This window comes from Sapajus apella, unplaced genomic scaffold (assembly GCF_009761245.1).
Source record: "Sapajus apella isolate SASKATOON/1434 unplaced genomic scaffold, GSC_monkey_1.0 scaffold123, whole genome shotgun sequence".
In the NCBI taxonomy this organism is placed as follows: domain Eukaryota; kingdom Metazoa; phylum Chordata; class Mammalia; order Primates; family Cebidae; genus Sapajus; species Sapajus apella.
This window is the reverse complement of record NW_022437063.1, coordinates 484,665-552,202: the sequence shown is the minus strand read 5'-3', so window position 1 is coordinate 552,202 and position 67,538 is coordinate 484,665. Positions and strand designations below refer to the sequence as shown.

At 54.5% G+C, this 67,538-nt stretch overlaps 4 protein-coding genes, 1 non-coding gene and 1 pseudogene across 8 annotated transcripts in view; 3 read left to right on the top strand and 3 right to left on the bottom strand.

The window, feature by feature from the left end:
- Nucleotides 1-10,171, top strand: part of TTLL12 (tubulin tyrosine ligase like 12) — a 20,285-nt gene extending 10,114 nt beyond the window's left edge. For both annotated transcript variants that reach the window (XM_032261389.1, XM_032261390.1), the window contains exons 6-14: nucleotides 645-721; nucleotides 2,368-2,484; nucleotides 2,594-2,788; nucleotides 3,142-3,253; nucleotides 4,410-4,561; nucleotides 5,042-5,123; nucleotides 7,310-7,378; nucleotides 7,969-8,107; nucleotides 8,670-10,171. In XM_032261389.1, the coding sequence (XP_032117280.1) occupies nucleotides 645-721; nucleotides 2,368-2,484; nucleotides 2,594-2,788; nucleotides 3,142-3,253; nucleotides 4,410-4,561; nucleotides 5,042-5,123; nucleotides 7,310-7,378; nucleotides 7,969-8,107; nucleotides 8,670-8,821 (1,095 nt within the window). In that variant the 3' untranslated portion in view covers nucleotides 8,822-10,171. The remainder of the gene's footprint in view (nucleotides 1-644; nucleotides 722-2,367; nucleotides 2,485-2,593; nucleotides 2,789-3,141; nucleotides 3,254-4,409; nucleotides 4,562-5,041; nucleotides 5,124-7,309; nucleotides 7,379-7,968; nucleotides 8,108-8,669) is intronic.
- Nucleotides 10,172-13,444: 3,273 nt separating this feature from the next.
- On the bottom strand, nucleotides 13,445-23,534 carry TSPO (translocator protein). The gene is made up of 4 exons (XM_032261388.1): nucleotides 23,408-23,534; nucleotides 17,362-17,572; nucleotides 15,607-15,745; nucleotides 13,445-13,875 (listed from the first exon to the last, which is right to left on the bottom strand). Exons 2-4 carry the CDS (start codon nucleotides 17,541-17,543, stop codon nucleotides 13,687-13,689), a joined length of 510 nt encoding a protein of 169 aa, XP_032117279.1. The 5' UTR covers nucleotides 17,544-17,572; nucleotides 23,408-23,534; the 3' UTR covers nucleotides 13,445-13,686.
- A 1,273-nt stretch (nucleotides 23,535-24,807) lies between these two features.
- On the top strand, nucleotides 24,808-24,948 carry LOC116538929. Its single transcript, XR_004263849.1, has one exon. It is a non-coding gene; the product is annotated as a U4 spliceosomal RNA (small nuclear RNA).
- An 8,581-nt stretch (nucleotides 24,949-33,529) lies between these two features.
- MCAT (malonyl-CoA-acyl carrier protein transacylase) lies at nucleotides 33,530-43,880 on the top strand. Of its 2 annotated transcripts, XM_032261386.1 has the most exons (4): nucleotides 33,533-33,996; nucleotides 36,986-37,073; nucleotides 39,705-39,922; nucleotides 43,275-43,880. In XM_032261386.1, the coding sequence occupies exons 1-4, from the start codon at nucleotides 33,574-33,576 to the stop codon at nucleotides 43,716-43,718; spliced, it is 1,173 nt and encodes a 390-aa protein (XP_032117277.1). In that variant the 5' UTR covers nucleotides 33,533-33,573; the 3' UTR covers nucleotides 43,719-43,880. The 2 variants fall into 2 exon arrangements, with proteins under 2 accessions (XP_032117278.1, XP_032117277.1); XM_032261387.1 differs by lacking the exon at nucleotides 39,705-39,922 and having other exon boundaries at nucleotides 33,530-33,996.
- A 3,286-nt stretch (nucleotides 43,881-47,166) lies between these two features.
- On the bottom strand, nucleotides 47,167-51,447 carry BIK (BCL2 interacting killer). Of its 2 annotated transcripts, XM_032261385.1 has the most exons (4): nucleotides 50,975-51,447; nucleotides 49,337-49,435; nucleotides 48,203-48,329; nucleotides 47,167-47,645 (listed from the first exon to the last, which is right to left on the bottom strand). In XM_032261385.1, exons 1-4 carry the CDS (start codon nucleotides 51,130-51,132, stop codon nucleotides 47,559-47,561), a joined length of 471 nt encoding a protein of 156 aa, XP_032117276.1. In that variant the 5' UTR covers nucleotides 51,133-51,447; the 3' UTR covers nucleotides 47,167-47,558. The 2 variants fall into 2 exon arrangements, with proteins under 2 accessions (XP_032117276.1, XP_032117274.1); XM_032261383.1 differs by having other exon boundaries at nucleotides 47,167-48,329.
- Nucleotides 51,448-61,216: 9,769 nt separating this feature from the next.
- The window catches only part of LOC116538924, a 14,595-nt pseudogene continuing 8,273 nt past the window's right edge, over nucleotides 61,217-67,538 (bottom strand).

Here is a 67,538-nt window from a genome sequence, read left to right as displayed (position 1 = left end):
AGCTCAGGACAGGTCTCAGGGCTCCTAGAACCAAGCAGCTCCTCCCAGGAGGGTTTTGCCACCCTCTCACCCCCAGTGATTTCCAGGTAGCATTGAGAAGATGTGCAGCAATGTTTACCTTGTTCTTTTGACACCGAACCAGGACTGTTCGGTACATGAGGGCCCTGGAGCCCCGGAATCCCGGGGTGAAGGGGTGGTTAGAGGCTTTGGGGTATTGGGAGTAAGGGGCTGCCATTTGATGGCCTGTGAGGCCACAGAACTTGGCTCCGGGCAGGGAGATTTGTGTCCCCTCCCTCTCTTCCTTTTTTCTTGGAGACGGAGTCTCACTCTGTGGCCCAGGTTAGGGTACAGTGGTGTGATCTCAGCTCACTGCAACCTCCACATCCCGGGTTCAAGCGATTCTCCTGCCTTGGCCTCCCAAGTAGCTGGGATTATCGCCATATGCCACCACACCTGGCTAATTTTTGTATTCTTAGTAGAGACAGGGTTTCACCATGTTGGCCAGGCTGGTCTCAAACTCCTGATATCATGTAATCCACCTGCCTTAGCTTCCCAAAGTACTGAGATTACAGGCATGAGCCACGGCGCCGACCTGTCCCTCCCTTCCTTAAGCTCATCTCTACCTCTGGTGTGTTTCCTTCTAGGCCATTCTGAAGGAAAACAACGAGAAGCTGCCACTTGCCATCAGCCCAGTGGTGTACCCTGACGACCACGTCTTCAAGTACGTAGCCCCCTTTGCTTGGGCTGGGACTTGTCCTCAGTCCCTGCCTCCCAGGCTTCATGGTTCCCACAGCCCCAGAACATGGGTGCCCAGTAAGTCAGCTGCATCCTGTCTGGGCACAGCAGGGATGAGTGCAGGGAGTGGAGCCCTTAGGATCCAGGGAAAATGCTGCAGGAAGTGCAAGAGTGAGCAGGGTTTTCTGGAGTTTTGTTTTTTTTTTTTAGACAGAATCTCCCTCTGTCACCCAGGCTGGAGTGAGAGGCGTGTTCTTGGCTCACTGCAACCTCTGCCTCCCGGGTTTCAAGCCATTCTCCTGCCTCACCCATGAGGCCAGGTGCACTGCCTCATGCCCATAATCCCAGCACTTTAGGAGGCCAAGGTGCGTGGATCACTTGAGGTCAGAGGTCAACATCAGCTTGGCCAACATGGTGAAACCCTATCTCTACTAAAAATACAAAAAGATGATAGTGGTGGGTGCCTGTAATCCCAGCTACTCAGGAGGCTGAGGCAGAAGAATCGTTTGAAATCTGGGAGGCAGAGGCTGCAGTGAGGGGAGATCAGGCCACTGCAGTCATGCCTGGGCGACAGAGTGAGACTCCTTTAAAAAAAAATAATAAAATCACCCTTGAAAGTTAAAAATAGAAAATGCTGGCAGTGGGTGAAAGGCCCCCTGGAGAGGAGCATTGGCCACCACTGGTCCCATCCCACCCCTGTCCTCTGGGTACCATGGGGTCACGTTACCAACTCTGCATGTCATGGGGCCGCTCCAGTTACCCGGATGTGCTCATTCAGTCCTGGAAACCGACACACAACCAGGCCCATGCATGCCAGGAGGGAGCCTTTGCTGGCCATGAACATGCTGGGCACCTAGAACAGGCACCTGGGCTGCCAGGAGGGCCCTTCCCAGGAGTCTGCAGGTGTGGCTGCTGAGTTAAGGAAGGCCAGGCCCCTAGGTTCAGGCTGGACCCCTCGCGGAAGCAGTCACAGGTGAGGACGCAGAGATGCAGAGCAGGTTCCGCCTCAGCCTTCCCAGGAGCCCCTCCATGAAGCTCCCAGACACTGCCCTTGGCTGCCCAAACCTGACCCAGACAGAAACAGGCAGGCTGTTCCACTCTGCCCCCTCCACCAGGCCCAGGGGCTTTCCTCCCTGCTGGCCTCTGCCCCAGCCGGGCAGCCCAGGGGCTCTTGCTGAGATGTGAATCTGGTGGGGACCTGACAGGGGCCTGGGTCCCTCCACCTACTCCAGAGCAGAGGCCTCACCGAGGCCCTTGGTGTGTCCGTGTGAGATTGGTGGCCCCAGTCTCATCCTCTTTTTTTTTCCACGTGAGGCGAAAGAACTAGCACATAATAAACACCCAAATTATGCCATTTAATTTTAACAACAAATGCGAGGTAGACTGCATGGTCCAGCCCTGCAGGTGAGGAGCCAGGTGTCGAAAGGGTACGGAATGCCCCCCTCCCTCGGCACGTTGGAGGGAGTGGGGTCTGAACCCGGCTGTCCAACATCGTGACTCGAGCCTAGGACTCACCTCGGTCTCATTAGCTTCAGAACAGGGAGGGGAATCCCCGAGCCAGCGCTGGTGCTCCATCCAGTCCTGCTTGGACACATGAGGGCCGGGGTCACCCAGCTCAGGCTGTCCTCGCAGGGTCTACACGGACATGCAACAGGTGGTCAGCAGCCTCACCCACCCGCGCTTCACCCTCACGCAGAGCGAGGCAGACGCCGACATCCTCTTCAACTTCTCACACTTCAAGGACTACAGGTGAGGGCACTCTCGCCGGCAGGGGCTCTCCCAGTCAGGGCCTCTAGGCATTGCCGGCCTCCGAGTCTCAGCCTCCCCTTAAGCTGGTGCACCTGCCTCCCCCCTGCAGGAAACTCAGCCAGGAGAGGCCGGGCGTGCTGCTGAACCAGTTCCCCTGCGAGAACCTGCTGACTGTCAAGGACTGCCTGGCCTCCATCGCGCGCCGGGCAGGCGGCCCCGAGGGCCCACCCTGGCTGCCCCGGACCTTCAACCTGCGCACTGAGCTGCCCCAGTTTGTCAGCTACTTCCAGCAGCGGGAAAGGGGGTAAGCCTCAAACACGGCGTGGGTGCGCTCCATGGCCCTTTCCCCCAGCCCATCTGTGTCCGCCTGCTCCTCCATGAGCACCCACTGTGGAAACTGTGGAGCAGGAGCCAACCCGTGGGTCTGGAACGTCACAGCCGGCCTCGTGGTCTGCAGGAGCTCTCCACTGCAGCACAGCCCCCCGGGCTCTAGCAAACCTCTCCTTGTTTCCCAAATCCTGGCCTGTGACAGCTCCTCTCTGGCATGCCCTCAGCTCCCGAAGAGATGTGGGTTGCCCTCTTCTGCCACTGGGTCCTGGGGAGGCACCATCTGAACACAGGCCCAGGCACCACCCAGACGGTCCTTCTGCTCCCCAGGGGCGAGGACAACCACTGGATCTGCAAGCCCTGGAACCTGGCACGCAGCCTGGACACCCATGTCACCAAGAACCTGCACAGCATCATCCGGCACCGAGAGAGCACCCCCAAGGTGGGTCCTGCAGCCCAGGGCCCTGGCTGGACAGCGAGAGATGGGACAAAGGGGACCAAGTGCCATGGTCCTCACAGATAGGTCCAGGCTGGGCAGGGTGGCTCACACCTGTAATCTCAGCACTTTGGGGAGCTGAGGGGGATCGCTTGAGTCCAGAGGTTTGAAACGTACCTGGGCAACACAGGGAGACCTTGTTTCTACAAGGAAATAAAACTAAATTAGCCAGGCATGTTGGCATGCCCCTGTAGTCCCAGCTACTCAGGAGGCTAAGACAGGAAGATCACTTGAGCCCGGGAAGTTGAGGCTGCAGTGAGCTATGATCACGCTACTGCACTCCACCCTGGGCAACAAAGCAAGACCTTGTCTTTAAAAAAAGAACTGTCCTGGGTGCTTCTGATCTCAAAAACCCTAGCAACTAGTATGCCAGGTATGGCTGCCCTGCAGGGTGAGGTAGCCACGCCTGGACAGGGAGCCTTTCGAGCCATGGTAAAGAGTTGTAGTGAGGGGACATCCAGAGGCAGTATTGGGGTTGCAGGACACGGGATCCACTTGGGGTGTGTACATGGTCAGAGGCTGGTGGGAAACGCATCACAGGGACAGTTGTCATGCAGAGTTCAGGCTGTGGGATGAGGGTGGATGGGTGAGAATTTATATTCCATTTCCATTAAAAATGAATGTAAAGACTTTGCTGTGGCTGCGGCGGCTCACGCCTGTAATCCCAGCACTTTGGGAGGCCGAGGCAGGCAGATCACCTGAGATCAGGAGTTTGAAAGCAGCCTGGCCAACATGAAGAAACCCTGTCTCTACTAAAAATACAGAAATTAGCTGGGTGGTGGTGGGCTCTGATAATCCCAGCTATGCGGGAGCCTGAGGCAAGAGAATCACTTGAACCCAAGAGGTGGAGTTTGCGATGAGCAGAGATCGTGCCACTGCACTCCAGCCTGGACAGCAGAGCCAAACTCTGTCTCAAAAACAAACAACAACAAAAAAGAACCAGACTTTGCGGCAACCTAGGCAGGTTGGAAAGGCAAAAGGAGGAGTAGAGTGCAGCCAGGCTTGTGCCCCTCATGGCTTTGTGTGCTTGGGAGCCCCCCGGGGCTCTGTCCTGGCCCAGGGGAGGGGAGGTGAGGGCTGAGCTTGCGCCTGTGTCCTCCAGGTTGTGTCCAAGTACATCGAAAGTCCCGTGTTGTTCCTTCGAGAAGACGTGGGAAAGGTCAAGTTCGACATCCGCTACATCGTGCTGCTGCGCTCGGTGAAGCCCCTGCGGCTGTTCGTGTATGACGTGTTCTGGCTGCGGTTCTCCAACCGGTAAGGGGAGGGCTGGCCAGGTCCAGGGTCGGGGAGCTGGGGGACCGGGTGGAGGTAGTGGGTGGGCGATGGGCCCTTTTTGGAATCAGAAGGCGTTGATGGCACTCGCCCTCCGTCACCTACCCAGTGAGTGGCCCTTGGAACCCATCTCCCTTGGTGGTTGTTGGTGGTGACTTGCCCTGCCCGCCTCAGAGTCCTGGCATCACCCACAGTGATGGATGTGAACATTCTTGGTGAAATGGGTACCAATGTGAGAACCAGGTGCCGTTTTTATGGACCTGCGGAGACTTCCCAGCATCTCACTCACCTCCGCCCCAGCTCGGTGGGGCCGGGGGGCTCCCCCACCCGCACAGACGAGGGAATAGGCTCCTGCCCCAAGCCCTGAGCCCCTAGCTGGGAAGGCTGAGTGGGCGGTGCCTCCCTCACAAGGACAAGGCCAGCTCAGCAACCCATACATGTGTCCGCGTGCTTGTCCTCCAGGGCCTTTGCACTCAATGACCTGGATGACTACGAGAAGCACTTCACGGTCATGAACTACGACCCGGATGTGGTGCTGAAGCAGGTAGGGCCTGAGGAAGCCGTAAAGCAGATTCACGTGGAGGCCAGTGCAGACCCAGACCCTGCCCCGCCCACACTTCCTCCTGGGAGGACCGGCCCCCTGGGCCTGTCCCAGGAGCTGCCTCCTGAGTTCCTGCTATGGAAGGCGATCGTTAGCACTGCCATGATGAGCTGGGCTGGGTTCTGTGTTGTCTCAGGTAGGCCTCCCCATGGTGCGGAGGGGCACTCTGTGTTTGCAACGACACGGATGCAGGTGGGGATGGGTCCAGCAGCAGGCTGAGACGGTGGGTTCCCAGCCGGGCTTACTCCTCACCGCCGCTTCAACCAGAAAAGCAGCCAGGGCAGGCGGAAAAGCACAGAGATTCATGCCGAGAGGCCCCACCTGGTCCGGCTACCTGCCGGCCTGTGACCCTGCTGGCCTGTGACCCTACCTGGGTCCCCGGCCTCCCGTGTTCCCTGAGGCACAGGCTGAGCACTGCCCCGTGCCGCCAGCACTCAGTAAATGGCAGCTGCAACATCTGAGCGCCTGGAGCTCAGGGGCATCTGGAAAAAGGCCCTTCCAAGGTAGGGGCGAGAAACTAGAACTGGCCAGCCAGAGCACCTGGGCCAGGTAGACACAGTCTGCACAGAAGCGAGAGGCCAGCTCTGGGTATGGGAAGGAAGGAAGTCCCGGAAGTCTTCTCTGAGCTGGCAGGTTATGAGTGTTTCAGATGCATAAAACACCTACCCTACCCTGCTTGTCACCAGCCCACAGGTGCGTGGACTCCCCCTGCACCCAGCCCCAGCCTTCCCCTGCTCCTGAAGGTGTGGCTGTCATTCCCAGCCCCGTGTTGATTCTTTTCAGCATGAGTATGTCCCTGACCATTCAAGCTGCTGTTTTGGCTATTTAGGTTTTGTGTTTTGTTTTGTTTTGAGAGGCAGGATCTCACTGTGTCACCCAGGCTGGAATGCAGAGATGTGATCTCAGTTCACTGCCATCTCAGTCTCCTGGGCTCAAGCGATCCTCCTGCCTCAGCCCCCCGAGTGGCTGGAACTTTTTTTTTTTTGTATTTTTGGTAGAGACAAGGTTTTGCCATGTTGCCCAGGCTTGTCTCAGACTCCTGGACGCAAGGAATCTGCCTGCCTCAGCCTCCCAAAGGGCTGGGATTACAGGCGTGAACCACAGGCCCGGCCCTACTTAGGTTTTTATATAAATACATCTTATGGAACAGATCTTTCTGTAGCTTGCTTTGTTGGCTGAGTGGCTTGTTTTGAGGTTCAGGGTTGCTGCTGAGCGTGGCTGCAGACCGTTATCCAAGGTCTTCACTAATGATAAACCATGACGCGGGAACATGTGTGGAGGCACCACCGGGCTGTGTCCGTGTCCGAGGAGTCCTCTGGGAGGACTTGGAGAAAGGGCCCTGCCGTGCCGTGGTGCGCAGTACCAGCACACATTCCGCACAGGGGCCGAGTGGTCCTGTCGCCCTGCTCCCCTTACCCTTACCTGCGTTGACGCCTTCTCACACAGCAGGGCCCCGAGATATGGTTGGAAGTCACCCTCAGGGTCTCGAGTCCCTCCCTTCTGTACTGTGGGGGTCATCCCAAGAGTCCTCTCCTGGAGCCCTGTTCCTGGGGGTGTGTGTCCAGCACAGCGTGGATGGAAGGCTTCCATAGGGGCCTATCCTGGCTTGTCCTTTTCTGGGTGAAACCTGAGCCAACTACCACCTTCCTCGGGTGTGTTTTGGGTAAAGTGCATCCCTCAAGCACTCTGAGCCGGCATCGAGCCGCAGAACAGGTGGGCCCTGCGTCAGAGTCTGAGCTTGGCCTCCTCTGTGCCGTACCAAGCTGAGTGTGAGGGTGGGTGCCACCCCAGGGCCTGCAGTTTCTGGAGCCCTGGACATTCTGTGTCTTGTGTGAGCCTCAAAGCAGCCTGGCAAAGTCAGTTTACTGCGCAGGGCACATTTTTCCATTTCACAGAGGAGGAAACAGGCTCAGAGAAGTTAATCCATTTGTCCAGAGTCACACAGTAAGACCCAGAGCTAGACTCCATCTCCTGCCTCCTGTTAGTATGCTGAGGGGCTGGGGCCGGTTGCTTGCTCCTGGAACCCCCACCCCAGTATCAGAAGCTCCCGGTCCAGTCAGTGGCAGGCTCCCCGCTCCCAGCCCAGCGGTAGCCTTGGCAGAGCATGATGGGCCGTGTGTCAATTGCAGGTGCACTGTGAAGATTTCATCCCCGAGTTTGAGAAGCAATACCCAGGATTTCTCTGGACGGACGTCCAGGTAAGTGCTGTCCTGCACACCACCTCAGGCCGGTGGGGCGGGTCCCAGGCTGGGGGCCTGCAGGAGCTGCCTCCCTCCTTCTCGGCTGGCATGGGCTGGGAGGGGCCTTTGTCCCCTGCAGTTGATCCTTCTCCAGAGGCTGTCGAGACAGCGTGGGTTCCCTTCCTGTCCACCCTGGGCCTTTGTGGGTGCTCCTGAGAGGGAGGGAGTGACCTGCAGGGGCATGTGGGGCACCCCTGGGACAGCCAGAGGGTGGTAGCACTGCCTGCCCCCGAATCCCAGGTGTTTGGAGTGTGGGCTGGGCCCCTACTTCCGACAGCAGCATTCTGGGTGCTGTGTTGAGCTCCTTGGGGTAGTGGGGAGCAACGGGGGTCTGAGGCAGGAGACGGGCAGATTTTCGGAAGGTGGGTGCCAGAAGTAAGAGGGCAGGTGTTGGGTGGAGGTGGCCTTGGTGAGGTCTACAGACATGAAGATACGGGAGGGGGCGACTTGGGCCATGTGGGGCCTGGGGCTCAGGCAGGGGCAGCAAACCCCCTCTATTGAGAGGCTGCTCTGAGCAGGCCTCATAACTCAGCCTCCTCCATCCCCAGGCTGAGATCTTTCAGGCCTTCACGGAGCTGTTCCAGGTGGCCTGTGCCAAGCCACCTCCCCTGGGCCTCTGCGACTACCCCTCATCCCGGGCCATGTATGCCGTTGACCTCATGCTGAAGTGGGACAGCCGTCCAGATGGTAAGAGGGGCTCCCCATCTCCTGATCCAAACCGCCAGGCACCCCCTCCGCCAGCCAGCCGTGTACCTGGAGAAGGCAGGGGCCGGCCCCAGGCTGTCTTCTGGCTTGAACAGGCCAGAAATCAGGGTTGGGGAAAGCCGAGGCTCGGCCCACAGGGAAGGGAAGTACCTGCTGTGCAGGTAAAGAGGGGAGGGGCTGTGAGTTGGGCCTCGGTGTCAGGGTGAGCTCACAGGACAGGAGGCCTGCGGGAAAGGCACCCTGATCATCCCGACCCACACCCCCCAGCCATCCCTCCTCTGCTTTTTTTTTTTAACTAAACTGAACATCCAAGCTTAAAGGGACAGACTCATCTTAGGGCTAGAGGCAGCCCTGGGCTTTCCTAGAGAAGCAGACATCTAGAGACCCCAGTTGCCCAGTTCCAGGCCCGGCTCTGCACTGCCCGTCCCCTGGGAATCAGAGCTCAGTCCGTGGCCTCCCCAGCGTTTGCTGGGTCCCAGGCCACTGCCCTTGCAGGAGCAGAGGCCGACGAGCCTTCACGCTCTGCCGCACTGTTTGTTGTCAGGAAAGCGGGTGATGCAGCCGCAGATCCTGGAGGTGAACTTCAACCCTGACTGCGAACGAGCCTGCAGGTACCACCCCACCTTCTTCAACGATGTCTTCAGCACCTTGTTTCTGGACCAGCCCGGTGGCTGCCACGTCACCTGCCTTGTCTAGACACTCACCGTCCTGTGCTTGGGGCAGGATTCCAACCTCAGTTCTCTGAGCTGCTTTTGCAAAGGCCCCCACACCGGTCCTGGGCACAGCCTCAGCCCCAGGCCTCTGTCCTCCTGAGCCCCGCTCCCAGCCTCAGAGTCCGGGAGCACAGCGTCCTCCACCCCACTGTGGGTCAAAGCAGGACAGGATGGTGTCCCCAGGGCTGAGGACTGCCCCAGGCCCTGTCCTTACCCCTCAGCACCATCCGTGCACTGATGAGTCTCTGGCTTAGCCAAGGCCTTCATTCCTGGCATGGAGAGTTTGTTCCCAGCTGCTTTTCCGTGGGTGCTGGGGGAAGGGTTACATGGAGCGAGATAAGGTGTCCTCAGGAGCAGGGTTCCACAGGGAAGCGTTTGGGAGCCCTGTGTCACATGGGGCAGGCGGATTTCACTTCCAGGGTCTCTGCTCTGATGCAACAGGATGCTCCTGGGACGGGCGTGGGCCCCACACTACACCCACAGGGCTCTATGTGACAAGTGTCCAGGAACAGCCTGAGACCACCACCCGGCAGGCCTGCCTTGTCCCCATCCAGCTCACCCAGAACCTTCACCAGCAAATTTCCCCACTGAGGCCCCAGCAGGAGCCGCCATTTCCTTTTCCATTTGCTGAGGGTCACAGACCCCGACAGGGAAGTCAGTCCCTGTCTTCCCTGGGGCTGCCCTGCTTCCTGGGCACTCCTTGGGGTCCCGCCCTCGTCTGAGATGGGCCAGGATCCTCCAGCGATGGGGTCCTGGGGCTGGGGCTGATGGCAGATGGCAGAGCTCGAGGCTGAAAAGAATTCCAAGGAGACCTTTGGGTTCAAGTCAGATGTACCTACCAGGATCTGCAGTCAAAATGTTGGCTTTTTCTTATTTTTTAATCTATGGGAGAAAAATGTAAAATTCCAGTTCTTTTCTAATTGTGTTCCTGAAATTGGGAGTCAGCTGCCAGCGTTTTTGTTTGGCTACAGTGTGCCTTGGCCCAGCTCACGGGCAGTGGGTGGGCCTAACTCCCCAGGCAGGTGGGAGCTGCTTCCAGAACCTTCCAGTGCACAGGAGGGTGGGGCTAGGCATGGCGGTGTCTCCTCTTTGAAATTAAGAACAACCTTTCTTGTAGCAAAGCTGCACCCAATGATGGTGCCCTCCCAGTGTTGTCTGGGCCCCTATTTACAAGCACGCCTTGCCCTTCCTCGAGGGAGCCACACTCTAGCCCCTGGGGGGCCTGTTGCAGGGGCAGGGTGGGCCCATCGCCCTTGGTGGCTCCTGGAGAGCTGCTGACATGCTGTTCCCTCACTTGGTTCGTGCTGCAATAAAGGCCATCTTCTCTCTCTCCTGCCCTCCTCGCTCTTTGGATCCTGGAGCCACAGGCTCAGCGTGGCCTGTCGCCCTTATTGTCGCTGAAAAGCCCCAAAGACCAAGAAGTCACCTTGAGAGAGTGGGAGAAGAATGAAGATGGCCCTTAGACCGCAGGCCTCCACCCCAGTGTGCTTCCCTACGCTGGTTCCAGCTCCGAGCTGGCTGGGAGCCCTGGCGGCCCTGAAGATAGTGGACTCCCCACACCTGTCTCCTCATCCTGTAGGGGGACGGTAAGAAACCCTGGCTGCTGGGGCGTGTGGAGGGCTCTGGGCCACTGCTGGGCAGATGCATGGATGCCATCGGGGGTGACAGCAGCACCACATGGTGACCAGGGACATTAAGATGCAGAAGGCGGAGTGGCCCCGAGGTGGGCTACGTGGACCGTACTGCTGCTCGCCTCAGGACTGATGCCCACACAGACCTGTCTTGAAGCGCAGTGGCCAGTGCTCTCACTGGTTCTCAGCTCACTTAAAACCCGCTGCCCAGGAGATAGGCCAGCTGAAGGAGGCACTGGGACAGCCCCAGAATCAGGACTGCGTGGTCCAGGCTTTCCATGATTGCAGATGCCTGTTCTTTGTCCCCACATGTTCTTGTACTTCTGCTCACTGCAAATGGACACCCCCAAGGAAGGCCGACAGCCAGGGACTCCAAGAGCTGGGATACAGCCAGATCCACATGCAGAGGCAGCTGCCGTGGAGATGCGTATTCCACTAACTGCTTCTTCCTGGTACTCATCCGCACCCTAGTCACTCTGCACTAAGAATCCATCCAAAGCCAGAATTGACCAGGCACAGTGGCTCATGCCTGTAATCCCAGCACTATGGGAGGCTGAGGCGGTTGGATCACTTGAGGTCAGGAGTTCGAGACCAGGCTGGCCAACATGTTGAAATCCCATTACTAAAAATGCAAAAATCAGCCAGGCAAGGTAGTACATGCCTGTAGTCCCAGCTACTCGAGGGCTGAGGCAGGAGAATCACTTGAACCCAGGAGGCAGAGGTGTTGCAGTGAGCTGAGCGTGCCATTGCACTCCAGCCTGGGCAACAGAGCAAGACTCTGTCTCAAAAAATAACCCACGCAGAAACATCAAAGCCTTAAGTCCCTAGTGGATGACAGCATCTTAGAAAAGAGGGGAATAGGCTGGGCAGGGTGGCTCACACCTGTAATCCCAGCACTTTGGGAGGACAAGGCTGGCAGATCACAAGGTCAGGAGTTTGAGACTAGCCTGGCCAATATGATGAAAATATGATGAAACCCCGTCTCCTATACAAAAATTAGGCACGGTGGCAGGCACCTGTAGTCCCAGTTACTTGGGAGGCTGAGGTAGGGGAATTGCTTGAACCCGGGAGGCAGAGATTGCAGTGAGCAGAGATTGTGCCACTGCACTCCAGCCTGGACAAGAGACTGAGGCTCCGTCTCAAAAAAAAAAGCGGGGGGGGATGGGGATGCTGTTATGAGCAGGGGAAACATCGCCAGGCTGTTAACAGGAAGCCGGCAGACAAAATGCTAAATGAGTTCTCCTCTCGCCCGTTTTTCCAGGGCGTTTTTGTGGCAGTACATGTTTTGTGGCCAGCAGGAGCTATGTGGGACATTCATTGCAGATGAATAACCCCACAAGTTGTGGAGATGAGAAACAGGCACATGCATGCCTCACTGGAAAGACCCCGGAAGTCTGGGGCTGGGTTGCACTTTCTTCAATCCCTAAGTGTCTGGCACGCACTCAGGTGTCCCTTGACGCTTCGAAGGACACCCCTGTGCCCTGCAGGGATGGTGCATGCTCACCAGCATGCTGGCACAGGAGACAGCCTGGCCTGTAAATTTCTTGATAACAAGGACCTCTCTGTCATCCACTGCTTGCAGTAATGTCTGCACATAGCATGGAGGAATTCAACTCTGAGCATTTTGGAGAACCTCAGAAGTAAGTTAATAAAAGGGATACCTAGCAGCTCTCCAGCTGGCTTCACCACACCAGTGAGCATCAGGAAAGCCATGTGGGCTGAGGGCTTAGCTGAGTGACCATGGTTAAGAAGCTGCTGGGTCCCGCAGAGGGTGACCTGTCTGGCAATAAACTCTATCAGAGTCAGGGGAGTGGAAGGCCGGGGCTCAGGGTGGAACAGCTCAGCCCTGGGCGGGAGCCATCCCTTCCAACAGAAGAATGCAGTTGACTATCTGCTTATCTTTCTCCCCAAGCTGTTTTCTTGCGCGCGTGCGTGTGTGTGTCAAAGTGGACGTTATAGACTGTGAGTGTGTGTCTGTGTGTGTCAAAGTGGATGGTATGGACAAAATCTCCCTATGTCCCTATGTTGCCCAGGCTGGTCTCAAACACCTGGCTTCCAGCAGTCCTCCCTCCTCAGCCTCCCAAAGTGCTGGTATTACAGGTGTGAGCCACTGCGCCCGAGCTTTCGTGACCATCAGGTTGCATCTGAGCGTACGGGTCAGAGGACGACGGAAGAGTAGGGGGAGAAGGGAGCAGCGTCGGGCTGCTGAGCAATGATGAGCTGTCTATGAACATTTTGCCAATTTGAATGAACTTAGCTACCAAAAACAGAAAAAGCCCAGCGGGTCAGCCCTGGCGGAGGGGAGGGAGCCCCAGGCTGTGCTGCTGAGTGCTACACAGGTGTGGTGACCAGTAGCAGGACAGGAGCGCCACATGTGGGGCTCATTTACCCCAAACAGCTGCCTGGAGAGGCCATGGGTCACCCAGTTGGAAGCCGGGGTGAGGGAGAGACTGGCGGTGACCCCCCCAATCCTGGCCGCTCTGGGCCAGCAAGGAGGCCCTGTCTGCTTGAGTTGGGACTTAATCTTTCCTGCCTCTGACACCCCCTTGGGCCAACTGGGTGCCTGTGGGGCTGGCATAAGCCTGGGTACCTGGGGGATGGGGCAGTCAGCACCCCCAGTTCTGTCCTGGACAAAACCAGCTGAGGGTCACGTACTGGGCAGGACCAGGCATCAGACGCTGGTTATGGGCCTGGCTGTTCAAGGGCCCAGGCTGAGCATTCCAGAAGCCTTGGGAAGCAGACAGAACCCCTCCCTCTGCCAACGCCCACAGCCCCAGCTGGGTCTGAGCCAGTGTGCACCCAAGATTGCTTCATTCATCCTCTGCAGGGCTCCAGGAGCATCTGGGGAAGCCTGGGGAAGCCCCCGCTGGATCCAGCTGTCTGAAGAAGGTAGCGCAGGCAGGTCCCGCTGACACGAGCCCCAGCAGCTCCTCTTCCCTGTGGCCAGGGTCCCACCCAAGCAAAAAGGCCATGGTAGAGGAGGTTAAAACTTTATTTGGCTTATAAAATTCCATGTTCTGAGAACATGCTCTGAGCGTGCAGAAAGCGCAGGATGCCTCTCCCGGGCGAGGGCTGAGGCCGGGCCACCTCTGAAGCTGCTGCTGACCCCGTGGACCCAGACCAGGACAGTACCAGGCCCAGTGGTCGTGAAAGTGTGATGGCCACCACCTCTGATGGGACCTGCTGGTGCTGCTGCAGTCCCTGGTGGGCCAGACACTCACTCTGGCAGCCGCCGGCCCCCACCCCGGCCGCGGTTGTCCCGCCATATGCAGTAGTTGAGTGCGGTCGCAAAGGCCAGCCAGGCCAGGTAGGGGTAGAGCAGGCGGGCAGCCAGTGGGCTCACCCGGTACCAGGACACGGTGGTGGCTGCGGCCGCGCCACTAACCAGCAGGAGGTCCACCAGGGCCTGCAGAGATTGGGGGAGGAAGGACAGGGAGGCCTGAGGCACTACATCTACCCAAGTGCGTGTCCCACAGCCGACCCCCGCTGGATTTGGGAGTCCGGAGCCTCACTCACCCCTACTCCACCCTTGAGAGACCCGGCCAAGCCCCTCTCTCGTCTCAGCCTCAGTTTCCTCATCTGTAAAATGGGAACACTCATCCCGCCTGACACAGGCCATGTGTGGGGTGCACATGACATGACTGAAGTGAACTCAGCTCCTTCAGGGGTGTGCTGGTGGCTTAGGGGGCCTTGCACGTTCCTTCCCCTCTCTGAGCTCAGAGTCTTCACTGAGGGCAGCCCCGGCCTCCCGTGTTACTACTGCAGGGCTCAAACAAAAGCTTGCTACTGGCCAGGCGCAGTGGCTCACGCCTGTAATCCCAACACTCTGGGAGGCTGAGGCAGGAGGATCCTTAGAGGCCAGGAGTTCAGCCTAGCCTGGACAACAAAGTGAGACCCCTGTCTCTACAGAAAGTTTAAAAATTAGTCCAGCACCATGGTGCACGCCTATAGTCCCAGCTGTTTGGGAGGCTGAGGCAGGAAGATTGCTTGAGCCCAGGAGGTTGAGGCTGCAGTGAACTGGGATCACACCACTGCACTCCAGCCTGGGTGACAGAGCGAGACTCCGTCTCAAGAAAAAAAAAAAAAAAGGTGGCAAGTGAGGCATAGTGGCTCATGCCTGTAATCCCAGCACTTTGGGAGCCTGAGGCGGGCAAATCACCTGAAGTCAGGAGTTCATGACCAGGCTGGCCAGCATGGTGAGACCTGGTCGCCACTAAAAATACAATTAGCTGGGTGTAGTGGTGCATGCCTGTAATCCCAGCTACTCATGAGGCTGAGGCAGGAGAATCACCTGAACCTTTTACCCAGGAGGCAGAGATTTCAGTGAGCTGAGATCATGCCACTGTACTCCAGCCTGGGTAACAAAGTAAGACTCTGTCAAAAAAAAAGAGGCTGCCAGACACAGAGGCATGGCCTGGAGTCCCAGCTACTCAAGAGGTGAAGACAGGAGTATCACTTGAGCCCAGGAGGTCAAGTCTGCCCTGGGCAACATAGTGAGTCCTCGTCTCTTAAAAAATTTAAAACTTAAAAAAAGAAACAGTTGGCCGGACGAGGTGGCTCACACTTGTAATCCCAGCACTTTGGGAGACCAAGGCGGGTGGATCACCTGTGGTCAGGAGTTCAAGACCAGCCTGGCCAACATGGTGAAACCCCATCTCTACTTAAAAAAAAAAAAAAAAAGTAAAAATTAGCCAGGCATGGTGGCACACACCTGTAGTCCTGGCTACTCGGGAGGCTGAGGCAGGAGAATTACTTGAACCCGGGAGGTGGAGGTTGCAGTGAGCCAAGATCATGCCACTGCACCCCCCTGGGTGATAGAGGGGAGTCTATGTCTAAAAAAAGAGCTGTCATACAGAGGAGCCAGTGTCCAGCCTGCTGCCTCTGAGGGTCACCCACACAGTACTAGGCATCACGTGGGTTTTCCTGCACAGTGGCCCCTAAACCCACGCCTGCAACCCCTTCTGCCTTCGTAGCGTCCCTCACTGGAGGAGAGTCAGTGGAAGGGAGGCTCCAGGACATGGGCTCTCGCCGCCTCTGGCCCCACCTAGAGGCAGTGACCCTGTGTCATGTGTGATGCTGCATGTCCTCCCAAGTGTCAGATCCAGAGATCAGGGACACATGCTGTGGCCACACTTACCCAGCCCATTTGTCGGGCACCAAAGAAGATGGGGGGCCACGCCCAGTTCAGGGCCAGCTGCCCGGTGTAGAGGCCCAGGGGAACCACCGCCTCCTCCGTGAAGCCTCCCAGTTCTTTCCAGATCAGGTAGGAGCCATACCTGAAACAGAGGCCGCAGTTGAGAGCACCATTAGGAAAAAAGCCAGGAGCCTTGCCCACCTCCAAGTGACACAGAGGTGGCTCCGGCGTGACCTGACACTGCTATGTGATCTCAGGGAAGTTGCTTGACCTCTCTGGCCCTTCATTTTTCATAGGGTTGCTCTAGGGATTGTAGTCAGCACCCTGGCAGTGCTTCATGGGATACCCGGCATATAGGACACTCAATAAATACCTGCCATTATTATCACTGTCACTGCTGTGAAGGGGAAGCACGTGGTGTGAGCAGGTAGAGGAGAGGCTCTTAACCTAGCCAGGGCACTGCATGGAAGTTGGGACGTTTGGGCTGGGCCTTAGAGGATGAGTAGTTTTCTAAGGGAGAAAACCGGACATGCAAAGGCTTTGAGGCAGATGTGCGACCCTGAGTCAGTCTGTGTGACTGCAGGGTAAGGTCCAGGGGTGTGGGGGAGTCCTGGTCACGGGAGGAATTAACACAGGGCAACGATAATGCCAGGAATAGTAGCTGGTGCCCTCCAGCACTCACAGGAGCCAGCCCTACTGTTTCCCAAGCATCCACTCATTTCATCCTCATGGCAATGCCCTAAGGCCAGCAGTGTCGGTACCCGCTTTACACAGGAAACTGAGGCACAGGGCGGTGAGGGGACTGAGATCTCTTGGCAGGTCCTCAGTGAATAAAGTCAGGACAGCCAGGGCCAGAGGCCAGGCGCTCACCCACTAACGAGGGGTTTACCTTATCCAGAGCCACAGGGAGTCCCCAAACGTTCCCCTGAAGAGATGCTGGTGGAGTAGGAAGGCCAAGCGGGTGTGGGGAGCCCGTCTGGGCAGGGCCTGGGCTGGGAGGGGTAGGGCCCAGGTGACACCCAGGCTCCAGGGCCTTATTCCCATCAGAGCCGGGCACCTGGCCTGGCTTCTGCTATCCACCCCCTGGAGTGCCTGGCACCTGCCTCCCCACCCTGCATTGGGCTGGCACAGAACCAGAATGCAGGGAACTTTCCAGAAGGAGGATGGGGCGCTGACCACACCTCCTGGGTGCAGTTCTCAGCTACAGCCACCAAGGGGCGCCCTACCCTTCCCAGCACATCCTTAGCTGATGGAATTCCCCTGGTCTAGTCCCAGGGCCTCAGGCCAGACTGACCCTGAAGCGGGCTGTGGGAAGTCCACACTTGCAAGCCCTGTGTCCTTGGGAGGCCCCTTATCACGGGGAGCATTGAGTAGGAATGAGATGAGCCGGGCTCCAGGCAGGAGTTCAGCAAAGGAGCTGCTCCAGGGGCTGTCGCTGCCGTTGTTAATCTTGGAAAGTGTCCCTGCCGCTGCCCACGCCCAACCTTTACACACTACAGGCCTCTGCCTGGAGCTATGACCACGGCAGGGATGCCCGGGTAGGGTGAGCATCCAACCCGCCCCTCCCAGGGGCCCAGGAGGAGAAAGTTCAGTTGTGCAATCTACAGGCCCGCAGCTTCCCCACCCTGGCTTGCCAAATGTGGCTGGGGAAAGCATGCTGTGGCCCAGGGCCCGCCTAGAGGAAACCCTCTGTCCTGGGCAGGCCTCTCTTTGCAAAGGGCCAGACTCATCCCCAGGCTGGCACCCATGCCCACCTACCCCATGGCTGAGTAAAGCGTGCCCCAGACAGGGCCCAGCATCCAGTGGGGCGGGTGCCACGAGGGTGTCTGCAGGGTGCCATACCAGCGGAGACCCTCGCCATGGACAAAGTGGGAGCCCACGAAGCACCCCAGGCTGGGTGCCAGTGTGAAGCCCACGGCAGGCACCCAGGGAGGGGCCATGGCTGTTGCAGCTGCTGTTCGAGGGAGCTCTGAAAGAGAAGACAGGGCTGGGTGAGGACATTCCCGAGGCCATGGGGTCAGGCCTGTGTCTCCTCCAGCATCCCCAAAACGCCTGTCACCCACAGATCAACCAAACAGTCAGCTGATCAGGAGGCAGAGACGTGCGGGGCAGGTGTGGCTGAGTGAACGAATTTCCAGCCCTGCTCCCTGCCCCAGCTGCCTGGCCTCACCCTTGCCCACCCTACCTTGACCTTGGGTCTCCTGGCATGACCCCTCCTCTCTGCTGCCTCCTTCAAGGCCAGTTTGGGTCCCCTCTGCCAAGAAGCCTTCCCAGCCTACCTCCCTGGGCCAAGTCCCAGCCCTGGAGGCCCCCCAAGCCGGTGGTTTACATTCCAGCACTTCACATTCATCATTCATTCATTCACTCATTCATTTGGTGACTGGTATCAGAGTTTGGCTCAAATCCCTTTCCTCACTGCCTCACTGTGACCTCAGGCAAATCACACCAACTTGGGGCCTCAGTTTCCCCCTCGGTAGGACAGGATATCAATGCTTACCTACCTTGAGCACAGCTCAGTGCACAACAGCAAGGAGGGGACCCCACTAAAACCACTGCCCCTTCGCCATGCACCAGAGACAGAGCAGCCTGCCTGGGGCCACAGTGCACTGCCCCAGTGGCAACGTGGCTCCCACCCTGACCTCATCAAAAACGAAGGGCTGGCCGGGCGCAGTGGCTCACGCCTGTAATCCCAGCACTTCGGGAGGCCGAGGCGGGTGGATCACGAGGTCAAGAGATTGAGACCATCCTGGTCAACATAGTGAAACCCCGTCTCTACTAAAAATACAAAAAATCAGCTGGGCATGGTGGCGCATGCCTGTAATAACAGCTACTCAGGAAGCTGAGACAGGAGAATTGCCTGAACCCAGGAGGCGGAGTTTGCGGTGAGCCGAGATCGCGCCATTGCACTCCAGCCTGGGCAACAAGAGAGAAACTCTGTCTCCAAAAAAAAAAAAACAACGAAGGGCTAAGCTCCCACTCACTCTGATTCTAGATGGAGAATCAGGTGTTGTCTGCTCATCTGAGACAAGAAGCCACACAACCTGATTCAGCTGAGCGAACTTGCAGCAAGGCCTGTTGGGGCGAGGGCCAGGACCCAGGGGGCAGGAGGTCGGGAAGGCCCTGAGAGGGCACGGACTGGGGCTGAGGGAGCCTGGACCTCAGAAAGGGACCCCCTGACCAGGAGGAGAGGCCACGGGAAGGACAGTAAGTACTTTTACCCCAGAGGAATGCAAGAGGCAGGCAGTCCAGAGGACACGGAGGCAGCCGGGCTGGGGGGAAGTGGGGGTCGTGCTGGGGCAAGTCAGGCAGCAGGGGCAAAGGGCAAAGGGCAAAGCCAGCCCCAGGGAGAAGGGGCAGCTGCTGGCTTGGAATCCATGGAGCTGTGTGAGCACAGAAGTAACCTCAGTGCCCAGCAGCCAGGGACTATTAAAGACTGGCTGCCCCACAAAACCAGCTTTTGACGGCTTTTTAGTGATGAGAAAGTTCTCAACATAGCGTGAAGAAAGCAGAATATAACATTGACTACAGAATGACCCCAATTTGGGCAAAAAATGGCTAACATAGGTATGCATTTTTTTTGCGATGTAATCTTGCTCTGTCACCCAGGCTGGAGTGCAATGGCGCCATCTCAGCTCACTGCAACCTCCGCCTCCCAGGTTCAATTGATTCTCCCATCTCAGCCTCTGAGTAGCTGGGACTACAGGCACGTGCAACCACACCCAGCTAATTTTTGTATTTTAGTAGAGATGGGGTTTCACCATGTTGGTGAGGCTGGTCTCAAACTCCTGACCTCAAGTGATTCACCCTCTTCAGCCTCCCAAAGTGCTGGGATGACAGGCGTGAGCGACCGCGCCCGAACTATTTTAAAGGAACAATCAGAGTGTCAGGCATCCAGCAGATTCCGGTGCTGCCACTTACTATGATTCACTCCCTTCCCTGGACCTCAGTTTTCCCACCTGTTGAATAGGGACAGTTACCCCACCCCCGAAGGTCGCTGTACAGATGGGCAATAAGGATAGACATTCTTGGGGGCTGAGCATGTGACCTAGGTCCGGGCAAGAAATGTTCCTGTGTTCTCCCTCCCTCTCCCTCCTGCCCCGCCCTCCAGCTTCCAGGGCACATGTGCTCATGAGGTGGGGGTGGGGATCTGATGTCACCACACACAGGAAAGGCCTCCTTCCCCGCAGTGGGAGGTACAGCTGAGCACTGGCCCTGCACCACCACTAAGTGGGTGTGGAGCTCCAGACTGCAGCGCTGGGAGCACCTCCCAGCTCAGCCTCCCATTACATCCTCTCAGGCAAGCCCGGGCCAGCTCAGTCTGCGGCTCATCTGGGCAACCGAAACAACCGCAGCTCTGCTGGAGTCTGCGTGAGTCCACAGCTGAGTTACATTGTGCAGGAACCATAAGGAGCCACGTTCAGCCTTCGCTGGAAACGAGCCGAGCCAGGGTGCCTGTATGTGCCTTTTCCCAAGATGTGCCCAGTTGAGGCCCACCTGCCCCACATTAATGGCCCGTTCTCTCACACGTGTCCCTGTCCAGGTGAGCAAGGATAATGCCACCAGCATGAGACACGTGAGAACCCCTTGATAGGACACAGTACAGACGGGGTCTCACTCTGTTGTCCAGGCTGGTTTTTCACTCCTGGGCTCGAGATTCTCCCATCAAGGCCTCCCAAAGTGCTGGAATTACAGGTGGGAGCCTCTGCACCTGGCCTTAACTAATTTTAGATTTGGAGAACAGTAACAAAAGTAGTACACAGCCCCCATATGCCCTTCACCCAGCCGCCCCTAAGAGTGTGGTTGTCCAAACCAGGAAGTGAGCATTGGCAGGACACGGACTAGGGACCTTTCCTGAAATTCACCAGGTTCCCACTGGTGAGCTCTGCCTGCCCCGGGATCCCACCCAGGATCCCACATGGAGCTTGGTGGTTGTTCGCCTTCCTCTCCCGCAGGCGAGGAACATTTTCCTCATAGTTCCTCGCCTGCCGTGACCTTGTTGCTTTTGGAGTGTGCTTGGGGGGGGGCGTTCATTGTGGAGAACGGTCCCCTCCAGGTTTTCCCGTGGTTGCACCAGGGGAAATGGGTTGGACCAGACCCATCACTGCCCCAAGGGATCTCATCTGCAGGGCCTCCGTGTCCCCATCTGTGAGGTGGTAGTCGAGCCAGTGGGTTTCAAGGTTTCTTTCTGTTCTCAGAGACCTCCCTATAGAAGGTGACCCAGAAGACCAGGCATGGTGGCTCCCACCTATAATCCCAGCACTTTGGGAGGCTGAAGCAGGTGGATCACCTCAGGTCAGGAGTTTGAGACCAGGCTGGCCAACATGGTGAAACTCCATCTCTACTAAAAATATAAAAATTAGCCCAATGTGGTGGCACACACCTGTAATCCCACCAACTCAGGAGGCTGAGGCAGAAGAATCGCTTGAACCCAGGAGGTGGAGGCTGCAGTGAGCCGAGATCGCACCACTGCCCTCCAGCCTGGGCAACAGAATGAGACTCCATCTCAAAAATAAGAAGGTGACCCAGAAACAGAACAAGGAATGTGCCCCTTCTTTGATTCCTCTACCCTAGCTACACCCAGCTCCCTGAGCCCTGTCTTTCCAGCAAAGCCACCACTGTCCCAGGGATGTGTTTTTAGGCTTTTTTTCAATGACTCATGTCTAACCGTCCTCATCATAACCTTTGTGCGAATTTTTCATTACGAAAGTAATGAGTGCAGCAGCCCACAGGTCTGGAAAACTTCACAGCCAGCCCGGCCATCGGGTGGCCTGGGAGAGGGTAGAGCGAGGGTGGGGCATCCAGAGGGAATTGGTTCTGTTAAGAAAGACTGCTTCCCTTTCCTTCAAGGTTCAGGGGTTAAAGTTTTTTTTAGTAAAAAATAACCAGCCTGGCCAATAGGGTGAAACCCCATCTCTACTAAAAAGACAAAAATTAGCCGTGCTGAGGCAGGAGAATCACTTCAACTCAGGAGGCAGAGGTTGCAGTGAGCCCCGATCGCACCACTGCACTCCAGCCTGGGCAATGGAGCGAGACACCGTCTCAAAAATATATACGAATAAAAATAAAGAAGAAATTAAGAATGACTTCCTTAGTAGTCTAGTGGTTAAAAAATAAAAAAGCCTACTGTTTTAAACAAAGAGAGCACATCCAGGCATTGCTGGCCCAATTGAAAGTAAAGAAAACATAAATAAGCCAGGAACGGTGGCTCACGCCCGTAATACCAGCACTTTGGGAGGCCACGGCAGAGGGTCGCTTGAGCCCAGGGATTCTGCAGGGGACTGCAGTAAGCTATGATTGCATCGCTGCACTCCAGCCTGCATACCAGAGTGAGAACGTGTCTCAAAAAAAAAAAAAAAAAAAAAAAAGGAGAGATTCAAAAATGAAATAATGAAAAAGCTAAAGTGAGAAGTAGGCTCCCTCCCTGTCAGCCCAAGCCCCTCACCCCACCTGGAGAACCCACTGTCAATAGTTTCTGGTAAATCCAGCCAGACATCGTGCCTCATGCCAGGCACAGGTGTGTACACATGACAGGACACACACACTCTTCCAGGAAAGAAAGTGGCCCTCGGGGCATAGGGGAGGAGGAAGGCTGGGATCAGACTACACTGGTTCAGGCCGTGGCTCTACCATGTCAGCTGCATAACTCTGGACAATGACTTCCTTGGTAAACCTCAGTTTCCCCCAGTTTTCAGCACTCCCCTGGGGGCCCAGGATTCCGGAAGAGCTTCCCTGCGGGGCTGCCAGCAGTCAGGTGGAGACTCAGGGGCCGTCTGCCCCTGCTGGGCTGAGACTGGCTCTCCTGCCCTTGTTACATGACCCCTTTCACCGCCAGTGGAAACCTGCCTCATTCTACCCTGTCCCAGGCCATTGACTCCACAAACGCCGGGCCTCGCCCATGTTCTGGCAGCAGGCCTTTAGGGGCAGGGCCTGCTGTGTGCCAGGCGAGCTGAGCAGTTGCTTCCTGTACACCACCACCCTTGATGCCCTCGCCCTGCCTGAGCCCATGCTGGCACAGCCTCAAGTCCTGTCTCTCCTGCCATCCAGCCCAGGGCACATGGCTGGTATCAGGTATGGCCAGGCCATGGCACGTTGGCCAGAGGCGCTCCAAGCCCACCTCAAGCCATGGCCTCTGGAAGCTGCCCCCAGGAGCAGCGTGTTCACATCAGGAAGTGCCCGCTTCTCCCACCTGGGCTCCCGTTTCTTTGCAAGGGCCAAGGGGAGCAGACAGGTCCCAGAGGCTGCTCAGCTCACAGGAAGCTCCGTCCAGGCTGCAGCGCACCTGGGCCCCGCACTGGGAATACAGGGACGAGGGGGCATCTAACCGGCCGTGGGAAAAAAAAACTTCCCCGATCTGACCTATTCTCCTCCTCTATGAAACAGGATGTCTCTGGAATCAGGAGCCCGAGGTCTCCCAGACATTCTGAGACCCTCAAGGGAGCTCCGCGTGGGATTGCCCATCTGCGGAATGGGCGGGAGAGGGAGCATCTGCCAGTCCTGGGCCCGCGCTTCCTGCAGGAGAAGCCGCGCTGCCAGGAGCTGGACGGGGCGGGGTTGTCCAAGTTTCCCTCCCGAGCCCCCGGCTGGAGGCCGCCCGCTCAGGAACCCCTGCTGCGGCCCGGACTCGGCTGCCCGCCGCTCCCGCCCCGACCCGGTAACCGAGCCCCAAGTGCTGCCCCGGGCCGCCCCCTCGGGTATCCGGTCCACGGCTCCGGCCTCAGTTTCCCTCTGTTCCGCGGCGCTGTCGGAGTCGCACCCGTGCGGGCCCCACTTCCCGCTACCCACTCCGGATCCCGTCCTCACTCACCAGCGGCGAGGGCACGCTCCGGGAAGGGCACTGCCGGGCAGAAGTTAGCCAGGCCCCTGTCCCGGAGCCCGCCCCCCCCCCCCCCCCCCCCCCGCCCCGGCCCCCCCCCCCAGGCCCCGCCCCCTCCCCGCCTCCAGGCCCGCCCCCAGCCTCCAGGCCCCGCCCTTCACGGCCGCAAGGCTCCGCCCCTCACAGCCGCTGCCCACCGGGCCCCGCTTCGCCGCCAGGCCTCCGCCCAGCCCCATCGCCCGGCCCCGCCTGGCAGCCGGGCCCTGAGCCCACTGGCCTCCGCGCGGGACCGGGAGCTCACTCCTCAAAGCCACTTCTCCCGCGGGACGCGCTTCTGCCTCCCCCGGGCCGCGAGCGAGTCTCTCGGCTCCTTCTCGTCCCCACGGTGACCGGTGACCGCCGCCCGGGCCAGAGCCAGCGCCTAAAACGTTGCCGCGTGTCCGCCAGCAGGTTGCTTCTCATTTCTTCTAGCCTCACTCTTCCCATCTCTAAGATGCGACAACGAGTCCTATCTCCGAGTGAGCAATTACCTCTCCTAAGGGCAAGACCCTGAGCGTCCTCCTGCCCAGCAGCCCTGGCCCCATTTCTGGAGCACCCCAGTTCCTAGAGCTGTTGACCCAGGACACGGAGGCAGCGCGCTGCAGTCTTAGTCCTGGCCCGGCCACTTTCTGGGTGGTTCTCTGGGCCTACATCTCCTCATCTGTAAAATGGGCACAAAGTCGTGGGACTGATGAGGCTGCTACGCGGTGATGAAGGCAGGACACCCCTCAGATGCTGGTTGCTCAGTGAGGGGAGGCTGCCATCATCACAGCCCAGAGGTAGCCCCCGGCTGCCCAGGTCCGCTCCCATGCAGGGCATTTCCAGCCGCAGGCCCTTGGCACTGTGGCTGTCTTGCTGCAGCCCAAGGCTGTCTCTGCCCCCTCCGACCAACTCACCCTGGCAGCACCCCTCAGCCTGCACCAGCCGCACTGGCCCAAACTGATCATTCGGGGCCAGGGAGAAATGAGGCTAATTCTCCCCAGAGGCCAGGAGCCTCCTTGGTGACCAGCCAGGCTGCAGTATGGCTTTCCCAGGACCTGGCGTTTTTGCCTTTGTGGGCCTCTTCCTCCATTAAAAAACAAATATATATATTCTATTTTTAAGTGTTTTGGCCTAAAGACAAGGATAACCCAGGCTCAGTTCTATTAATCTTTTTCTTCTGGGTTTCTTTCTTTCTTTTTCCGTTTGCTTCTTTTTCTTTTTAAAAATTCCTTTTTAGCAGGGTACAGTGGCTCACGCCTGCAATCCCCGCACTTTGGGAGGCTGAGGTGGGTGGATCACCTGTGGTCAGGAGTTCCAGGCCAGCCCAGTCAAATTGGTGAAGTTCCATCTCTACTAAAAATACAAAAATCAGCTTTGCGCAGTGGCAGTATTGTAGCCAATGAGGTTTATCCAAGGCGCAATTATTGCTAATTGTAAACTTTTCCCAACACCCTGCCATGACGACTTGAAATATAGTTGGCATTGGCAATTTTCGACAGTCTCTACTGAGACTGAATTTAAAAAAAAAAAAAAACCAGCTAGGCGTGGTGGTGGGCACCTGTAATCCCAGCTACTAGGGGGAGTAAGGCAGGAGAATCACTTGAATCCAGGAGGCAGCAGTTGCAGAGGACCGAGATCATGTCACTGCACCCCAGGGCAACAAGAGCGAGACTCTGTCTCAAAAAACAAAAAATCCTTCTTTTTTGTGTGTGTTTCTCATTTTTTATTAAATTTCATAACATTTTTAAATTTTCTTATGCCTTTTCCCATATGTTTAATTTCCTGTGATTTAAAAGAAATGAAAACATTTCATGTGCCCCTAGATGATTATGGCCCTAGGCACTGCACCTGCTACTCCCAAAGGAGGGCCTGGCCACGTCTCCCGCTGGGAGGTGAAAGCATCCAGCCCTCCTGGCTTCCAGGAAGGAGCTGCCACAGGTGTGGCTGGAGCAGCAAACTCTCCTTCCCTAGAAGCCCCCTGGGGAGCAGGCCAAGCGGCTTCCTCCCAGCCTAGCTCCTCCTGCCCACAGGACTCTAGGCCCATGGGGGGCAGGGTTTTCTGTCCCCAAATACCAGCTGCATGCCAAGGCCAAAGGGAGGAGCTGAGAGAAACACACAAGGTCTTTGCCCTGATGAAGTTCACTCCCCGTTCACAGATGAGAACACTGCAGGTCAGAGGGAGGTACCCCCTGGGGGATTCACGCTGCAGGCCTGGATATGGGTAAGGGCGCCCTGTCCTGCTGTACCTGGCAGCCTCTCCATTATTTCTCCATCCCTATGGACCCCATCTGAGCCTGGGGCTTTGTCTCTTCCCTGGGCAGCACCCACAGCCCCTAGTTGGTCCCCAGCTGGCCTCCAGCTGGCCCCCAGTTCCCATCTTGTCCCTTCCTGCTGCTCCACACCTCTCCTCTGCTCAGGACATACTGTGGCTCCCATGGCCTTGAAATCCGATCAAAGATTTAGCCTGACACTAGAGGCCCCGCCAAGCTGAAGTCAAGCTGACTGTTCCCAGTCCTACCTCTGTGCCTTTTTTTTTTTTTTTTTTAAATTTTTGTGAGGCAGGGTTTCATTCTGTCCCCCAGGTTGTAGTGTAGTGACACAATCACGGCTCACGACTCACTGCAGCCTGAGTTCAAGCAATTCTCCTGCCTCAGTCCCCCAGTAGCTGGGACTATAGGCATGTGCAGCCATGGCCTAATTTTTTTTTTTTTTTTTTTTTTTTTTTTTTTTTTTGAGATGGAGTCTTGCTCTGTCACCCAGACTGGAATGCAGTGGTGCAATGTTGGCTCACTGCAAACTCCGCCTGCTGGGTTTAAGCAATTCTCCTGCCTCAGCCTCCTGAATAGCTGGGATTACAGGCACACACTACCATGTCTGGCTAATTTTTGTATTTTTTTTAAATAAAGACAGGATTTCACCATGTTGGTCAGGCTGATCTTGAACTCTTAACCTCGTGATTCACCCACCTCAGCCTGCCAAAGTGCTGGGATTACAGGCGTGAGTCACTGCGCTGGGCAGACCTGGCTAATTTTTAAATTTTTAGTAGAGGTGGGATTTCTCTGTTGCCTGGGTTGGTCTTGCACTCCTAGGCTCAAGCTGTACTCTCTCCTTCGCTTCCCAAAGTGCTGGGATTACAGTCACGAGCTACTGCCTGGCTCTTTCTACATTAAAAAACATAAGTCTATGTTGTTTTATTGTGAAATGTTCTAAACAAAAATGTATCTAAAACACACATGTGACTGGGTGCAGTGGCTCATGTCTGTAGTCCCAGCATTTTGGGAGGCCGAGGCAAGTGGATTACCCAAGGTCAGGAGTTCAAGACCAGCCTGACCAACATGGTAAAACCCTGTCTCTATTAAAAATACAAAAATTAGCCAGGCCTGGTGGCAGGCACTTGTAATCCCAGCTACTTGGGAGGCTGAGGCACGAGAATTGTGGGAACCCAGGGGCAGAAGTTGCAGTGAGACAGGATCACACCTCTGCACTCCAGCTTGGATGATGGAGCAAGACTCAGTCTAAAAAACAAAACAAAACAAAAACATGTGTATACATTATAGTAATATTAAGGCCAGGTGTCCCCACTCCCCAGGCTATGACCAGAACATTACCAATGTCCTAGGAGCGCCCTGATGACCTCCCCAGCGATTCCTCCCTGCCACCCCTATCTTAACTTGAGTTGAACAGACCCTTTCTTTCCTTTAGGGTTTTATGAATCCTACCCAGGTGTGTTTCCCTGAGTACTATGTGTGCAGAGAGGCAGCACACCCCCGGCTGGGGAAAAACGGGTGCCATGCCACGCCGGAAGACTCACAGGAAGGTAAACTCAGCTGAGTGTCTGGGGCACAGGCTGGGCTCAGCCTCTGTGAGTACTGCCAGGAGCCCCCTCTGGGGCAGGCAGAGGGCATGGTTGTGGGTAGGGCTCCCTTGTTAGGATGCTGGGCAGAGCTGTGGCATGGTCATTTAGCAGGAAATGGTCAGGGGCATGAGCTTTTCTGTCTCTATGCTTCTGAGCTCACAGTGCCCTCAGGAGGAGGGTGCTCAGACGTCAGGAGCAGCGTGAGGCCTGTCAGGTGGGTCCTCAGCAGACCCAGGCAGCAGGAAAAGAATAGGGCTTCCTCAGCCTGTGATTGGTACCAGCCACGTGCAGGCAAGAGCCTGGGCCAGGCTCGCTGGGCAGTCAGTACTTAAGGGAGCAGCATGGCAGCAGGGATGTTGGTAATGCCAGCTCTCGACACATCTGGAGTCCTGCTCCCGGCTGCACGGGCTGCACAGCCTGGCACACACATCATCCCCGGGTCTTTCTTCACCACCCCCTGAGGATGCCCTCACCCCTCCTGCATGGATCCTCATTTCCTGGATTTCACATCTTCCTCCTTCACGGTCTCCCCTTGCTTGTGTTGAGCCTGTCCTCCAGGAGTCCTTGAGAAAGACTGCCCAGAAGGTAATGCTAGTCAATTCTTGCATCTGACCTCACGGAGGAGCGATGCTCAGCTGAGCATCATGGTCCTTCAGAATCATGAAAAGATGTTGTCAGCCGGCTGCCACACCGCGGCTAAATAGGCTAAAGCCATTCCGTTTTGGGAGCCTTTGGTGGATTTTGTTTGGTTTTTATTATTTTATTTTTTTTAATTTATATTCATTTATTTATTTTTTGAGATGGAGTCTTGCTCTGTCGCCAGGCTGGACTGCAGTGGCACGATCTCAGCTCTCTGCAACCTCCGCCTCCTGGGTTCAAGTGATTCTCCTGCCTCGGCCTCCCGAGTAGCTGGGAATACAGGCATGCACCACCATGCCCAGCTAATTTTTGTATTTTTTAGTAGAGACAGGATTTCACCATGTTGGTCGGATGGTCTCGATCAAAGTGCTGGGATTACGGGTGTGAGCCACTGCACCCCGCCTGTGTTTATATTTATATTTTATTTTTTTGTAGACACGGGGTGGCGCTGTGTTGCTCAGACCTGTTTCAACTCCTGGGCTAAAGCAATCCTCCTGCTTCGGCCACACTGTGGATCCTTTATATGTAATCGGTTTTGTTCTTCCTGGAAGATTTTTAAGATTTTGGGCACCAGAATTCTGAAATTTCACACTGATATTCCTCTATGTGGGCCTAATTTCTCTTCTTTTGAGACAGAGTCTCACTCTGTAACCCAGGTGGGAGTGCAGCTGATTATGTGAGCCTGATTTCCTCCAGAGTGCCCCCGCTCAAGAGGTCCTTTCTGGCTGGGCGCGGTGGCTCACGCCTGTAATTCCAGCACTTTGGGAGGCCGAGGCGGGTGGATCACCTGAGGTCAGGAGTTTGAGACCAGCCTGACCAACACGGAGAAACCCTGTCTCTACTAAAAATACAAAATTAGATGGGTGTGGTGGCACATGCCTATAATCCCAGCTACTCGGGAGGCTGAGGCAAGAGAATCGCTTGAACCTTGGAGGCAGAGGTTGCACTGAGCCAAGATTGTGGTGCCATTGCACTCCAGCCCAGGCAACAAGAGCGAAGCTCCGTCTCAAAAAAAAAAAGAGGCCCTTTCTCTCTGAAAGCTCATTCTTTGCTTTTCAGAAGTTGGATTATTTCTTTGATTTCCTTCCCTCTATTTTCTCACTTCTCTTTCTTTCTAAATATGTGTTATGCAGCAATCCCTTCTCTTTCTGGAACTTCTATTACTCAGAATGGAGGGCCTCTAGGGCTGGTTTTCTAACTTCCGTTACTTTTCTTTTCTTTTTTTTTGAGATGGAGTCTCACTCTGTCACCCAGGCTGGAGCGTGCAGTGGTACAATCTCAACTCACTGCGACCTTTGCCTCCCAGGCTCAAGCAATTCTCCTGCTTCAGCCTCCCAAGTAGCTAGGACTACAGGTGTGAGCCACCACATCTGGCTAATTTTTGTATTTTTAATAGAGACTGGGTTCCACCACCTTGGCCAGGCTGGTCTTGAACTCCTGACTTCATAAGGTCTTCTCACCTGGGCCTCCCAAATTGCTGGGATTACAGGTGTAAACCACCGTGCACAGCCATTTTTTTTTTTTTTTTTTTTCCCATTATCACCTTTTATTTTAGATTCAGGGGGTACATGTGCAGGTTTGTTACATGGATATACTGTGTGATGCTGAGGTTTGGGAGACAATTGCTTCTGTCACCCAGAGAGTGAGCATGGCAGTGATAGGCAGTTTTTCAAACCGTGCTTCCCTCCCTCCCTCCTTCCCTCCCACCTCTGGTAGTTCCCAGTGTCCATTGTTCTCATCTTTTTTTTTTTTTTTTTTTTGAGACGGCGTTTCGCTCTTGTTACCCAGGCTGGAGTGCAATGGCGCGATCTCGGCTCACCGCAACCTCCGCCTCCTGGGTTCAAGCAATTCTCCTGCCTCAGCTTCCTGAGTAGCTGGGATTACAGGCACGCGCCACCATGCCCAGCTCATTTTTTGTAGTTTTTAGTAGAGTCGGGGTTTCACCATGTTGACCAGGATGGTCTTGATCTCTTGACCTCGTGATCCACCCGCCTCGGCTTCCCAAAGTGCTGGAATTACAGGCTTGAGCCACCACACCCGGCCGTTTTTTCTTTTTTTGAGATGGAGTTTCCCTCTTGTCGCCCAGGCTGGAATGCAGTGGCTTGATCTGGGCTCACCGCAACCTCCACCTCCTGGGTTCAAGCAATTCTCCTGCCTCAGCCTTCCAAGTAGCTGGGATTACAGGTGTGAGCCACCGGCGCCTGGCCCATCATTTCTGTGTCCATGTGTATCGATGTTTAGCTCTCACTTATAAGTGAGAACATGTGGCATTTGATTTTTTGTTTCTGCATTAATTTGCTTAGGATAATGGCCTCTAGCTGCATCCGTGTAACTTCCTTTTCTTGGTGACTTTTATTCTATTTTTTTTTAAACAGAGTTTCACTGTTGCCTGGATTTTTTTTTTTTTTTTTTTTTTTGACAGGGTCTCTGTCACCCAGGCTGGAATGCAGTAATTCAGTCATGGCTCAAGCAATTCTCTTAACACAGCCTCCCATGTAGCTGGAACTACAGGCATGAGTCACAATGCCCAGCTATATATTTTTTTTTCTTTTGTAGAAACATGGTCCTTCAAGCATCTGCTTTTGGTGAAGAAAAAAGGAAACAGTCTGACTATGTTGCCCAGGCTGCTCTTGACCTCCTGGCCTCAAGTGTTCCTCCTGTGTCGGCCTCCCAAATCACTGGGATTACAGGTATGAGCCACTGTGGCCAATAATTTTCTTTTCTTTTCTTTTTTTTTTTTTTTTGAGACAGGGTCTCACTTTGTCACCAGGCTGGAGTGCAGTGGCACAATCTCGGCTCACTGCAGCCTCTGCCTCCTGAGTTCAAGCGATTCTCTGCCTCAGCTTCCCAAGTAGCTGGGATTACAGGCACATGGCACCACGCCCAGCTAATTTTTTGTATTTTTAGTAGAGATGGGGTTTCAACAGTTTGGCCGGGCTGGTCTTGAACACCTGACCTCGTGATCCACCTGCCTCAGCTTCCCAAAGTGCTGGGATTACAGGCGTGAGCCACTGAGCCCAGCCAATAATTTTCTTTTTTTTTTTTTTAAAGAGGGTTTCACTTTTGCTGCCCAGGCTGGAGTGCAATGGCATGATCTCAGCTCACTGCAACCTCTGCCTCCCGGGTTCAAGTGATTCTCCTGCCTCAGCCTCCTGAGTAGCTGGGATTACAGGTATGTGCCACCATGCCCAGTCCAGAGACCCTTTGTCCCTTTCCAGTGAAACCCCAGATGGGTTCCAAAGCTAGGGGAAGACATCACCCAGTGGCTAGGGAGCAGGAGGGAACCTAAAGATCTGTTTCTCAAAGGCACCTCGAAATAATCCTCTTTGTTTTAGCCTCCTTTCACCCTTAGATCTAGAAGCAGCAGCTGCTGCTGCCAGTTCTTAAGTTTTTCAGGTTTCTGTTGTATGTATAAGGATGGGCTCACAGCCTTCCCCAATCCTGGGGGAGATTTAGCGGTCTGAGATCAGCTCAATCATGTAATACCAGCCTAACTGCTTTCCAGCTTCCAGAGATTCTGCTGCTGGGGTCCGCTTTCCGGTTCTTCCTGTCCTTGTGTGTTTATATCTATGAATATCCCTTTGTTGTGGATTTATGGGCTTCCAGAGGCAGTGCTCTCTTTATGCGTCTTAACCTGAAAGTCTCCTCCTTTTCTATATAATTTTTTTTTTTTTTTTTGAGACAGAGTTTCATTCTTGCTGCCCAGGCTGGAGTGCAATGGCATGGTCTCGGCTCACTGAAACCTCTGCCTCCTGGGTTCAAGCACTGAAACCTCCACCTCCTGGGTTCAAGTGATTCTCCTGCCTCAGCCTCCCTAGTAGCTGGGATTACAGGTGCCCACCACTGCGCCCAGCTAATTTTTGTGGGGGTTTTTTTGTTTGTTGTTTTTGTTTTTTTGAGACAGAGTCTTGCTCTGTTGCCCAGGCTGGAGTGCAAAGGTGCTATCTCGGCTCACTGCAATCTCTGCCTCCCAAGTTCAAGCGATTCTCTCCCATAACCTCCCAAGTAGCTGGGGTTACAGGCATGTGCCACCACGCCTGGCTAATTTTTGTATTTTTAGTAGAGATGGGGTTTCACCATCTTGGCCAGGCTGATCTTGAACTCCTGACCTTGTGATCCACCTGCCTCAGCCTCCCAAAGTGCTGAGAATACAGGTGTGAGCCACTGTGCCTGGCCAAATTTTTATATTTTCAGTAGGGATGGGGTTTCACCACGTTGGCCAGGCTGATCTCGAACTCCTGACCTCATGATGCAACCGCCTTGGCCTCCCAAAGTGCTGAGATTACAGACATGAACCACCTTGCCTGGCTTTTTTTTTTTTTTTTTTTTTTTTTGAGACAGAGTCTCACTCTGTTGCCCAGGCTGGAGTGCAGTGGCATGATCTCAGCTTACTGCAACCTCTACTGCCTGGGTTCAAGTGATTCTCCTGCCTTAGCCTCCCAAGTAGCTGGGACTATAGGTACTCACCACCACATCCAACTAATTTTTGTATTTTTAGTAGAGACAGGGTTTCTCCGTGTTGGCCAGGCTGGTCTTAAACTTCTGACCTCAAACGATCCATCTGCCTCAGCCTCCCAAAGTGCTGGAACTACAGCCATGAGCCACCGCGCCTGCCCAAGCCTGTGTCTCTTGAGTTGCTTTTAGGTTAAAATTAGATAACCCCAAGTTCCAACCCCCATTCTGTCCCTAACCACCTGTCACTCAATCTCTGAGCGTTTGTCACTCTAAATTAAGAATAATAACAGCAACTATCCATCACAGCATTGCTGTGAGGAATTACATAAGCTAATATTTGAAACACTCAGGGCTTTGTTCAATGGCATAAAGATCTACTGGATGCTTATTATGTGCCAGGCACTGTGTGGTTTATAGGAAACATCATAAAAGAGAGCTGTAATCTTGCATAGTTGGGAGCTGGCAACTGATGATTGGATTGGCCACACCAACTCCTGCCGTTCAGAGAAACATAGGCAAGAAATGTGGCTTCCGGCCGGGCACTGTGGCTCACGCCTGTAATCCCAGCACTTTGGGAGGCCGAGGGCAGGTGGAAAACCTGAGGTCAAGAGTTCAAAACCAGTCTGGCCAACAAGGTGAAACCCATCTCCACTAAAAATACAAAAATTAGCTAGGCGTGGTGGCGGGCGCCTGTAATCCCAGCTACTCGAGAGGCTGAGGCAGGAGAATCGCTTGAACCTCGGAGGCAGTGGTTGCAGTGAGCCGAGCAACCACTGCATTCCAGCCGGGGCGACAAGAGTGAGACCCCGTCAAAAAAAAAAAAAAAAAAGTGGAGGTTTCAAGTGCTCTTCCTGTGCCAGGTGGAAAGCATAAATAGTACATTGCGTTGCGTTATGTATTCCATAAATATATGTTGAAGACCCATTGTGGTGTGGCATCGTGCTCCGTTCTTGGCTGTCGATGTTTAAGTAAACACATGGGTCCCTCCAGGTCCCCAGAGCGCAGCCTGAAGGCCCTCCGAGCCGGGGGCGGAACCACCCCTGCGGAACCTTTCTTTCCGCTCCCGGTGCCCCGGGTGCCCCGGCAAGAAATGCGTCAGGGACCACGCCGGCCGCGCCGCGCCGCGCCGCGCCGGCGCAGTCGGGCCTCGGTCGCCACGGTAACGCGCGCGGGCTGGTGTCTGACCATGAGCGTCCGGTTCGTGCGAGCTGCGTGGGCCCGGGGCTTGGGCCCTAGCTGCTGCCGCGGCGCCTCCAGCTTCCCAGTGCCTCCGCCCGGCGCCCAGGGTGTAGCGGAGCTGCTGCGAGATGCGGCAGGGGCTGAAGAGGAGGCGCCCTCGGCGGCGACTGAGCGCCGAATGTCGGGCCAGTACTCGGTGCTGCTCTTCCCGGGCCAGGGCAGCCAGGTGGTGGGCATGGGCCGCGGTCTGCTCAGCTACCCGCGCGTCCGCGAACTCTACGCCGCCGCCCACCGCGTGCTGGGCTACGACCTGCTGGAGCTGAGCCTTCAGGGGCCGCAGGAGGACTTGGACCGCACTGTGCACTGCCAGCCCGCGATCTTCGTGGCATCTCTGGCAGCGGTCGAGAAACTACATCACCTGCAGCCCTCGGTGAGGCCCGAGCCCCCGTGGCAGGAGGGGGAAGGTGGGCTCTGCCTGAGCCAACCACCAGGTTGGACCCGCCGGGGGCTTCCGCCTGCCAGTGCGGGAGGCTCCCACTTCTCACTCATTCGTTTGAGTTTTATAGAGTTCCCATTTATGCCAGGCAGTGTTCGAGGCGCCGTGAGCAAAACAACGATCCCTGCCCTAGGGGAGGTTACATCTTAGGGATACATAATAAGCACTAAATGCAGTAACTAGGTAAATTAGATGCTATATAAAAGATGGTACGTGTTGAAGAAAGAAATAGAGTAGGTAAACGGGATGTGGGAGTGGAGGGCCAGTTTGTGGTTTTAAATGATTTTAAATCATTGAATGAATTAATAAATGATTTTTAAAGGATTCATTTTTTTTCTTTTTTTTTTTTTTTTTTTTTGAGATGGGAGTTTTGCTGTGTCACCCAGGCTGGAGTGCAGTGGCACAGTCTTCTCGGCTCACTGCAGACTCTGCCTCCTGGGCCCAAGTGATAATCGTGCCTCAGCCTCCTGAGTAGCTGAGCTTACAGGTGTGGGCCACATGCCCAGCGAATTTTTTTTTTTGTTTTGTTTGAGACAGTCTCACTCTGTCACCCAGGTTGGAGTGCAATGGCTCAGTCTCCCCTCACTGCAACCTCCGCCTCTTGGGTTCAAGCGATTCTCTTGCCTCAGCCTCCCAAATAGCTGGGATTACAGGTGCCTGCCACTACGCCTGGCTAATTTTTTTATTTTTATTTTTATTTTTTTTTAAGGACGGGGTTTCACCATATTGGTCAGGCTGGTCTCGAACTCCTGACCTCAGGTAATCTGCCCGCCTCAGCCTCCCAAAGTGCTGGGATTACAGGTGTGAGCCACCACACCCGGCAATTTTTGTATTTTTAGTAGAGACAGGGTTTCGCCATGTTGATCAGGCTGCTCTTGAACTCCCAGCCTCAGGTGATCCGCCTGCCTCAGCCTCCCAAAGTGTTGGGATTACAGGCATGAGCCACCATGCCTGGCCGAATTCTGGCCGAATTTTGTATTTTCAGTAGAGCCAGGGTTTCTCCATGTTGCCCAGGCTGGTCTCAAACTCCTGACCTCAAGTGATCTGCCTGCCTCAGCCTCCCAAAATGCTGGGATTACATGACATGTGGGAGCCACCACAACAGCCTAACGTCATTCTTTTTTTTTTTTTTTTGAGATGGAGTCTCGCTCTTGTTGCCTAGGCTGGAGTGCAGTGGTGTGATGTGGGCTGCAGCCTCCATCTCCCAGGTTCATCTGCCTCGGCCTCCCAAAGTGCTGGGATTCCAGGCGTGAGTCACTACACCAGCATGAATGAAGGAACATTGAGATGACTTGAGAATGTCACTTCACTCGAAGGTGGTGGATTGATCGCTATTAATAAGACAGCTGGGCGCGGTGGCTCATGCCTGTAATCCCAGCACTTTGGGAGGCCGAGGTGGGTGGATCACGAGGTCAAGAGATCGGGACCATCCTGCTCAACATGGTGAAACCCCGTCTCTACTAAAAATACAAAAAAATTAGCTGGGCATGGTGGCGCGTGCCTGTGATCCCAGCTACTCAGGAGGCTGAGGCAGGAGAATTGCCTGAACCCGGGAGGCGGAGGTTGCGGTGAGCCGAGATCGCGCCATTGCACTCCAGCCTGGGTAACAAGAGCGAAACTCCGTCTCAGGAAAAAAAACAAACAATATTTAATAAGGCGGTAAATGTTTAGCCCTTGAGATCCTTTACCCTATTTCACCTCCACAACCACCTAGTGAGGTTAATACTGTTATTTGATGGTTGAGGAATATAGACTCAGATACTAAAAAGAATTAGTTGGCCAGGCATGATGGGTCAAACCTGTCATCCCAGCACTTTGGGAGGTGGGTGGATTGCCTGAGGGCAGGAGTTCGAGACCAGTCTGGCTAACTCATCTCTACTAAAAATACAAACAAACAAACAAACAGAAAAAGCTGGGCGTGGTGGCAAGTGCCTGGAATCCCAGCTGCTCGGAGGCTGAGGCAGGGAAATTGCTTGAACCAGGAAAGTGGAGGTTGCAGTGAGCTATCACGCCACTGCACTCCAGGCTGTTTGTCAGTGTGAGACTCTGTCTCAAAAAAAATAAAATGAATTAGTTAAGTGGTTCTGTTGAATGGTCATAATAATATTCATTCACTGCTTACCCTGGGCCAGGTCTATGCTAAGCACTTTATAGATATTGTATTCACATAATTTTCCCAGCAGCCCTTAGGCCCTGTTCTTTCCTCATTTCACAGATGAGATAAAAAGTCCAGAGGGATTAGGGAGCTCTCCCCAGCTAAGAAATCTAGTCTCTGACTCAAAAGTCAGAGACTTTTGACCAGGCGAGGTGGGTCACGCCTGTAATCCCAGCACTCCGGGAGGCCAAGGTGGGTGGATCGCTAGAGGTCAGGAGTTTGAGAGCAGCCTGGCGAACATGGTGAAACCCAGCCTCTACAAAAAGTACAAAAATTAGCCAGGCGTGGTAGTAGATGCCTGTAATCCCAGCTACCTCAGATGCTGAGGCAGGAGAATTGCTTGAACCCAGGAGGCGGAGGTTGCAGTGAGCTGAGATGGTACTGCTGCACTCCAGCCTGGGCAACAAGCAAAACTCCATCTCAGTAAAAAAAAAAAAGTCATGCTCTTAACTTCTGCACAACCATATGGCCCAAGAGCCTGCTGTAGGGCCACGGCAAAGAAATCCAGAGCCCTGGGTTGGTGTCAGTGTGACCATGGGCGGAGTTGACTGGGCTGTAACTTACCAGGAAACTCCTTCTAAATAAAGGGCAGGACTCAGTGATAGTCAGGGTCACTTCTGTGTGTCCCAGCTACTTCCGGCTGGTGCACCAAGCCCGTAGAACCTGGCTCACTGAGATGCTGAACACTCTGGCAGCAGTCAGGTGCAGAGCCTTGGAACTGGGCTCCCCAGGAGAATGAGGCCTCACATTCTGTGTCTGTCACCACAGGTGATTGAGAACTGTGTTGCTGCTGCTGGATTCAGTGTGGGAGAATTTGCAGCCCTAGTCTTTGCTGGAGCCATGGAGTTTTCTGAAGGTACACAGAAAGGCGTTTGGTTTTGTATGGTGGTGTGGTCTCAGGCACTTTAGGGGTGAGGGACACTGCCAAAAATGGTACTGGACCCACTCGGGTGTTGGGAAGGGAGCACATGGATAGGGATGACATTGGCTCATGAGGACAGGACTTCACTGTGATTCCATTTTAAGCCTGAATAATTCATTAAGGATTTCCCTTATTTTTGTCATCTCATGAAATCTGCTTGCTGGACTCTGACCCCCTATCCTGTGCACTCGCCTACCTGCAGCACCTGCCATGGATAGTACATGCTCAATAAATTTTTATTGAATTAAAGAGTAAATAAGTATTTGATCTGGAGCTATGTTAGTTTTACTTCTTAAGAATTTTGCTGCCCGGGAACCATGGCTCATGTCTGTAATCCCAGTGCTTTGGGAGGCCAAGGCAGGAGGATCACTTGAGGCCAGGAGTTCCACACCATCTTGGGCCACCTAGTGAGACCCTCATCTCTGTCCCCCACAAAAAACAAAAATCAGGTTGGGTGCAGTGGTTCACACCTGTAATCCCAGCACTTTGAGAGGCAGAGGCAGAGGCAGAGGCAGATGGATGCTTGAGCCTAGGAGTTTGAGACCAGCCTGGGCAACATGGTAAAAACCCCATCTCTATCAAAAATACAAAAATCAGCCAGGCATGGTGGTTTGCAGCTGTAGTCCCAGTTTAACTACTTAGGAGCATGAGGTGGGAGGATTACCTGAACCCAGGAGGTCAAGGCTGCAGTGAGCTGTGATCCTGCCACTGCATTCCAGCCTGGGCAGCAGAGTGAGACCCTGTTACACACCCAAAAAATTAGCTGGGCCTGGCGGCATGCGCCTATAACTCCAGCTACTCAGGAGGCTGAGGTCGGAAGATCACTTGAGCCCGAGTCTGAGGCTGCAATGAGCTGTGTTTGTGCCACTGCACTGCAGCATGGGTGACACAGCGAGACCCTGTGTAAAATGAAAAAAGAATCTGGTGTAGAAACACCAGGTTACTGGGACTGGAGAGGGAGGAGTGGAGAGTGCCTCCATAGTGGACGTGGAGTGTTTGAAACTAGACAGAGTTGGCGGTTGCACAACATTATGAATACGCCAAATACCACTGAATTCTGCACATTAAAGTGGTTAATTTTATTTTAAGTGAATTTCACCGAAGTGCTTTTTTTTTTTTTTTTTTTTTAAAGCATTATATCCTTATTTTATTTATTTATTTATTTTGAGACAGAGTTTCGCTCTTGTTACCCAGGCTGGAGTGCAATGGCGCGGTCTCGGCTCACTGCAACCTCCGCCTCCTGGGTTCAAGCAATTCTCCTGCCTCAGCCTCCTGAGTAGCTGGGACTACAGGCACGCGCCACCATGCCCAGCTGATTTTTGTATTTTTAGTAGAGACGGGGTTTCACCTTGTTGACCAGGATGGTCCCAATCTCTTGACCTCGTCATCTACCCGCCTCGGCCCCCCAAAGTGCTGGGATTACAGGCGTGAGCCAGCACACCTGGCCCATTATATCATTATTAAGGAAAGTTTCATACTTTCACATTTTATGAAACAGTTTTATTACATGTATCATCTTACATGTGCATAACGTGCAGAATTAGGCCTGGTGTGGTGGCTCACGCCTTTTATCCCAGCCCAGCACTTTGGGAGGCCGAGGTGGGCAGATCACCTAAGGCAGGAGTTTGAGACCAGCGTGGCCAACATGGTGAAACCCCATCTCTATTAAACATACAAAAATTACCCGGGCATAGTGGCAGGTGGGCGCCTGTAATCTTAGCTACTCAGGAGGCTGAGGCACAAGAATCACTTGAACCTGCAAGGCGGCAGAGGTTGCAGTGAGCCAAGATCACGCCACTGCACTCTAGCCCGGGCAACAGAGTCAAACTCTGTCTCAAAAAGAAAAAAGTGTGGAATTATAGCATATTTACAATTTTGTGGGTTTTAATTTTGAAACAGTATCTTGCTCTGCAGTCGTAGCTCACCACTAGGCGCCTGTAGTCCCAGCTCCTTGGGAGGCTGAAGCCAGAGAATCGCTTGAACACAGGAGGCAGAGGTTGCAGTGAGCCGAGATCACGCCACCGCACTCCAGCCTGGGCGTCAGAGCGAGACTCTGTCTCAAAAAAAAAAAAAAAACAACGGAACCTCAGGGAGGTTGTGACTTGGCTAAGGCAACGTGGTTCCCACTCTGTGCCTCTTTCCCTTTCACCAGAGTTTCTCAATAGTGGCACAATTTTTTTTTTTTTTTTAAATAATGTTGCTGTTGGGCCAGGTCATTTGTTTTGTGGGGGGAAAAGGAGGCTGTCCTGTGCATTGCAGTGTGTTGGACATCCTCCCTGGCTTCTACCCACTAGACGTCAGTGGCACTTTTAGTCGAAACAACCAGAAAACATCCCTGGACACCACTGAGCACCGCCATCCTACACCAAACCAGCTTTACGGCAGGAAGCTCCTTGGGTTCGTTTGTATTGTGCCAAGTACAGCAGTGTGCTTTTGGTGATGAACGCTTGTGTGGTCGGTAGAGATGTACAGAATTGTGAGTGGAGGTTGGGCTTTGTTTTTCAGGCCTGGCCTTTTCGCCTTCATTCTGTACCCTCATTTTTCCAAATGTGCTTCTCTGGACAGGTTTGTATGCAGTGAAAATCCGAGCTGAGGCCATGCAGGAAGCTTCAGATGCTGTCCCCAGTGGGATGCTGTCTGTCCTCGGCCAGCCTCAGTCCAAGTTCAACCTCGCGTGTTTGGAAGCCCGGGAACACTGCAAGTCTTTAGGCATAGAGAACCCTGTTTGTGACGTGTCCAACTACCTCTTTCCAGATTGCAGGGTGATTTCAGGACACCTGGAGGTGGGTGTTGATGGGAGCCACCTTTATAGACCCCAGTCCAGTACGGAGGGTTGGAACTGCTCCACAGCGGTGAGACCCGGCAGTATGGCAGGTGCTCTGTCCAGCCTGGTCTTTAGGAAGTATTCTGGGGCCAGAGCAGTGAGGTGGAGCGAGTGCTGCAAAGCAGGCAGGACCCAGAATGCTGCCCCACTCCACCATGTGTAGGTCGGGGTCTGGAACAAACCAGCCAGCCCATGTCTAAGTCAAGGGGCAGGGCCAGGTGATCTCCAGTGCCTCCCTGTAGTACATTCTGGGCTTCTGAAGAGCCTCTGATCTGGTTGCTTCCTTAGAGAAAAGAGAGCTGTTTTCTGCCGGATCGCTCTGCCTGCCCAGCTTTTTTTAGGTGTCTGTTTTTACACTGGTGTTCATTTCCTTTCCACCGTCTTTCCTTCCATTTGCTACTTCCCCAAACATTTATCAAGCATTGGGGACGCCCAGACTGATTAGCCAGGGTTCCTGTCATCGAAGGAAGAGCCCCTATGAACGTATGACTCCAGGCCGAGGAGTGCAGGGGAGGGTCTGGCCTAGGAGCAACCGAGGAGGCAGCAGCTGGAGGATGAGCACGCATTCGCCAGCAGGGGGCATCGTGAGCAGAGCAGCAGGAGCCCCTAGGGAAAGAGCAGTGGGTACTGAGTGCCTGGCTTGGGGAATGCTGAGTGTGTGCAGATTGGAACCCGTATGAGGGGCTGCTGTCCGGGTCAGATATTTATTTCTTTTGTTTTTTTGAGACAGAGTCTTGCTCTGTCACCCAGGCTGCTGGAGTACAGCGTCACTGCAACCTCCGCCTCCTGGGTTTCATCACTTCTCTGCCTCAGCCTCCCGAGTAGCTGGGATGACAGGCATGAGCCACCGCACCTGGCCAAGGAACGCATTCTTCTCACATTTTCCTTTTTTTTTTTTTTTTTTTTGAGACGGAGTTTCACTCATGTTACCCAGGCTGGAGTGCAATGGCGCAATCTCGGCTCACTGCAACCTCCGCTTCCTGGGTTCAGGCAATTCTCCTGCCTTAGCCTCCTGAGTAGCTGGGATTACAGGCACGCACCACCATGCCCAGCTAATTTTTTGTATTTTTAGTAGAGACGGGGTTTCACTATGTTGACCAGGTTGGTCTCGATCTCTTGACCTCGTGATCCACCCGCCTCGGCCTCCCAAAGTGCTGGGATTACAGGCTTGAGCCACCGCGCCCGGCCCCCTTCTCACATTTTCCACACAAGGGTGCTGAGGCGGAGAGGGGAGAGTGCTTGGAGATGGTAGAGGCAGAACTGGATCCTGAGTCTCTCACTCCAGAGTCTGTTTCTGCCGCTTGACCATGCCTGGCTCCTCTTCCCCTTTGAGGACTCACCCAATGCCAGCCATCCTCGTCTGCCTCCTCTGAAGCAGTGAGAGCCGGCAGGAGCCTCGGGACTGTTCTGAGATGGTGGGCAGGTCAGGTACAGTGGCCCCAGCTCAGTCTTGGAGCTGGCTACGCATTCCCTTTAGCAGTCTTGGAAGGAAGCCCTTGGAAGGAAGCTCAGGAAGGACCTCGCAGTCAGGGCAGGAGTCTCCCTAACAGGTTCCCACACAAGTGCAACCAGTCTGGGTGACAACTGCCAGGCTTGTCCTTTTGGCACTTTCTTTTTTTTGAGACAGGGTCTTACTTTGTCTTCCAGGCTGGAGTGCAGAGGCACGATCTCAGCTCACTAACCTCCACCTCCTGGGTTCAAGTGATTCTCCTGCCTCAGCCTCCCAAGTAGCTGGAACTACAGCTGTGCACCACCACGCCCAGCTAATTTTTTGTATTTTTAGTAGAGATGGGGTTTCACCATGGGATTGTAGTCGTGAGCCACTGTGCCTGGGCTAAGGTCCAGCCACTGCAGTGGAGACTGCTGGCCCCTGCAGTGGTGACCTTGACCCCTGTGGCCCTAACCTGGGACTTGAGAGGGCTCACTGTTGAGCCAGAGTCCAGAGATCTTACATGGAAAGCCCCAAGAAGTGCCACGGAGTAGCCATCCCCATACCTGCCAGTCACTCAGACAGTCTGGGTGTGGAGGGAAGGGCTTGGTCTGCAGAGTCCAGAAGGCCCAGACCAAAGGCTCCCAGCTCCTGCGGTGCAGCCCTCAGTGGGATGGAGCTGCATCGACGGTGATGGTGGAAGGGAAGCACGGGCCAGTCAGCAGGAGCCAGGTTTTGCCGCAGTGACAAGCAGCCCACACCTCAGAGGTCACAGCACAGAAGTGCAGGTCCTATTCCTAGTCTGTGCTCACCAGGCTGGGTTCTGCTGAGTGCTTTTAGCCCAGGACTCAAGCTATGGGAGCAGCCTCTAGGGAACAGACTAAAGTGGGTGGATCACTTGAGGCCAGGAGTTCAAGACCAGCCTGTCAACATGGTGAAACCCCATCTCTACTAAAATTTAGCCGGGAGTGGTGCTGCACACTTAGTCCTAGCTACTGGGGAGACTGAGGCAGGAGAATTGCTTGAACATGGGAGGCAGAGGTTGCAGTGAGCCAAGATCACACCTTTGCACTCCAGCCTGGGTGACAGAGCTCGCTCTCAAAAAGAAAAAAAAAAGTAGAAATTAAGAGTATCTTCTGTTTTAAAGACCTTTGCAAATTCTGTTGTTTGCTAACTGATGCACGGGTTTGGAGCTAGTGGCTAGCCCAAGGCCCCTCTGAGCTCAGAAGCCCATTAGAAGGTTTTTGGCATCAACAAGAGAGCTCTTTCCTTCTCTAGAGAAACCCCAGATAAAGGTGACAACAACCCAGACCCTGCATTATGAAATGGGGGCTTGAATTTACCTTCTGAATTTTTATTTTGAAGATTACGGAATAAAAAGCAAACAGGCTTGTCAAAAATTCTGAAAGGTGTGATAGAATTCTCACTGAGCACTAACACTTCTTAGTGCTTTTCCTTTATCAGACACTGTCACATGCCTTATGGTGTCTGCTCTTCCCGGCAACGTTGGGAAGTAGATGGAACTGTGCTTTATTTTAGGAATGGGACAGAAGAGATTCAAGTTAAGTGAAGTGCCTGGGGATGGTGCTGGGACAGACAGGTCACACTTCCGTGTTTAACAGCTGTGGGTCTCTTGTGGTCACCTTCCCAGTTTGGTCAGATCCCCAAAGGTAGATTTCTGGGACACTGGCTGTACAAGTAATTTTAACGGGAACTAAAAGTGGGTTAAGGTCCCCGCTCAGGGTTTGTAGGATTAAATCCAAGTACAGCCGTGAGCGATAAGTGTGTTAGATTCACAGGGCCAGGAGAGCACCAGTGGAGACTTCTGCCAGTGTGTTTCTTCCCCAAGATTTGTGCAGCTGAAACCTCCTTCTTTCCCCAGGCGCTGCAGTTTCTCCGGAAGAATTCCTCCAAGTATCATTTCAGACGCACCAGGATGCTGCCGGTGAGCGGCGCCTTCCACACCCGCCTGATGGAGCCAGCCGTAGAGCCCCTGACGCAAGTTTTAAAGGCAATCGACGTTAAGAAGCCTCTGGTTCCCGTCTACTCCAACGTCCACGGGCACAGATACGTGCATCCCACGCACATCCGGAAGCTGCTGGCCCAGCAGGTGGTCTCCCCAGTGAAGTGGGAGCAGACGATGCACGCCATATACGAAAGGAAAAAGGGCAGCGAGTTCCCCAAAACTTTCGAAGTAGGCCCCGGGCAGCAGCTGGGAGCCATCCTGAAGAGCTGTAACTTGCAGGCCTGGAAGTCCTACAGCCCCGTGGACGTGCTGCAGACCCTCGAACACGTGAACCCAGACCCTGAGGAGTCCCCAAGATGACCATGGGGGGCTCAAACGGATGAACCCCTGTGCCCTCCTGAGAAGAGGCTATGAGCTGTGCCCACCACACCCTCCCTTCCTAACGGCTCCTCTTCCAAGTGAAAGGGATTGTTTGCAACGTGTTTTGAAGGCCACATAAAAAGCCCTAAGTGAGTATTTCTTTACATGACCCAGTCCATTTCTCCCCCTTGGAAAAAATCTTTGGATGTTGGGAAGGATGCCACAGGGCTGCCAGCCCTGCACCATGGGTGGGTGTGCCAACTCAGCAGGACAGGGAGGGTAGGGTGCTGCAGCCTCATGCCAGCCCCTGCCCTGCCTTGCCCTGCCCTGCAGGTACTGGGAACATGCTGGTGAGGACTTATGTCCGGCCAGTGCCAGGGGAGCCCCTCCAGCACCCCCCAGGGCTCCTTTGTCACAAATCTAGGTTTTAGAACCCAATTGGCCTTGGCAGTGTTGTTCACCCCCTCTCTTGACAGCTGGAAGACAGTCCCACATTTGCTGACATACCCAAGACATACATAGAGTGCCTGCTGTGTGCCAGAGTGTGAGTGGGCTGTTCTGGTAAAGGGTCCTTGAGAGGTGCAGGGTGTGGGGAGTGCCAGGAAGGGAGGGCAGCTGAGGCTCTGGTCCTGGGGTGGGACCATAGGACTATGGTCACTGCAGGTCTGCGGGTGCCGGAGGGAGCACAGCACATACCTGCCTCGGACCTGACCCCCGGCTCCATGCCCCGTCCTTGGACGGAGCAGCTCCTGTATGAATCTCAAATATGACACATTCCAAGCTGCTTGGGCGGTGGTTCATTATTCAGATAGTGGGAAAACATTGCGAATCAACTCTTAAATAAATGTGACCATTTGTGGCTGGGCACGGTGGCTCATGCCTGTAATGCCAGCACTTTGGGAGGACAAGGCAGGTGGATCACAAGGTCAGGAGTTTTTGAGACCAGCCTGGCCAATATGAAACCCCATCTCTTCTAAATATATAGAAATTAGTCAGGCACGGTGGCAGGCACCTGTAGTCCCAGCTACTCGGGAGGCTGAGGTAGGGGAATTGCATGAACCCAGGAAGCAAAGGTTGCAGTCAACCAAGATCACGCCCCTGCACTCCAGCTTGGGTGACAGAGCAAGATTCTTGTCTCAAAAGTTATAGGGTTTCTCACTGTTAGTTCTGTGGCATTTCTCCGAAGCGCCCTGCTGGCCTTTGGGCAGAACCGTTTCGTTCTGTGCGACCATCCATTGTTGGCCAGCTGTCCTGGTGCTGGGCCATTACAGGCCAGCAGCACTTCCAGGCATTGTGACTCTGTGACCCCCAAACACCCTGCCTGTCTCCATGAAGCCCTGGGTTAAACACCAGCAAAAGCAGATACACCGATTCCCACTGCAGACTGCATGCATGTCCCTTGAAGCAGGATGGTTCTTTGGAAAGAACTAGGTCTCAAATGTTTATTGCACAAAGAAATGCTTATTTTAACTGAGCCTGTTTGAAGCCCTTTCCCTGAGAGCTTCAAGCAGTGGCAGCCTCGGGAGACCCAGACTCTCCACGTCCAGGTTCTCTGGCAATGCTGCGGGCAGGATGGCGTTGTAGGGTCATGTTCAGCTCTGAGGAACAAAATCCCAATAAGGGAGGGGGTCTGCTTTCCGAGGAGCCGGGAACAGCAGGCCTTACCGCTTGCTCTCTGGGCACTGCCCGTGTCCTGGGCTGGTACTAGCAGATCCAAGACCAGGAAGGGGGAAGAGACAGCAGAGGGCATATGGTGCTGCTCTACCAAAGACTCCGGAAAGCTGTCAGTATCACCTGTAGGGCAGGGGCTGCCCCATAGGTAGCCCACAGGTGAGGGCAGGCAGCGGTCCCAGCGACTCTACCCCTGCTCCTTTGCACAATCCCTACAGAGCGGCAGGCATGGGCAGACAAGGGGAGTCGGAGTCAGAGCCCAGAGTCCTGGGGTGAGCCACGCAGAGTCCTACATCTTGTTCCTTGGTGGGAACTTGGCAGGTTCCTGCCCCTTTAAGAAAGTGCCAATGGGTGGCTTTGGTCCCAGCACACTGGCCCAGCCCTTGATGAAAACTGACTCTGCCACCACATCTCTGGGCCTCATGTCCTAGGAGAACCTTGCCTGCTTCTCTAGGCCTGTGTGGCATCGGGGCCCCCCCCCTCCCCAGGATAGTGAGATCCCATCTCTACAAAAATATAAAATGGACCAGTGATCAGCCTCTCCTTTGTCAGGAGAACCCCAGATTCGAGGAAAGGGTGGTGTAGAGGTGAGCAGACCCTCTTGCACCTCTGCTCACCAGTAGGCACTGCCAGATGGTGGTATGGGCTCAGGGGCAGGTGGGAGGTGGAAAGCCTGAGTGTGGGTCTAGGAGACCTGGGTGAAGCAGCAGATATAGAGGTGGGCAGAGAACACCCCACACCCAGAGTGTAGGCAGCATATGACAAGGCCACCCTTAGGCCACAGCTCGGCCCCACGGCTCGTCTGCAGAAGCTCCTAAGCCCACCGTTTTCACTGCATGTGTTTCTGATGGCCTTTGGTCAGTGGGCTGATCAGGGGTGGAAAAGGGTCCATGGCTGGGTGGAATGTCCAAGACCACCTGCAGTGTGGTCTTAAAAAAAAAAGCCGGGCGTGGTGGCTCAAGCCTGTAATCCCAGCACTTTGGGAGGCTGAGGTAGGCGGATCACCTGAGGTCAGGAGTTCGAGACCAGCCTGACCAATATGGTGAAACCCCATCTTTAAAAAAAGGAAAAAAAAAAAAAAAGGCTGCCAAGGGCCAGAACTTGGGGGAGAGAAACAGAAAACTAAGGAGGCCTAGTGAGGCTGCCCTTTGGTCTGGAGGGCCGGAGGACACCGGAGCAGGACGCAGGGTCTGCCCAGCCTACCTGGGATGTGGAACACCTGCATCTCCTGGACTAGCTCTGGGGATAGGCAGGGAACAGAAAGGGCCTGGCTGGGAAGATGAGGCTGCAGGATGGTGGCCGGCCCAGCCCAGCTTTGACATTTAGGGTGGAGGGCAGACAGAGCCCATGTCCCGGGAGGGAGGCCTGGTGGGGTCCAGAAATGGCACAAGGCCAAGGCCCAGGGCAGGTACCAAGTGCACGAAGAAGGGGGCTGCCCTCCTGCACCTGGTGCCCCTTGTCTTGCACCAGCCTTCCCACCATCCCTCCCTGTAAGGGAGCCAGGCCTGCATCCCTTTGGCAGGAAGTATGTGCAGGGGGAGACAGGTATCGCCTAACGAGGACCTAAAATCCCCAACAGTAGATTTCAGGCCACAGACCAGGATAAGAGAGAAGGCAAACCATCGGGCCAAACCAAGACAGCATTTGCGGTCCCCGGGTGCAGGGAAGAGCCTCATTAGAAGTACCAGGCCCTGCCCTCCCCACCAACACTGTGCACCCTCTCTGGGCCAAGAAGAAGCCCGCACTGGTGTGCCAACCCCTAGAGAGGACCAGAGACTGCTGGAAACCAACATTTTATTGCGCACTCCTGCTCCTCAGAATCTATTCCAGTGGATTCTGGGCATTGCATCACACAGGGGTGTGACCAGCACTCCCCCTGCTGCCTGCCTGTGGGCAGGGACAGGAGTGAATGGCTCTTCCTGGGCACAGGCCATAGTTAACCGGTAACAAGCTCGGAGCCATAGGAATTCATCTCTTAAAAAACTGGAGGCAAAAAAAACCTGAGTATGAACCCTCAGCAGTGTCCCAGCACTATCTCAGAGTTTAAATATAAAAAGGGATCATAAGAAAACAGTTAAAAAGACAACACCAGTAGGCCGCCACCTCCAGGGCAGTGCCAGGGCAGTGGTCGCAGGGGCGGGGCCAGCCCCGCCCTGAGCCATGGGGGCCTCACTTGAGCAGCAGGTGCAGACCCCCGCTGAACGTCGCCAGCAGCAGCGCCAGGAGTGCCAGCAGCACTGCCTGTTTGCGGGACACCTGCAGGAGCAAAGCCGAAGATTCAGGGCTCGGAGCAGGCCCCAGCAATGAGGCCCAACGGGTGACAGCGGAGTGCCACGGGGAAGCCCAGGGAGGTGGGGACTGGGAAGGAGCCGGAGGGTTCCAGAGAAGGAGTTCAGGAGACGGGGAAAGTGGCCCTGAGGACATCGCCCTAAAGGCCAGTGTGGCCTGGGGCTGCCAGTCTGCGGGACACAGGCAAAGACACCTGGTGGACACAGGTGAGGGTGGTCAGCTGCCCTGGTGGTGGGGAGTGGGCAGCATGGGACCAGGCTGCTAGGAAGGCTGCTCACGGAGGCACCTGCTCAGGCCAGGAGCCGGTGAAGCCTCTCGGGGCAGAGGGAGAACAGGACCCTGCACTGGTCTGTGCACTCACAACCAGGAGTCTCAAACCCAAAAGCCCATGGGACCAGGCAGATGTGGAAATGGGGCACAGAAGATGACAGGGAGCAGAGGGGACTGCGGCGCCCTGAGGAGCAGCTCTGACAGTCCTCTCTGGCCACAGTGCAAGTCACGTACAGAAATCTCAAGGCTCTTACCCAGGACCCGGAGCTCAGGGATCTCCAGAGCCTCACTACGTCCTCCTGGAAGTTAGCGAAAACGTCCACGATACCGCCGAGAACATCCCTGATGTCGGTCTGGTCAAGGGTGACAGCGAGACCCGGGCTACAGAGGGGATTGGGGGTAAAGCTGTTACCACAGAACAGGTAACGACAGCCCATACTTAGATGACATCATCACAGGTGTAAGGAGCAGGGGGCCTGCGCCCTCCCACCCACAGCCACCTGGGCCCTTTCCCCGGGCGCCTCCACCCACAGGGGCTGCTCTGCAGGGGCTGTTGGTGGTCAAATTCATTCCGATTTCCTGCTTCCTCCCCCAGCTGCCCGCCAGCCCACTGGCCCTGTCTTCCGGAGCTGGCCACATGGAAAATAAACCCCCATTCTACAGGGTCCTGGCAAGTCACTACCCACCGTTCTACCCCCCGAGACCAGCTGAGAGCCCCAGCCCCCCAGGGTCTAGGATGCGAGCTCATGTAGCAGCTCCTTTTAAGACCATGGCGGAGGCTAGGTGGGGTGGCTCAAGCCTGTAATCCCAGCACTTTGGGAGGCCAAGGTGGGTGGATCATGAGGTCAAGAGATCAAGACCATCCTGGTCAACATGGTGAAACCCCGTCTCTACTAAAAAAAAATACAAAAAATTAGCTGGGCATGGTGGTGCGTGCCTGTAATCCCAGCTACTCAGGAGGCTGAGGCAGGAGAATTGCCTGAACCCAGGAGGTGGAGGTTGCGGTGAGCCGAGATCGCGCCATTGCACTCCAGCCTGGGTAACAAGAGCGAAACTCCGTCTCAAAAAAACAAACAAACAAACAAACAAAAAAAGACCATGGCGGAAATGGACCATCTGGGCTTGAAGGTGGGAGGGAAAAGGGCCCTGGGCTCTGCTTTATCTATTGCCCAGGAATGCCAGGGACAGGTGGCAAGGGCCAGGGACAGGAGCTGGGGGCTCCCAAGGGAGGTGCAGGCAGCAGCAAAGGATTTCAGTACAGCCCTAGAGTGCCAGGGGCACGTCCCCGCCAGGACTTCCCCAGGGCCCTGTGCTGCGTTCAAGGATCCACCCACCACCTGGAGTCTCTTCCCAGGTGTAGAGGCCCCGGCAGGGCACAGGCCAGTTACCTGTACATGGCCACCTCGTAGAGCTGGGCCAGCCTCCGGGCCCTAAGGCTCACATCCATCTGGTCCGCGATGCAGGCCAGCTGCAGGGCCAGTGCGTCACTGCGGGGAGCACACACAGGAGTCAGGGGTGTGGCTGTGCCATGGAGGCCAAATGCACCTGGACCCACCCAGCCAACGGATTGTGTGCAGCTGAGAGTGGCCCAGAGGGTGAGAGATGGTGTCAGATTCAGGGCAGGTGGCGAGTGGGCCTCCCTCCCTCCCTCCTCCAGCTCCCACTTGGCTTCAGAGACACCCTCAAGGTCCCATCCATGGGACCCAGACACCAGAGGTGCAAATCATTTCAAATGATCCCTGCTGGGCTGGCCAGGGACAGCAGGGAGCAGCCTGAGTGGGTGCCTGTCCTAGGCCCTCTTGTGCCCCATGTCTACCCACTAGCATAGCGGGCAGAGGGCTTGTGATACAGGCCGAGCCCCACTTCGGGCGGGGAGGGGGAGAGGGCACTGGTGCCTGGGGCAACCGAGTGAACAGGTGAGTCTCCCAAGGCAGCCCACCTGAGCACCCAGGGATGACTGAACATGCAGAACTTTCCTGGGGCAGGCCCACCTGCAGGCTTTGGCGGAAACAGTGGACAAGGGGAACAGGCAGGTCTGGGGAGCACTGTGCCCCCCCCCAACAATGGCTGCGCTGGCTTCCCACATGGGTTGCAGCTTACCTTCCTTTGTGGGAGGTGAGGCTATAAGACCTGCGTCCCAGTTCCCAATCCTGAAACCAGCCCTGCTGGCACCACCCCTCTCAGAATGGGGGCACACACACCTACGCCTCACCACATCCGTTCCCACACAAAGACTGAAACACGGCCGGGTGCAGTGGCTCACGCCTGTCATCCCACAGGAGGCTGAGGCAGGCGGATTGAGACCAGCCTGGCCAATATGGTAAAACCCCATCTCTACTAAAAATACAAAAATTAGCTGGGTGTGGTGTGTGCCTGTAGTCCCAGCTACTCAGGAGGCTGAGGCAGGAGAATTGCTTGAACCCAACCTCAGGTGATCTGTCCACCTCGGCCTCCCCAAAGTGCTGGGATTACAGGTGCGAGCCACTGAGCCTGGCCAAAATTCTTTCTTGCTTTATCTAAGAACCCTCTCTTGATCTGGATCTGGTCCCCCTTCTGCCAGCAGAGCCACCTCTGAGAGGCCTTGATGTGCTCAGCAGGTTGCTAAGGGCCTGTCAAGCGAGGCCCCAGCACTGTGCCATTTGGACAGCCAGTGGCCCTAGGTCTGTCTTGGGACTGTCAACATGCTGGCTATCCAGGGGTCTGTGAGCTGGTGTTGGGGCGGTGGGGTGCAGGGAAGTGACCGCAGGTCTGTCTTGGGACTGTGAACATGCTGGCTGTCCATGGATCTGAGCTGGTGTCAGGGGGGCGGGGTGGGGGTGGGGGTGGGGGTGGGGGCAGCAAAGTGAAGCTGCTCCTAGGGCAGAAGCCTTCATGCCCACATCTGGGCATGTTCCTCGGGGGCCCTGCCTGGGAGGCATCTGCAGACACTCCCTCCCTCTCAGAAGGTCTGCTCATCCAGCCCACCCCTGAAGTCAATACCAGGCATGGGGCAGAGCTGGGGCCTAAGGCAGGCCACAGGGACCTACCTGTTCTCCATGCATTCCAACGGGTCCTCCACAGGGTCCAGGTCCTCTTCAGGGTCACTCCCACCACCGACAACCTCCATGGTCAGGGGATCCATGAACTGCTCACACAGGAGGGTCTCCATCAAGATGTCACTGGAGAGGGGTCTTACTTCAGACATTTCTCCTCTGGGGCAAAAAGAGTACAACTGGACCCCTCAGAACTGAGCAATCTGGGGCTCACTCAGAGGATGACCCCCAGGATTGCATAGCCCTACTCGCCCTCTCTCTTGATCCGCTAACACCGTCAACATCCCCTAACCCCAGCTTCCACAGCATGAATCCTGCTACATGCTGGCTGTGTGCCTCCGGGCAAGTCACCCAGCATCTCGGGACTTGATTCATAAGGGCCTTTGCCTACTTTCATCCTTTGTTTTTGTTTTTGTTTTTTGAGATGGACTCTTGCTGTCACCAGGCTGGAGTACAGTGGCACCATCTCGGCTCACTTGAATCTCTGCCTCCTGGGTTCAAGCAATTCTTCTGCCTCAGCCTTCTAAGTAGCTTGGACTACAGATGCGCACCACCACGCCCAGCTAATTTTTTGTATTTTCAGTAGATATGGAGTTTTACCATGTTGGCCAGGCTAGTCTGCACCACTTAGCAGAAGACCGCACCTGTTCTTTGCTGTCTGCTTTCTCTTAAGGCAGAGAGAAGCAAAATGAGAAAGACGTTATCACAATCCCAATTCCCAGAGCGACCATCGCTAATTCTTCTAGTGTTTTTCCTAAACTTAAGTAAGCATCACACATCTGTCTTCAGTTCCCAAACCCCCCTTTTCTATAGGGTGGCCCTGCATCCTCATCCATCTAAGCCAGCCATGGCCCTCCTCTCCCCCAGGTTCCCAGCATCTCTTGCAGCTGGTGACAGCCATGTCACCCAGTTCTGGTCAATGAGGGCTTAGAAGCTGGAGGCAGGGGTTGGATGCCAGGGAGCAGACAGATACCAGGGCAGGCCAGCTCTCCTTCCTCCAAAGATGGAGCTGCAGCAGGTGGCCAAGAATAGCAGAGATGGGAGGCCGAGAGTGCCCAGGCCTGAGGGTGTCACTGAGCTGCCTCCTCTGTGTTTAAGAAAAATGAACCCAAATCCGTCTTCATCACCATTCACTGAGTTTTCTGTTCTTTGACACCAAAGGCCTTCCTAACTATGATCACTGCGGATTCTCACATCAATAAATGTTTCATCATGATGGCAGAAGGGACCTGGTTCACCATAATGTACCCCACAGGGTACCAAACAGCCTTAGATCTCAGAAATGATGATGCTGCTGACTGTGGGATGAGAATCGAAGGCCTAGTTGAAAGCCCTGCTCTGGCAGTTAGCAGCAGTGTGTCCGTTTCTTCACCTGTAAAGGGGTTGGATGGTCCGAGTACCCCTCCCTGGGCTATTGGGAAGACGAAACAAGGAACTCCTTAGTAGTCTGAACAGAGCCTGGCACGCTGGGAGGAAGCTGGCACTAACCATCATCACCTTTGTGCTTCAACTCATTGTTTTCTTACTATAATGCCCTGGGTGTTATGAATTTTTAATTCCCCATGCCTACTGATAGAATGCTCCGCCCTCCCACTGTCTCACCGAACTGTTTGTTCAAACAGGACACTGAGGCTTGGAGAAGTTCATGATTGAGCCAAGAAGGGACAGAGCTCCAAATCTCTCTATTCCCCAAGCCAAGGAGGACTGATGGCAGGCAGGACCCACAGGGCAGCCCTCTCACAGGCCTAGGCACGAGTGTGTTCTCATAACTTGCTTTCAGCATTAAAAGGAGAGGATGGGCTGGGCGTGGTTGCACCTGTCATCCCAGCAGTTTGGGAGACCGAGGCGGGTGGGTCACCTGAGGTCAGGAGTTCAAGACCAGCCTGGCCAACATGGTGAAACCCCATCTCTACTAAAAATACAAAAAATTAGCTGGGCATGGTGGCACGTGCCTGTAACCCCAGCTGCTCTGGAGGCTGGGGCAGGAGAATCACTTGAACCCAGGAGGAGGAGGTTGCAGTGAGCGGAGATCGTGCCATTGCACTCCAGTCTCGGCGACAGAGCAAGACTCTGTCAAGAAAAAAAAAAAAAAAATTAGCTGGGTGTGATGGTGCTTGCCTCTAATCCCAGCTACTCAGAATGCTGAGGCAGGAAAATCACTTAAACTCGGGAGGCAGAGGTTGTGGTGGGCTCATGCCATTGCACTCCATTCTGGGCACAAGAGTGAAACTCCGTCTCAAAATAAAATTAAAAGCCAGCTGTCGTGGTACATGCCCATAGTCCCAGCTACTTGGGAGGCTGAGGCAAGAGAATCGCTTGAACCTGGGAAGCGGAGGCTACAGTGAACTCTGATCGTGTAACTGCATTCCAGCCTGGGTGACACAGCGAGATTCTGACTCAAAAGGAAAAAAAAAAAATTCACAGGTGAGATGTTTTAACATTGTATACACTGTATAGATTGCCAGCAGTATGTGTGTTAAGGTGGCATCAAAAAGAACTTCGTCCAGAACTGCTGGCTGCCGTGGGTGTCTATGCAAATAGCCATTTCCCTAAGAAAGCAGCTCCAGCCCTCGTTTGCTTTTTCCGCATTCCCTACCCCTGCAGAAAAGGCCTTCTCCTCTCCTGCTCTGTGCTCCTGTGGAAACCAGACTACCTCCATGCCCCGCAAAGAAAGAGCCGCAGTGGAAACTCCGCTCAGAGCTGAGCTGTGAGCTGCACTGAGCCTGCCTCGATCCCCTGTCCCAACATCCCCCAAAGCGCTTTGGTGGAGGCAGGTGGATCACCTGAGGTCAGGAGTTTGAGACCAGCCTGGCCAACATGGTGAAACCCTGTCTCCACTAAAAATACAAAATCAGCCAGGCATGGTGGCACTCGCCTGTAATCCCAGCTACTTGGGAGACTGAGGCAGGAGAATTGCTGGAACCTGGGAGGCGGAGGTTGCAGTGAGCCCAGATCGCACCACTGCACTCCAGCCTGTGCTACAGGGCAAAACTCTGCCTCAGAGAAAAAAATTAGAATGGCGGTACTAGTAACACCTATTGCACAAGACCATTGTGAGGATGAAATGACCTGGCACAAGAGTAAACCGGTGAGAAAGCAGCTGCTGCTCTTAACAGTTTCTGCTTCTCAGCCCAAGGCCTGACAGAGCAGACATACGTTTGTTGACTGAAGACATGAAGGCAATCTATTCCCAGAGGACCCGCCATGAGGTCACTGCAGCTGCAGATCCAGGAAACTGGACTGGTTTTATTATCTTTTTTTTTTCCAAACAAACTTGCAAATGAGTAGGTAAAACCCTTCTTTGGTGAAGGAAGACACACCTAGCCGTGTGTCCCCCCCAGGCTGCAGCCCACACTTGTCTCCTACACACTCACCAGTGGAAACACCAGCGGCCAGTCGGAAGCCCTGTTTTACCCTAACAGGTTAGGATGCAAATCTAATGTGTGCAGAATAAGCGCCACACCCACAGCCTTGAGGGCACCTGCAGGGCTCAGAGTGGGCAGGAGGGCAGGTTCTGAACAGAGCAGCCTGCATTTGGTGAACAGTTCTGCACTCAACAGCATGCCTCGGGCTCATCTGAGAGATGAGGAAATGCCAGCCACCTTCCAGGTCATTCAAAAGCCCAAGCAAGTAGAGATGCGTCCTGCACAGCCCTCAGCAGGTGTTCAAGGGCTGAGGCTGCAGGATCATGGGGGGTGGGGTCCAGCTCCTGGTAGGGACCCTCAGACTCTCGGGATCTCACTCAGTCCAGTCTAAGCAGGCAAACCAAGAGGGCCAGGGGCCACTCTGGGGTCACAGGGATGGTCACCTGAGTCGGCACAGCTAGAAAACCCTAGTCTAGGCTGGGCACGGCGGCTCCCGCCCGTAATCCCAGCACTTTGGGAGATGGAGGCAGGTAGATCACCTTTGGTCAGGAGTATGAGACCAGCCTGACCAACATGGAGAAACCCTGTCTCCACTAAAAATATAAAAAATTAGCTGGGCATGGTGGTACATGCCTGTAATCCCAGCTACATGATAGACTGAGGCAGGAGAATCACTTGAACCAGGGAGGTGGAGGCTGGGCACAGTGAGCCAAGATGATGCCATTGCACTCCAGCCTAGGCAACAAGAGCAAAACTCTGCCTCAAAAAAAAAAAAACAAAACCCAGTCCAGTCTTCTGAATTGGCACAGCCTGGTCCTGGACCGTGAGGGTGGGGTGACGCAAAGCCCTTGGAGCAGGCTCAACTCAGGTGCAACCCAGCAGGAAATGGCCTGACCTTGCAGCCAGGCTGGACCTCAGTTCCACTCCCTGCTCGGCCCCTGCTGTGAGGCAGATCTATCTGCTAACCTCTGAGCCTTGCAGAAACAGCCAGGCCTCCAGGGCTGCTGAGAGGATGAAAAGATACACTATTGTCCATTTTCCGCCACCTCGAAGGGGCTCCATAAAAGCTGGTTAACTCAATCAACAGCCTCAGAATAAGGAGATCAGAGGCCGCTCACAGCTCAGGGTGCCACAGTAGATGCGCAAGCTGCTGCCTTTCTGGAGGAGATTCAGCATCCATAAGTCACACATGCACATGACCTTTGATTCTCGGGATGCATCCCATACATCCCTGCAGGGACCTGGCAGCCCTCAAAACACGAAGCCACGGATCTGCAGGTGCTGCTGCACTGTCATCGCAGCCCTTTAAGGAGACAGACAGGCAGACGGCACAAGCCCAGTTCAAAACCAGCCTGGGCAATATGGCGATACCCTCTACCTAAAAATAAACTGCAGCCTCCACCTCTGAAAGTGAAGAGCAGAACGGACATGCAGGTAGGTATTCAAAGTATGGTTTCGACTGATTGTGTTGCACTTTTGCTGTACCATACAATGAAAAATCCTCAATCAAATCAAATCTAAGTTGGGGGATATCCGTACAGTAAAGTTGTAAGAACCCTGACGCGGTGACTCACGCCTGTAATCCCAGCACTTTGGGAGACTGAGGCTGGCAGATCATGAGGTCAGGAGATCGAGACCATCCTGGCTAGCACAGTGAAACCCCATCTCTACTAAAAATACAAAAACTGGCCGGGCGAGGTGGTACATGCCTGTAATCCCAGCTACTCGGGAGGCTGAGGCAGGAGAACTTGCTTGAACCCGGCAGGCAGAGGTTGCAGTGAGCCAAGATTGCACCACTGCACTTCAGCCTGAGCAATGAGTGAGACCCTGTATCAAAAAATTAGGAGAGAGACATTCTATTCTATGCCCTTTCCTGTTTAAACACCTATAAAAATAATCCTAACCGTAGAGGAAGTGTAACAGACTAATAATTCTCTTGACTGATTTTGAAATGACCCCAAAAAGGGGAAGCCTGTGCCTTTTTATCACCATGCGGGAAGCAGAGAATGCCAAGCAACCACCTGGGTCTATAGTTGTTGAAAAGTACATGTTTAAAACCAGTTCTGGGCTGGGCACAGTGGCTCCCTCCTGTAATCCCAGCACTCTGGGAGGCCAAGGCAGATGGATTACCTAAGGTCAGGAGTTCAAGACAAGCCTGGCCAATATGGTGAAACAATGTTTCTACTAAAAATACAAAAATTAGCTGGGTGTGATGGTGGGCACCTGTAGTCCCAGCTACTCAGAAGGTTAAGGCAGGAGAATCACTTGAACCTCGAGAGGCAGAAGTTGCAGTGAGCCAGATCACGCCACTGTACTCCAACCTGGGTGACAGAGCAAGACTGACTAAAAAATAGGCAGGGCATGGTGGCCCACACCTGTAATCCCAGCACTTGGAGAAGCCGAGGTAGGCAGATCACGAGGTCAGGAGTTCGAGACCAGCCTGGCCAACATAGTGAAACCCCGTCTCTACTAAAACAAAAATTAGCTGGGTGTGGTGGCGTGCATCTGTAATCCCAGCTACTTGGGAGGCTGAGGCAGAAGAATTGCTTGAACCGTCGAGGCGGAGGTTGCAGTGAGCAGAGATTCCGCCACTGCTCTCCAGCCGGGAGACACAGTGAGACTCTGTCTCGTAAATAAATGCATAAATAAAGATAAAACAAGTTCTGAAATGCTGAGGCTGTGGAATATGAAGACTGCTCACCCCAGCCCCAACCTGGAGGCTTGAGAGGCAGGCACTGCCCCTGGGCTCCGCTTCAGTGTTTGAGTCTCCCCTATGAACTTGCACCCCAGCCCTTTCATACCCCCGCTCCCCCCTTGATCCCCACCTCTGCTGCCAACATCCCCCAGGCAGGCACAGGGGACTCACTCCTTCCTTGGGGCTTAGTCACTTCCTCCCTGCCCTCCCCAGGACAGAATTAGCTGCTCCTCATCTGTGTTGGTCCAGCACCTTGGGTAAACAGACCTGGATTGGGCACTCAGCCCATCAAGGTCTCATTAAATGTTTACCTGTCTGTCTGCTCCAGCCGGCCGGGAACCTGCATGGTCCTAACACAGAGCAGGGACCCAGTGAAAGCAGGTGAGAGGATGCAGACAGCTAGAGGAAGTCCTGAGAGTTCACTGCAAAATCCTGATGATGAGGGAAGGGGTTCATCAGGTGCTGGGCTCAGGATGGCAAGCTGTTCCTGGCCAGGAGACCCTGGACTGGACAGTGTCACCTTTTGTTAAAGGGCAGGAGGGAGAGCCCCATGGGGGCTGATGTAGCCCTGAAAAGGAGGTGAAGAGCTGCATGCAGGGCATGCAGTAGAGGCCGCTCTCATTCTATGAGTCTGGAGCTCTACAAAGCTCCACACCCATGCTAACCACCTCCTGTTCCAAACTCGGATGTATCTTCATGATGTGCCAGGGAATTTTAGCTCTTCCTGGAATCAGGCAGCCTTCTTTGCCCTCACATTGAGGGAGCCGCTAATCTACAAGCTACTGACACAATGTCATCTCTTGGCCGCACCTGTAATCTCAGCACTTTGGGAGGCTGAGGCGGGCGGAGACCAGCCTTGCCTACATGGCGAAACCCTCTATTAAAAATACACAAATTCAGCTGGGTACAGAGGCTCACAGATGTAATCCCAGCACTTTGGGAGGCCGAAGCGGGTGGAACACCTGAGGTTGGGAGTCAAGACCAGGCTGACCAACATGAAGAAACACCGTCTCTACTAAAAATACAAAATTAGCCGGGCGTGGTGGCGCATGCCTGTAATCCCAGCTACTCGGAAGGCTGAGGCAGGAGAATCGATTGAACCGGGAGGTGGAGGTTGCAGCAAGTGGAGATCACTACACTCCAGCCTGGTTGACAGAGTGAGACTGCATCTCAAAAAAAAATAATAAAATATTAGCCTGGCATGGTGACGCACACCTGCTACTCAGAGGCTGAAGCAGGAGAATCACCTGAACCCAGGAGGCGGACGTTGCAGTGAGCTGAGATCACACCACTGTACCCCAGCCTGGGCGACAGAGCAAGACTATCTGTGGGGGGTGGGGAGGGGGAAGAATGCTTGATCTTAAATTTCCAAAATGACAAGGACCCTCACTCAAACAAGTAAGCTTCTCCCTTTGCTGCACGGCTTCTCGGTCTTTGTAACTGGGTGCCAAGTTCTCTCCCACCCCCAGAAAAACAGGTTTACTATGCAGTGCCTGGCAAGGCCTGGCGGTGTTTTGTATTGTCATATCCTAATATTGACACTAGGAAGATCAGCTGCCCTCTGTGCCCGCCCCTCCCCTGGCTGCCTCGGGGCCTCAGACGGATTTGCTCACATTCTATGTCTCTCCCAGGGCCCGGCCCCAACCAACCAGTGGCAGGACAGAGAGAGACAAGGAAGCGGCCACCTATGTCCTGTTGAGCTACGCTGCTGGCTTCCTGGTGACCGCCAACGGTAAGACTCATGCCAAGACTTCCTCCACACTGCTGAAACTGTTCTGAGCACACAGAGTAGTCAAACTCCCATGGGACCCACTCAGTCTGCAGCAAGGGAAGCAAAAAGCCATTAATTATCTACATATTTAATAGATTCACTAAAAACAGGATGCTTTCCAGGGAGAGGGGAAAATACCACCAGCAGAGGCGTCAGTTTCAAGCCTCACTGGTAAATCAAGCCCTTCCTCAATTACCTCCTTCCATCCATTTGAGATGGGATCAGAAGTGGGGAAAAAAGTACACCGTTATTAGTAGTCTCTGGTTTCTTCGCAGCTATGACTCCAGATGTCACTTTTTTTTTTAGATGGAGTCTCATGTTAGCCCAGGCTGGAATGCAGTGGCACCATCTCTGCTCACTGTAATCTCCGCCTCTTGGGTTCAAGTAATCCTCCCAAAGTGCTGGGATCATAGGCGTGAACCAAATGTGCAAGAATCTCAAACTATCTTAACATCTTAACACAATTTTAAAGGGCAGGGTGTGGAGACTCAGGGTGTGGAGACTCAGGCCTATAATTCCAGGAACCGGGACTGCAGGCATGCACGCCACCAAGCCCAACTAATCTTTTCTTTTTTTTTGGTAGAGACAGGGTTTCACCATGTTGGCCAGTCTAATCTCAAACTCCTGACCTCAAGTGATCCTCCCAAAGTGCTGGGACTATAGGTGTGAGCCACCCCACCCAGCCCCAGATGTCATTTTAATTTATGCAGCCCCTCTATCTAGCCATAGAGTACCCGAGCTGTAACAGACACCAGGGATCTACTACTTGATGCTCTTTTGAGATGGAGTCTTGCTCTGTTGTCCAGGCTTGAGTGCAGTGGTGTGATCTAGTTGCAACCTCCCAGGTTCAAGCAGTTCTCCTGCCTCAGCCTCCCAAGTAGCTGGGATTACAGGCGCACACCACTGCCACACCCGGCTAAGTTTTGTATTTTCAGTAGAGGCTGGGTTTTGCCATGTTGGCCAGGCTGTCTTGGAACTCCTGAGCTCAGGTGATCCATCTCCTTGGCCTCCCAAAGTGCTAGGATTACAGACCTGAGTCACCACACCCAATCTGATGCTCCATTTTTTGAGACAGGGTCTTACTAGCGTGATCATGGCTCACTGCAGCCTCAACCCAAAGCTCAGATAATCCTCCAAACTCAGCCTCCTGGGTAGCTGGGACCAGGGGTACATGCTGCCGTGGCCAGCTAATTTTTCGTATTTCTAGTAGACACATGGCTTCACCAGTCTGGTCTCAAACTCCTGAGCTCAAGCAATCCTCCAGCCTCAGCCTCCCAAAGTGCTAGGATTACAGGTTTGAGTCACATGTGTCAGAATCTGTCTTAATGTCCTTAAGATAACAAAAAAATGTCCAGGCATGAAGGCTTATGCCTGTAATCCCAGAGTAGCCGGGACTACAGGCATGCACCACAACACCCAGTTAATTTTTTGTATTTTTAGTAGAAATGGGGTTTCACCATGTTAGCCAGGCTGGTCTAGAACTCCTAACCTCAGGTGATCCACTTGCCTTGGCCTCCCAAAGCGATGGGATTACAGGAGTGAGCCACCGCGCCCAGCCAGCAGGAGTATTTAGACACCCAAACTGTGCCACTTCCTGAGAACTTATTCCAATGGTATCCCCTAAGTAGAAATCGGGGTAACTCCAGGGAGGCCACTAACTTGAATGGGGCTTTCTTCATCCCTAGCCAGAAACCTCAGGGAGACGTTTCTGCACAATGGACAGAACAAACTGAGTTTTGGAGAGATGGAGTAGCCCTTCCGAGGCCACAGGGCTCTCTGACAGTGGAAAAAGGTTTTGGCTTGGCTTCCCATAAAGGGCCCTTGGCTTCTTGCTGGACAACTCCGACATTTCTGTGCCTCCTGGGACTGAAGTGTTTCTCCACCTGGAAAATAAGGCCTTCTGCTCCCAGGGGGAGACAGAATTTAAGACCTTCCCAAAGCCATTGCCCACCCTAATGTGGGAAGATGAGGCTGACACCGACCCTCCCTGGCCACAGTAAACACCGCATTAAAACAGCAACAAAAATGTTACAACATTAACAGCAGCAGCAGCAACAACGTCCTACCCCTTGAGTGGCTCGTTGTAGCAAAACTGAGAACAATTAACGGCTTGAAAGTGATGGCATTTAGGAGCCCAGACGACAACCAGCTCCAAACCCTAATCCTTGTCATGACCGCGCCCTGCAAGCGGAGGAACCCCTCTCGGGTCACCCGCAGGGGCGCACTCCCAGTTTACCAACAAGGTCCCACGCCCCAAACGGGCTATTGCCCCCGCCCCGCCCGGGGCGCACCTGCGCAGGGCGCGTGGGGCAGGTGCGAGCGAGCGGCTGCGCGCCGCTCCGCCTGCATGTTCCTGTTCCGGACTTTCTGGGCGTCCCGTTACGAAGCCTTTCCTCGGCCAGTCCTCAGGTGCGCAGTGCCCCAGGGAGCCCGGTCCCGGCGGGGACAGGTGCCCGACGCCATCTTCCCTCTTTTAAGGGCACCGCGGCTGTGCGACCGCGACCGTGGGCTGGCGGTGCCGCGATGCGCTCTGGCCGGGTCCGCACGACTACAGAGGTCGGAGCCCGGTCCCCGAAAGCCGCGCTCGAGGACGGTGAGGAGGACGATGGGGCGTCCGGCCTTCGGGGCGAGACGCAAAAGGACCACCCATTGCACAGACGCGGAGACTGAGGACCGCGCCTGGCACCATCGCCGGGACGTGTCGGAGCTGGAGTCCCGGGACGTCGCCCCGCAAGGGACTCGCCCGCGACTTGCCGGAGCGTAAAGACCTGGCATGGGTCCCCAAATTTTCAGCCGCTCGGCACCCGGGGCCGCGGCCTAGGCGCTAATCGCGGGGCTGGAGCAAGGGAGGAGGGTCGGCAGCAGGGTCAGAGGCACTCACCTGGCGGCGGCGGCGATGATGGCAGCGTCTGCGACCCAGCTGGGAGGCGTCGTGTCTGCGGCCCGGGGACCCGCGCAGGACCTAATAGGCCCCGGCGCCCCGCCCCGCCCGGGTCCCGCCCCCGCGCCGCCCCGCCCCGGGAGCTGCCTCTCGCACCCCGAGCGCGGAATCCTGGACTGGGGTCTGAATGGCATTGGCAACAGAACCGCTACAAGTGCGGCCCGTTGGCTTGTTTACGGCCTCGCTGCCCCCTGCTGTTCTGCAAACTTGTTTTGTCTCGTGCGTCGCTGTTTTTCCTGCGCCCGCCACGGGCGCGCACTCAGGGGTTTCCATGAATACTCGGGATCGATCCATTGCCAGAATCTGGGTAGATAATCCAAGCCCTTTACACGGATGGCTTCCCTTCGAGCTCAAAGGACTCCTAAGGGCTCGGTGCTGTTTTTCACGATCATTTTACCCGCATGGGAACCGAGGCTCCAAGAGGACGAAATGACTTGCTGAATGACCGCGTGAAGGCAACGCTTGAAAACGTGTACTCCTTAGGCAGCTCTGGGATTTAGGGGTTTGGTTTGGTTTTGCTTTGAGACGGACTTTCACACAGTCACCCACTCTGGAGAGCAATGACGCGACCTCTGCCTCACAGGTTCAAGCGATTCCCTTGCCGCAACCTCCGGAGTAGCTGGGACTACAGGTGCGCGCCACTACGCCTGGCTAATTTTTTGTGTTTTAGTAGAGATGGGGTTTCACCACGTTAGCCAGGATAATCTCAATCTCCTGACCTGGTGATCGGCCTGCCTCAGCCTCCCAAATGCTGGGATTACAGGCATGAGCCACCGCGCGGGGCCAAGGGATTTAGGTGTTTTTAAGCGTATTTCACGAATACGAAAACCGACGTTCACACTTGGGTTAGCAGCAGCAGCCAGTGCTCCAGACCCGAAGCCGGGGGGCGGCCCCTCCACTCCCCCCCCCCCCCCAGTCTTCCAGCTGCACCCACCACACACCCACTGCCTTCCCCCTCCAGTCGCGCGCTCCTCGACAGCAAGAGCCGGGCGGGACCGGGAGAGAATTGGGGGCAGGGGGCCCATGGGCAGACCTGCTGACGGACCCCAGACACCCACGCCACGAGAGATAGAAAGGTTCCGGGCGGGGTGGGGGGCGGCAGCCTGCCCCGCGGGGATGAGTAGTACCTAACTGCGCCCTGGGGCATATTGGGGGTGGGAGAAGAAGAGCGCTCCTGGAATAACAAAGTAACAATTGTCCTGATCACAACAAAGCTTGTTTACGTGTGTCCTGATCCTCTTAGAGATCAGGGGAGGGGCAGGGGCGCCTCCCCCGACCATCTCCTCCCGCGGCCATCCCCTCCCCCAGCTCTGTCGTTGCTACCTGGTGGGCACCCTCACTGTTCTTACTACCTCTAGAGTCATTACTTCCCCCTCAGTGTTCTCATCTGTGAAATGGACAACAGAACCTACCAAGAGCTGAGCTGTTGGAAGGAACAGAGGAGGTAAAGCCTGATAAGGTCTTCAGGGTCCCTCCCTTCTGCTGGGCCTTGGTACGTGTGAGATGTTTGCAGACGGGTCTTGAGGCTGGAGGCACAGGGCCAGGCACGTAGTAGACGTTTAGTAAACATTAGCAGAACAGATGGAAAATGAAGGACAGTTTGGGGACACTTTGAATGATTCAAGGGCGGAGTGGGTGAAAATACAGTACTTATATACTTTGCAAAATCAGAAGATAATATACTGATCAAAAGAAGGAAGATATGGCTGGGCGTGGTGGCTGTAACCCCAGCACTTTGGGAGGCCAAGGCAGGTGGGTCACCTGAAGTCAGGTGTTTGAGACCAGCCTGGCCAACAAGGCAAAACGCTGTCTCTGCTAAAAATAAAAAAAAAATAGCTGGTGTGATGGCACTCACCTGTAATCCCAGCTGTTTGAGAGGCTGAGGCAGAGAATTGCTTGAACCTGGGAAGCGGAGGTTGTGGTGAGCCAAGATCGCGCCTGGGCAACAAGAGCGAAACTCACCTCAGAAAAAAAAAAAAATCTTATATTCTTTAAAAATCCGTGTATGAAAGTCTGGAAGGAAATATAGCACAGCAAAATGGAAATAGTAGTCATCTTTGGGCATCATGAAGTTCGACGCTGGAGGTGAGAATGGCCACTCCTTCTCCAGGGTGGAGACGGGCATTGGCTGGGAAGGGGCATAATGGAACTTCCTGGGGTGATGCAGATGGTGGTTGCAGGGGTGCATATGTATGCAAACAGCTGAATGCTTAAGATCAGTGCACTTTTCGGTATGTCGAACTCAATACAGGTGTATTGAGTTTTTGTTTATGTTTTGTTTTGTTTTTGAGATGGAGTCTCACTCTGTCACCCAGGCTCCAGTGCAGCGGTGCTATCTCAGCTCACTGCAATCTCTGCCTCCTGTGTTCAAAAGATTCTCCTCCTGCTCCATCTTCCCCAGCAGCTTGGACTACAGGCATGAGCCACCTCCTCAGCCGAATAATTTTTTTGTATTTTTAGTAGAGATGGGATTTCACCGTGTTGGTCAGGCTGGTCTTGAACTCCTGACCTTGGCTTCCCAAAGTGCTGGGATTACAGGCGTGAGCCACCACAAGCAGTCCTGTTAGTTTTTTGTTTTGTTTTGTTTTGGAGACAGCTTCTCACTCTGTCATCCAAGTTGGAGTGCAGTGGTGCGATCTTGGCTCACTGCAACCTCCGCCTCCCAGGTTCAAGTGATTCTCCTGCCTCAGCCTCCTGAGTAGCTGGGATTATAGGCATGCACCACCTCGCCCAGCTAATTTTTGTGTTTTTAGTAGAGACAGGTTTCACCATGTTGGCCAGGCTGGTCTGGAACTCCTGGGCTCCAGGGATCCACCCACCTGGGCCTCTCAAAGTGCTGGGATTACAGGCGTGAGCCACCGCGCCCAGCTGTGGTTTCGTTTTCTGCCTTGTGTTTTCGTGTATTTTCCAGATTTTCTAGATAGACGTGAAAAAAAAACATTTTTTTTTTTTTTTCAGAAGAGGAAGAAAACTATATTTGGTCTTGTCTCATGCCAGAGCTAAGCCACAGACAATGGCAAATGCCTACCTTCAAGTCAGTGGCAATGCAGAGACAGACAGAAAGTGACTGTGACCTCAAGCGAGGGAAAACTAACTGCCAGGCCCCCAGAAAGGATACACACACATCAGGGAAAGCTTCATGGAGGAGGAGATATTTGAGGGGAATTCATAGAAGGGACTGGATTTCAACCAGAATAGAAAGGTGAATGTGGCCTAATTCCCCCGTGGGTACTGGGGAGCTATGGAAAGACACTGAGCTAGAGGAACTAGAGGTTAAGGAATTGGCATCTAGCAGCCATATGGAGGGGTACTGCAGGGGAAATTATGCCCATTGTCTCTGAGAGTGCTCAGGGCTCCTAAGTAGAGGTGGTGCAGCCTCTGTCCAACTGATTGGAGTGCCCGGGCTGCCCCCTGACCCACAGCTGGCCAGCAGTATGTCCATCACCTGGCATCCTGCGTATCCAGCCTGGACTCAGCTGCGAATCTGTGAGGCCCTCCGTGGACAGAACTGTTGTGCAACCTCTGGAAACTTTTTTTTTTTTTGAGACGGATACCCAACTCAGAAGGATGTCAGACCCAGTGCCGCGTGACCGCTCTTTTCCAAGGCGGGTGGTGGGGCTGCTGCTTCCCTTCTTCTCCCACTTGGTTTACTTCCTTCCACGGCACCTTCTGCTCTCTTTTGTATTTATTTACTTGTCTATTTATTATCTGACGCCCATCCCCTGCTACAGTCTAAACGAGACTCATCTTGCACTGCTCATCATATAGTAGGTGCTCAGTAAATAGCTGGTTTGTTTGTTTGAGACAGAGTTTCGCTCTTGTTGCCCAGGCTGCCACCACACCTGGCTAATTGTTGTACTTTTAGTAGAAACGGGGTTTTGCCGTGTTGGCCAAACTGCTCTTGAACTCCCGTCCTCAGGTGATCCGCCCACCTCGAACTCCCAAAGTGCTGAGATTACCAGGCGTGAGCCACTGTGCCCAGCCAAATAGCTGTTGAAGAAATGCATGCATGTTGTGCATCAGAGCCAAACAGACACATCTATTTTTGGGTGATTTCCTCCCTCTGTCCCTCTCTTCATTCTTCCGCCCAGATAAACTTCCCTTGAACAATATTTAAGAACAGCCTTCACTGAGGCTTCACAGCTTCTCTCTCTAATTTTTTTTTTTTTTTTTTTTTTTTTTTTTTTTTTGTGAGGGTGAGTCTTTTTTTTTCTTTTCTTACCCAGGCTGGAGCGGACAGGCACCCCCCCGGCTCACCGCAACCTCCGCCTCCTGGGTTCAGGCAATTCTCCTGCCTCAGCCTCCTGAGTAGCTGGGATTACAGGCATGCGCCACCATGCCTAGCTAATTTTTTGTAGTTTTAGTAGGGACGGCGTTTCACCATGTTGACCAGGATGGTCTTGATCTCTTGACCTCGTGATCCACCCGCCTCGGCCTCCCAAAGTGCTGGGATTACAGGCTTGAGCCACCGCGCCCGGCCCTTTTTTTTTTTTTTGAGACAGAGTCTTGCTCTGTCACCCAGGCTAGAGTGCAGTGGCTCAATCTCAGCTCACTGTAACCTCTGCCTCCCAGATTCAAGCGCCTCTCCTGCCTCAGCCTCCGGAGCAGCTGGGATTACAGGTGCCCACCACCACATCTGGCTAGTTTTTGTATTTTTAGTTGAGACAGGGTTTCACCATGTTGGGCCAGGCTGGACTCAAACTCCTGATCTCAAGTGAGCTGCCTGCCTCGGCCTCCCAAAGTGCTGGGATTACACGCGTGAGCCGCCATGCCCAGCCTTCTGTCTAAGTGAAGAGATAGCGGGAGGAGCTGCTCCGTATGCAACCCAGGGAGGGGGTGGTGCTTTGTCACATGCCTGCGGAGCTGTTCTGGGGGAAGTGGAATATTCACAAGAACCGTGGGGGTATGTGCGCCTTGGAGTCCAGTGGTGCGGTGGTCTTGGTGGGGAGTTGAGCCTTCTGTGTGGTGGAGTTTCTGCTGGACAGTGGGTCCAGGGATGGGAGTCGGGGCAGCCCTGCCTGAAGCAGCTGCCTGGCTGGTGTGGGCAGACTACACAGTTGGGACAGGGCCCTGTGACCTGTGCAGCCCTGAGAGCCCCAGGCTGTGTGATAGTTGACAGTGCTTAGCTTCTCTGAGCTTTCCCAGGGGGCTGCGGGGTGACCAAGATCGAGTGAGGGGACCAATAGCCACAGCCTATGTGGGGGATGTTCAGTGGGGCTGCTGGAGCTGGGAAATGGGGTGGAGTCACTGTGCACCCAGAGGCTGTCATCAGCTACTTCTCCAGGCCCCTAGGGAGACCTTCCAGGACAAGAAGCAGTGGCAACAAGATTATTTTTGAAAGGCTGGTTCTTAGCTGCTTACTTAGCTTTTTTGTTTTTTTTTTTTTTTTTTTAGATGGAGTTTTCACTCTTGTTGCTCAGGCTGGAGTGCAATGGCGCAATGTCAGCTCACTGCCAACCTCCGCCTCCCAAGTTCAAGTGATTCTCCTGTCTCAGCCTCCCAAGGAGCTGGGATTACAGGCGTGCACCACCATGCCCGGCTAATTTTGTATTTTTAGTAGAGACAGGATTTCACCATGTTGGCCAGGCTGGTCTCAAACTCCTGACCTCAGGTGATCCACCTGCCTCAGCTTTCCAAAGTGCTAGGATTACAGGTTCTAGCCACCCTACCGGCCTTAAGTAGTATCTTCAAAACCCAGAGAGGCTGGGTTCCTCACCCAGGCTTCTGTTTCCCTCAAGTCCCTCCCAAGGCTGCTGGCCAGAACCCCTCACAGCCATGGATATGGA

Coding starts and splice junctions, on each gene's coding strand:
- TSPO (XM_032261388.1), bottom strand. CDS start 17,543: ATGGCCCCTCCCTGGGTGCCTGCCGTGGGCTTCACACTGGCACCCAGC. Junction 15,746..17,361: donor ACGCTTTACTCAGCCATGGG/GTAGGTGGGCAT, acceptor CCTCTGTTTCAG/GTATGGCTCCTACCTGATCT. Junction 13,876..15,606: donor GTGCCCGACAAATGGGCTGG/GTAAGTGTGGCC, acceptor CAATCTCTGCAG/GCCCTGGTGGACCTCCTGCT.
- MCAT (XM_032261386.1), top strand. CDS start 33,574: ATGAGCGTCCGGTTCGTGCGAGCTGCGTGGGCCCGGGGCTTGGGCCCT. Junction 37,074..39,704: donor AGCCATGGAGTTTTCTGAAG/GTACACAGAAAG, acceptor TTCTCTGGACAG/GTTTGTATGCAGTGAAAATC. Junction 39,923..43,274: donor TGATTTCAGGACACCTGGAG/GTGGGTGTTGAT, acceptor TTCTTTCCCCAG/GCGCTGCAGTTTCTCCGGAA.
- BIK (XM_032261383.1), bottom strand. CDS start 51,132: ATGTCTGAAGTAAGACCCCTCTCCAGTGACATCTTGATGGAGACCCTC. Junction 49,436..50,974: donor TTGGAATGCATGGAGAACAG/GTAGGTCCCTGT, acceptor TGCTCCCCGCAG/TGACGCACTGGCCCTGCAGC. Junction 48,330..49,336: donor TACGAGGTGGCCATGTACAG/GTAACTGGCCTG, acceptor TCCCCTCTGTAG/CCCGGGTCTCGCTGTCACCC.